At 36.4% G+C, this 72,089-nt stretch overlaps 1 protein-coding gene across 1 annotated transcript; it reads left to right on the plus strand.

Annotated features, from left to right (window-relative positions):
* Positions 1–4,082: 4,082 nt before the first annotated feature.
* On the plus strand, positions 4,083–53,454 carry LOC131071505 (uncharacterized). The gene is made up of 6 exons (XM_058007395.2): positions 4,083–5,928; positions 6,097–6,155; positions 41,130–41,199; positions 41,498–41,623; positions 41,742–41,870; positions 52,653–53,454. Exons 1-6 carry the CDS (start codon positions 4,498–4,500, stop codon positions 53,112–53,114), a joined length of 2,277 nt encoding a protein of 758 aa, XP_057863378.2. The 5' UTR covers positions 4,083–4,497; the 3' UTR covers positions 53,115–53,454.
* Positions 53,455–72,089: the final 18,635 nt, after the last annotated feature.

Here is a 72,089-nt window from a genome sequence, read left to right on the forward strand (position 1 = left end):
CTTCTACAAACATTTACAGTATGACCTACCTTATGATAGTTAAAACATACTGGTTTGTAGGTTCTCTTGCCAGTGTTCTTCTTGGTCTTTGGTGCAAATTTGGCTTCATGCATGGTGTCCTCAGTACCAGATGACTCTCCTTGTTCAAAGGTTGTGTATCCCAAGCCATGTGTATCTCCTTTCTACCTTTGTGTCTGAATCTGTTCATCAAGAATAACAGTGCTCTTGTTGAATTTAACTAGTAACTCATTTGCATCAGCCAGCTCCTTGGTAAGCTCCTCATTCTTCTTTGTGAGACTTTCTCTAAGAGACATAGCCATGTCTAGATCAACTTGTATTTCCTCTTTTTCCTCTTTTTCCTTGTGAAGATGTACACGCAAGGTACCAATCTCCTGGTTCATCTTAAAGATCTCATGCTCCTTATCTCTTATTTTGTCTTCAATTGTCCTCCTAGCTTCCAACTCTTTGCTCATCCTAATGGTAAGGGCTTCCAACTCTCTCCTCAGATTTGTCTTTTCATCATTCACCTTTTCCACCTCATTAGACAAGGCATCAATGGTTGCTTCCTTAAATGAACTGTTTTCACTAAGTTCCATCAACTGCTCAGCCAACTCTCTTCTCTTAGCCAATGAAGCTTTGTACTTGACCTTTAGTTCACCAAGGGCTTCTTCAGATTTTGTAAGCCTATGTGAAAGCTCTCTGTAACTCATTGAACCTTCCCCCGTGTTAGCCTTAGAGATCCTTCCCAAGCGGTTAAGCCTTAAGAGAATTAGGCTCTGATACCAATTGATAAATTTATAAGGCACTAAGAGGGGGGGGGGGTGAATTAGTGCAAGCAAAAACTTAATAAATTTGATAACAAATTTCACCAACTTGAAAATCAATAAGCATGCAAGAAATATAACCACATAAGAAAACATCCAACAAAGCATGCAAACCATAACACAATGATTTTTCATGTGGAAACTCAACTGGGAAAAACCAAGGTGAGAATTAGTACCCACAAGGATCTTCTAAATGTAGTATAGAGATCTGAATGATTAAGGTTATACAACCACCTTGTTAGGGCACACCCGGTTAAGAGCTATATAATAAGGCTTGTTAGGAACCAACCCTGTTAGGAGCTACCCACGTTACATGGATTTACAAGCTAATGTATCGCCTAGTTAAAGGATTTCACCTTTAGACTTGCTAGGATCCTACCGCACCCTGTTAGGAGTGACCTTGTTAGAGGATTTTCTTGCTGCAACTGTTAGGAAGACAACAAGTTCAATTGATATGGAGTTAGCACCTCTGTACCTGATTAGATCCGCTTCTACTTAGCTTCTGTCACTGACTAAACATCAAAACCTAACTTCTCCTTCAATTGTACAATCAAATTCTCACTCTTGATCCATGAAATCATACAACTTACATCTCCCTATAAAGAAATTTGTTAAGTCAGTTACGAACCTTGGAACAATTCCTTAGGTTATTGAATCTAGTCACCTTTTACATTTTCCCGCTCATTACGCTTTTTTTTATCGGCAAAATAATTCATAACTTAAAAACATAACAATAAGTCTACCGGTTACTGATCAAACTAACTCTGCTATATCGGTTCTCTTTTCTTCCTGACTGTGATTGGCAAATTCATCATAACTCGCTCAATACATTGAATCTGCTGATGCGGTTTGGAACATAGGTGCATGTTCTTGTCTCCAAAACCTCTGTAAGACCACAACATCTAACTCTTCACTACTTGTTCGTATCAATCGCTTGATCATCGCTCTGTTCTTGCTTACCGATTGACAACAAGTTAGCGGTTTTGTTGTCTAACTGATTCCACTACCGGTTAGGCTATATCGATTGGTCTAGATAATCTAGATGACTAAACAAACATGGTTTCCATCAATGACAACACAAATAAAGTCTTCAAACAACCTATTACAACTATATCATCATCATTAAGCCAACACCAATGCCTTCATTTAATAGATAACAATAATTTTTTTTAAAAAATGAAATAAAACACAACAAAAAATGATTTGGTTGTGTACAAATTTGCAAAAAAAAAAAACTTGTTGAAACCATGGTGAGTGACTTATCTCAAAATTCTACACAATTTGTGTCATGCTGTGAACAATACCGATTAGAAAAAATGGCCAGAAGTTGCAGGAAAAATATTACATAACCGTACTACCAAAGCAGATTTTTTTTAAAACAAGATGAACCAAAACAAATTTCTCTACAGTTGGTACTTCAATCTATTCACAATAAATGAAAAGTGAATCTAAAAATAACGGGGTTTAAGAGCTACTAGATTCTTTAGATTGAGAAAAGATTTTTGTAGCCTCTTAAATAAAAATATTGGAACTACACGATTCTTGAGCTGAAGACAAGAGTTTTCTAGCTTCTTAAACAAAAATATTGGATACTACATTCATAGTGACATAAAGACAACTTTTTTCAGTCCACATCTTGAAGAGGAGCTATACCACATTCAACAATGACTGAGATTTATTTAAAGTGGTGTAGAAAACATGGTTTCAAAATTTAATGAGGCATCATAGAGCTTAATACTACATTCATATTGACATAATGATAATTTTTTTCAATTTGCATCTCGAAGATGAGGTATACTACATTCAACAATGACCTAGATTTGTTGAAAGTGGTACAGAAAATAACGTTTATAAACTTAATGAGGCCGTCTATAGCTTAAAACAAGACCTTGCGCAAGGCATAAACATATTAAATAATACTTTAAAAAAAATAGTTTCACTATATAACCAACTTAGAAACCAAATATGTGAAAGAATTGCTAATCAAAATTTAAATGAAATAATATAATCCTTACTAAAATGCCAATGAAAGTTGGCATTAAACTATCACATGTAGGCCAATAAAAATAAAAATATGAAACACCATAAAAAATTATAGTTTAGACTTTCAACTGCTTGAAAGTTAATGCTTTTACCTTTGCAAAGCGGTACCTTGCTTCATTTTCATGCCAAATCAGTGTATATAAGCACTCAAATGGAGGTCTAAAATTTTGCCTATTAATTCAATTCAAGATATTATGCTCTCTATTTGTTCGATAATCAAGTAAGCGAACCGAAAAAAAAATCATTTTGTTGAAGGATTGCATTTTGTTTTTTGGGGGGTTAAGAAGATGATGATCAGAGTAAGAAGCAAGGATGGATTGGAGAGACTAAAAATAAACAACCCAAATGCAACTTTAGGGGAATTAGTTGCCACAAAATATAACATATCAATGAAAAATATTATTTATAATTGTCATTTAGACAACAAATATCCCAAAACTCTTGATTAAGGAATCACAAAGTCCATAGGAACATTCATGTTTAGAGAAACAAAAGGCTACGACTATTTAATTGTAGTCACATAACAACTACATCAAAACAAAAGATTGGTAGCTTGCGAATAGATGTCCCTCGATTGTGCAAAAAATAAGGGCAAAGTTATCTAACCAAAAAGAATTCCATAAAACCACATAAACAAACAAAGACATCATACAAACAATATAAAAAAATAATAATAAAACAACCTTACCCTAAACCTCTTCATACACATAATCAAATAAAGACAAACAAAAAGAAAACCTAAACCTATTTCTTCCAATTCTAACAAATTTGACAAAATGCATCCAAAACCAACAAAATAGGACTAATAAGCCGTATATTTCAAAAGATCCAACAAACTCACCAGATTTTTGAATTACATTTGCCAATTTTCATTTACTGCATTCATTAAATCCATGTCCCGCCAATTGTGGGCAACAATATTTGATACTGCCAATTTAAATATATATCTATTTTTTAAAATTTGAAAATCATATTTATTTTTTGAAATAAAAGCAAATAAATATATATTTTTACCCGCTCTTACTTCCAACAACAAATAGAAAATTTTAAAAATAATTTTATTAAAATAATTTAAATACATAAAATAATTTAAACTATATAATTACACTCAAATCTTAAAAATTCTTGACCCTAGATAATTGATCAATAGATAATGCGTACAATGGATGCATAATTATCTGGGTAGGATACTAACAATAATCTGTATTCACAAATTTAAAGCTTATGTTTTTCCAGATTACCTAGCTAATAGATCATTTCCTCGAATTTGTGAAACCCGCGGGCTTAGCTCATTTAATTAGCTGACATTGGCTTCGTATTTACTACACATTCATTTTGTTTGTAATTAGCAGATGCGACACAAACTTGGGACTTCTCCGTGTTGTTCAATGTTTGTAATTTTGTTTCAACAGGGTTTGATATCTGTCGGCGCTTTGCAGTCGTTACGTTTGCGTTTTATTCATTATCAGGGGTTTGATTCACTTCTTCATCTTGTTTTGTTCGTCTTGTTTTATCAGACTTATCACGGTTGGCTTTGTAAGGATTTGGTCGATTTGCCCCTTTTATCATTTTTAGGGCAATGATTTAGTTGTTAGGGCTTCGAGTGATTTGAGCATTCTTCTTTACTCGGATGGGGAAGGCGACGGAGGATGTTGGCAGCCGCGACTATTTTAAAACGCTCTTTGGAAACATAACAAAAGGAGGCTTGTCATTGTTTTCCAGTAAAAACCCTTTTTATAGGAAACGGGAGCAGGGCAATGATGTTGGTGTGGAGGGGACATTTGAACAGGTGAAAAGGAAAAACAAGGCCGAAGGTGAGGAGGATTCTGGTCAGGTAAAGAAGAAATTAAAAGAAGCAGGTAAAAGTAAAAATACAGGGCAAGAGACGAGTAGAACTGAAGTTATCGGTGATGATGCTGAAAATTTGGATACCGGGTCAAAGAAAAAGAAAACTTATGGTAAAAGGGATGAACATTTAGCCATTGAAAAGAAGAAAAAGAACGCTGCCAGTGGAAATGGCGAGTTTGTTACTGCAAACAATGATAGTAGTGGCAAGAAGAAAGAGAAATCGAAGGATGATGCGAATAATGGAAATTCAGAGCTTGCAAGTCAAAATGAGGAGAATGAGGACCTCAGGATAAAGACAAATAAAGGTCACAGTGGGAATGAGGAGGCAGGTACTAGTAATGTTGATCATGCTGACAAGAAGAAGAAAAAGAAGTGCAAGGAGAACCTAAATGAAGAGGGCTTGAATGGAGAGGGTGAATTAGGTTCTTTAGAGGACAACTGGGCCAAGGTGAGTGTCAAATCTCAACTAGAAAATGACAAGAGGAAGAATAAAAAGAACAAGAAGAAATTGAACAAAAAAGATTCCGATGAAAAGGGTAATGTAGGTTCTTCAGATGACGACCTGCCCTACTTGAGCATCCAAATTCAAGCAGAGGATGACAAACATGGTTTACTAGAGAGGAAGGGAAAGGAAAATATGCTAGAAGACCTTGCACGGCCAAGGAAGGAGAAGAGGACAAAAGTTGCTATGGAGGAAAACTCGCAATCTGCTCTCAAGGTTCAGGAATATGAAGTGCAGGCAATGCCGAGGGGAAATCACCTTAAAAGGAAACTTGAGCAAGAAAACATTCAGCCAATTAAGAGAATTAAAGTTCATAATCAGCAGTTTGATGAGGTTGAAGGTGGAGCTAGAACGGGGTCAACAGTTGTTACCGAATCAAAGGAGAAAGCGCTTACTGATTTTAAGGGTAAATCAGTGTTGCAAAAGAGAAAATGGGATGCCTTTGAAGAAGAGGATGATGCAAGACATGGCTTGGGAGATGGTGAATATACATCAAAAGAAGTGGTGTTACCAAAAGGCAAGAGGAAGCGGGGTGAGGAAGCATTAGACATGGTTGTTAACAAGAAAGATCGTGATGATAATGAGAAGCTGGAGCGGACGGTATTTATTGGTAACCTGCCTCTGGGGTTTAAGAGAAAAAAGTTGATAAGAGAATTTTCTCAGTTTGGGGAGGTCGAATCACTTCGGTTACGATCTGTTCCGATTGTGGATGTGAGTAGGATTTCCTTGCTTTGATTTAATGAAGAAGTTAGATCTGATATTCAAAATTTTGTATCATAGGGTGAATGTTGTCTAACTGCTTCTTTTGTGTTTTACATTCTTTGCGCTCTATTTCAAGGTTTTGATGGGATAATTCATATGCATGCATTTTTGAAACAGACAAAGCTGCCAAGAAAGGGAGCAATACTCAAAGGAAAGGTCAACGATTCCATTAACAGGTTTGTGACTGTCAGCCTCTTACACTTCAATATGTATGAAAGAGGATGCCATCAGTAAACAGGTCTTTTATATGAGATATATAAGTCTTTAATATGGGATATATAAAATAATTTGCTATTTTGAAGAATCATACATGTTATAGCAACCTAGGTCACAAAGTTTGAGTTTTTTTTTGTGTTTGACAAAGATAAAATTTTGAACAATTTCATAAGTGAATAAAATTTGGTAAACATTATTATTAAGTTCAAACACTGTAAAACAAATTCAAATAAGTCCTAATAGAAAATAAATCCACCTATTCATTTATATTTTGTATTTTTTGAAACTTATTTAGAAAGACTCAATTCCATCCTCCTTGTCTTGGTGTTTGTGAGGTTTGCTATTGTTTAACACCCCTGCCTTTCCATTAGAACCTTTTCTTTTTATTTTGGAAGAATGCTTGAAGATCTTTAACCTATTAGAGGACCAATGAGGGGGGCTCTTTTAGTAGGCAAGGAGAGGACTTTGTGAGGCTGAGTGATGTTTGGTCACTTATTCTGTCTCCCTCGTCTATCTATAGGTTGAGCCTTCTTCCATTGGTTAAGTCTTTAGTTTGGCCCCTAGCACACATGCTTCTCTCTCCTTGTCCTTTCGCTGAAGGATTTTCTATTGCTCATTCTTATGTGGAATCTCTCCCTCTCAATGAAGGGCTTGAGCAATAGGAGAGTACTTGCTAGATATGAAGCGGTTTGAATCATAGATTGCATACTTGGACTCGGAGATTACCCGGCAAGGCCAATTTTTTTTGTAAGGTGCCCTAATTGGGAATGCCCTAAATTTGCCCTAATTCTCGATTTCTAAATAAGTAAGCAGGGTTAGAAAATACCTTTCAACTGATTGAAACCCTGCAAACATATTAGAAACCATTTACAACAATAATTTCAATAAGCAGATTATCATAATTAAGCATTATTAAATTCATGGGAGAATTATCAATTCAATCATAAAGCATTTAAATATATTTGGAAGGCTCAACCATAGGAGAGCATGGGAGAAAGTGGCTTCAATGGGGTGTCTCGGATCCTCTACCCTAGGCCCAAGACTCGATATACCATCCCTCTTGGCCTCATGTGGCCCATGCCATCCATATGAGTTGGTCTACCCAGTGAGGTGTCCATTTTTTTGTTCCCCCTCATTTTGCCAACCATTTCCCTCTCCTGATGATTGGACTTCTTGTGTTGATTCACCATGATAGGGGAATGGGGTTACAACAGGGTGCCCCAGAAGCCCATCTCTCCCAAGCCCAAAGGCAGTACCCTATGTACCCCCTTGGCCTCATGGGACTATCTGGTCCCCACCTTGAGGTGGTCTACCTAGGAGAGTGCCTCATCACCATACACCTCTTGCAATCCTTATATCCTCCACCATGGCTGCTAACATTCAAAACATGTAAAAGGTTCCAGTATCATGCATATTTTTTACATATAATAAATAAATTGCAGAAATTCACAAATTAGATGCAGTTAATGTTTACTGTGATAAATGTATAACAGCAGTGTATTATTCAATCATTAGCATGCAGAGGTATATTTATTAATTCAGCATTAATTATGTTATGCACAAGAAAATTCATACCAAAAAGTAATACTCAATCAAATTGCTGAATGTTTAATGTCTTATCAAATATCAAGTGATTCGTTCGATGATGCCCTTGGAGTGGTCAAATGAGTTGTATGTATATACCTCAAATGAGTTTGCAGGTGGTTGTGTTGTCAATGGGGCTGAGGAATATTTATTAAAAAAGAAAAAGACAAAATAAGTTTGTGTCAGCTATAGAGTCCTCGTAGAGCTGATGCTAGCTCTATAGGGCTAATGCGATCCTGGCAGCCTGATTCTGTTTGTTTGTCTTTTTTGTCAAATCCTGGTCCACAGGTGAAGTGAATAAAAAGCAGCTTGCTTGTTGATCTCTTGTTTATTCATTATTGCCAACCAAACTGAACCTGGAGATAATACTACAATTGCCTGGACTAGGTCCGCATTTCTGGAAATGGAAGGACTACAATTCAATGTGGTGGTTTTTGAGGACAATATCAGATAAAGTGTGTTGCAGTTGTAATTTCAACCCAAATCCAAGGGCTCCTGTTTTTCAAATGAAGTCTAAATTCCAATCTATAGTTTTATTCTTAGGTTTTAATTTTTAAATTATCAACATTTATTATGTTGAGAGGCATAACCTATGGTGGCAGCAAGGGGAGAAGCGTGACAACATTTATTTATTTTGATTGGCAACATGGGAATTTTTAGTCTGGCCCAAGCTATATGCTAGGCCACAAATGGAGGACCTTATCCTCAGCATGAATGCATTACATTAACACGAGTAGTCCAAACTTGCAAGCTCAATAGCCTAGCAGGGGCACAAATCCAGCTGGTACATTGGGCTAGTGAGTTTGGAGCATGAAGTCACTACTATGAATGCCAATAGCTTAATGCGAAGGTTCATACTTGTGAGCACAATGGATCAGTGAGGGCACAATGCCTGCGATCACAATGGTCTAGTGGGGGTTTGAACCTTGGTGGCTACAACAATTATTCCACGATTTAACCATTGCACTGTGCCATGAACAACTCCAACTTTTATTTTATTAATATAAAGTCATCAAAATATGAAAATTACAAATGAAACTATTTTAAAGTAACATACAACTAAATCAGATTTACTAAGCAGAAAACAAAAAAACAAAAGAAGAATGGTGACTTTTCCAAAAGTAAATCCAAAATTTACATATAAAAGTAACACAGATGTATTACCAAAAACGAAGCTCCTCAAATAAATATAAAGCAAATAATGTAGATAAAATAAAATAATTCTTGAACAAATGTAAAAGTTTATGTGCCCATGTATGTATGTAGTAAAGAAAATAGTTCTGAAGTAGAATAAAATTATTTTTTATTAATTCCTATTTCGTGATCAAAATATTTTTTTGTAATTCCTATTTTTCGATTTTATGATTTTAGTTTCCTTTTTATCTTTACACTTCTTGACATTTTATTAATAAATCTCTTATTCAAAATATAACTATGCACTTAATAAGCTAACATATGAAGTAAATACTTTCTTTTGATTTCATTTAACTTCTTTGAAAATACAGGAAATATTATTCAAAGTTATGCATTTTAGTAAATAAAATAACATATAATTTTTTAAAAATAATTTGTTTATAAAACTTTGGCAGTATTGATATGGTTACGGAGTAAATAATTCACCTGAAAAACAGATCAAAATAATTTATAGTATAGATATCTTAAATAGATCGATCTAAAAAACACCTAGAGATACCAGTTTGGAGATGATGGTCTATATTAGATATCTATATTAGTTAATAATAATAATTTATAAATTATTATCTATATATAATAATTTTAACTTAGATTCCTTGTTTTTTTGATTGGTAAATGATGGAATCTGTTGGGTTCCTCTCCCATAAAAATACTTCGATACAACCTTCAAAATTGAAGAGCTTACATCTCACCTTCTATGAGATCTTGAAGATCCCAAAAAACACCTAGGACTTAAAACACTCCAAAACAAACCAAGAAGCCTCTGGGGCTTTTGGAACAAAACCTAGAAGAGACTCAATTCAACAATGACAGAGGCAAAATCGATCCAAAGCAGAAAGCAGCTTTTCTCCCTTTTGGGTAAGAAGGGCCTCTATTGTCCACTTGAACCTTCATCCACTGGATCCTGGCTTTCTGCACAGTTCTTTTTGCTTCTTCTTTTGCCCCACGCTGCTTGACTATGGAACCACAGCTGGTTTTAGTCTTCTTACATAATTTTTTATCTTCCGTTTTCCTCCTACACTGCTTAACCATGGAACCACAACTGTCTATAGTCTTATTTTCAATTGTTTGAGAAATGGTTAAAATTTCATTGGAAATAAACTGATCTCTCTCTCTCATCTGCAATCACATCATGAAGGCTGTCCGTAATTTGCTTCTCTTCAACAGCATCCTCCTGCAGCAAAGCCTGATTGTCCATAAAGGTTGGTTCTCAATGTTGTGCCAAACTCCCACAGAGCAGGAGGAGAAAGAAGACAATCAACAAAGAAGCTACGATGGTTCTGCCAAATGAAGTGAGCATTAGGAGAACTCAACTTCTTGATCCATTATCATTGATGAAAAAGAGGAGAAATAGAGTGTTGATGAAAATTACATTCTGACATTTTGTGCCCCATTAATTACATCTAAAACATCTGAAGGGCAGATCTTCATAATTGTTAAGAAGTTGAAGCAATACCCATGCTTAGAGATGATTTTGACAAAGAGAAAGTTTTAGAAGTTTCAGCAAAAATGCACACAGTTGCAAAACTATTATTAAAGTGGACTTTCTTTGAGTTGAATTTCATGAAATTTTCAATGGTTCCAGCCAAAAGTTTAACCCCTTCCTAGTTTCTCAGCCCTAGAGGAGCCTATACAAACCATAGAAACAAGACTTGGACTCGGCACAAACTTGGTGAGAGCGATTTGACTCGGGACTTAGGACACGGCAAAAAAAAACTTGGTGCAGACTCAACAAGTGAAGAACACAAAAAATTTAGAGATTTTGAAGGATTTAAAACTTGTTTCATGCACCCTCTATCAAATAAACCTTAAAGACACAATAACATCATCAAATAAAAGCTAATCTGATTACATACACAAGTATACATTGATCTCATAAGTATAAACACAGATTATAATTGAAGGTAATAGCACACTTAGATATATAAATATTGTCAAATGTATACAAAACTCATGGAATATATGATCCATGACATCAAATGTTCCAAACAAATATCAAAACAATAACTAGAAGTCTATGGCTCAAACAAGTGTGCATCCCTCTCATAAAGGCATCTAAGGTAGGTCCTGGATGATGTAGCAGTCATAATAATTTTTTAACTACGAATATGCAAAGATTTGCAATAAGGGATATGTATTATATAGATTTTTATGATTACGATTCATCATTGGCCTATTATTTGTGTAGACTTGTAGTTTGATGGGGGTTTGGGGGCAACACCAAAACGAGGCTGAGTGTAGCACCCCTCGCAGGGGTTCGAGGGTGAGAGAAAGAGAGGTAGAGAGATAGGCCTAGCTCTTGGAGGAGAGAGGAGAGAGAGAGGTAGAGAGAGTGGTAGAGGAAGAGTGATAGGAAGAGAGATAGGTCTAGAGTTTAGGGCAGATAAAGTGAGTGAGATAGAGAGAGCCCTTTGAAAGACAACTCTCTTTCCCTAGTAAGTGCACCAGAGATCCAGAAAGATGAACCCGAGTAAGTGCACCAGAGATAGGTCTAGAGTTTAGGTCAAAAGCGCAGTAAGTGCACATGAACCCCAAACATTAGATGAGGTTATACAAAAAGCTATGAAATTTGAAGAAAGCTCACCCAAGGATAAGACCAAATCCTTTGGCAAATCCTCCAAAACTCCACCCAAGGACAACAAACACGGCCAAGGAGGCATTGTAAAGTCTTGTATCTATTGCAAGGGAAAGAGAGAGAAGGGTCATATGTGCTCAGCCTTGGGGGATCTTAAGAAAAAGGGACTGTGTTTTACATGCCTCAAACAATATGAAGGGAGAAGTCATAAATGCCAAAGCTGGGCTCACAAGATAGAAGCCCCACCATATGGGGATGAGGAAGAGCTGCCCAACAAAAAAATGAGATTTGGGGAAGAACAAGCCATAGTTGCCACGATCACCCATGTCTTGTATCTATTGCAAGGGAAAGAGAGAGAAGGGTCATATGTGCTCAGCCTTGGAGGATCTTAAGAAAAAGGTACTGTGTTTTACATGCCTCAAACAATATGAAGGGAGAAGTCATAAATGCCAAAGCCGGGCTCACAAGATAGAAGCCCCACCATATGGGGATGAGGAAGAGCTGCCCAACAAAAAAATGAGATTTGGGGAAGAACAAGCCATAGTTGCCACGATCACCCATGCTGCTAAACACAACCTGTTTAGAATCAAGAGCTCGCTTAAAGGGAAAAAGGTAGTCACACTTGTGGATAGCGGTGCCTCCCATAACTTCATCGATGAAAGAGTAGTCAAGCAGCATAAATTACCCACACAAACTTTCAAGGGGTTCGAAGCAGCAACAACCACGGGGGCAAGGGTACAATGCACTAAGTTGGTACCTAAGTTGGAGTTCACAATAGGTAGCTATTTGGTAAAAGAAGATCTCTACGTGGTACCATTGGACACGGATATCATATTGGGGATTCCATGGATTTATTCATGTGGATGTTTCACGTTCGATCTCCCAAACCAAATAATCCAATTCCAGCATGAAGGGAAGGAAGTTACTCTCAAGGGCTTATCTGATGGCAGTCCAAAGGTGGTTTCATGTAAAAGAATGGAGCAGATTTTTTAGAAAAAATCAAGGAGAATGGGTGACCCAATGCATGATACTAGATAAGAGCAATGCTCATGAGAAATCCATTCACGTGGACATCCAGCCCATCATGGAGAAGTATAAAAGGGTATTTGGAGAAATCCCCCAAGGTTTGCCTCCCAAATGGAGGTTTGAACACACTATAGAGTTGGAGGATGGGGCAAAACCAATCATCACCACCCCTTATCACCACCCTCACAAATATAAGGAAGAAATTGAGAAAACCATTAATGAACTACTGGCTATGGGACACATCCAACCTAGCTCCAGCCCTTTCGCATCATCGGTGGTACTTGTTAAAAAGAAAGATGGCACTCTAAGGATGTGCATTGATTACAGAGCACTGAATAAGAAAACCATAAAAAATAGGTACCCGATCCCAAGAATAGATGAGTTGATAGATGAATTACACGGAGCCAAATATTTCTCCAAGATCGACCTTCGATTAGGATATCATCAAATTAGGATGAGGGAGGAGGACATCCCCAAAACAGCTTTCCGGTGTCACTATGGACACTTTGAATTTTTGGTTCTACCTTTCGGTCTAACCAATGCACCAGCAACATTTCAGTCATGTATGAATCATACTTTCCGCAAGCAACTAAGACTATTTCTACTAGTTTTTTTTGACGACATTTTGATCTACAACAAGACTTGGGAGGAGCACCTCAAACATATTGAGGAAACATTGAGGATCCTAGAGCAAGAATCACTTTATGCAAAGGGCTTCCAAATGTCACTTTGGAATGGAGGAAATCGTATATCTAGGGCATAAGATTAATGCAGAAGGAGTTAGCGTGTATGAGGAGAAGATAGCCACTATCAAAGAATAGCCTAGACCTAAGTTCCTCACACAATTTGTAATGCCCCGTCAGGAACCCTAAAGGAAAACGACATATTCTATGCAACTAAGGGTGAAATAATTTTTTTTTTTTTAAATGCATGGATTAAACCTTAGTACATCTAATAACATAGCGGAAGTTTTACACCTGAATTTCCTAAGGGTTGCCAACGAATATTACTTCATAAATTAAATTTTTAAGACAAAATTTCCGCAATGAAAGAATCTAAATTTCTTCAAGCAATCATATATTATATACATCAGAAATCAGTAATTGAAGTAGCATATATTACAATATTTCTTTGCTTTCAATATTCAAAATACATGTTTTCAAAATGAAATTACATCATGAGCTAAAATGATACAAAATGTTAGTTACATATAGTTTCTTTTCAAAACCTCTAGTATTTAACTGAAAGATGGATAGGAAGAAGAGTCGGTACATGAATCACGATCCAAGATCATCAGCGAAGTCCTTCCTCGCCCGAAGATATGTACCAGAACATCCGATGGGAAGTGACACTACCACCCGACCATGTGATTCCGAAAAGGAACCACCCCACCGTGCTAGAGATAGTAGATAACCCTCAAGCAAGCAAAATGATACAAGAACAAAAGGACTACAAGACTCCACTTACATTCATGTAACCCAACTCACAGAACACTAGTGACTCTAAGGAGAAAGTGTCATCGCATGTCTTATGGTGGATACCATGGTACAGCGTCCATAGGTCCCGGCGCCCATCCCGGGTTATCCTGGTGACCTCTCCCGAGCCTCCGATTTCAACTAAGACTCATGCGGACCTTACCAATTCTCTCATGAAGACAAGGTGGTAAGTTTGCCATTCCAGGCCTTCTCGCTACATTATGAGCCCTATACTAGCACTCACCTATGTGCGAGGCACATTGTTTCATTTAACTTTTATTCTACCCTTCCCTAGTCATTTATTAGGTTTTCACTTTCTTAACCAACTTCCTACGGGTTATCCTGTCACCTCTTCGGCACAGTTCCCGCTCGAAAGCCACTCTCTCTCTTAGGACACTATGGGTTAGTTCTATCTACAGAACTCTATGGCGACACAGACAGCCATTTCCAAACTTAACCTACCTCAAATGAAAGATACAAAATTACTAACCTAAGGTTTGGCCATCACGTACAACTCATAGTGGCTCACTTCCTTAAGGTTAAACATCTAAATATACTGGCCAAGTCACAACACAAGACAAATTGACAACATGACATAATGTACTTAGTTGCGACCACCATATAAAACATGATAATCCTATGTACCAATACCTATCACAAAATTAACTTGCAAAACGTAAACATGATTGTCAAGACATAGAGAACAATATGGTCGGTAAAACACATAATTTTACACTTAATGACAAGTTTAAGAGTTCTATTACTCTTGATAACAACTATAGGTATGTTACCTTAATAAATTCCATTTTTACAAATAACGAAGATTAAAAATAGAAATATTGATTTCATCAGAAAAATCTTTACAATAAAACGTAATACTTTTCTTCATAGAAGAATGCCTTTATTTTTATTTATTTATCTTTTTAACACAAGAGTGTTACATCATTCTTCCGGAAAATACGGAGAAGTACACTCGTCAGACCCAGCATGATCTAAAGGAGTATATCCTTCAGATTTGCTTTCACTTCGGGGAAAGTACCCCACAGACTCATTATCACTCAAGGGGGTATACCCCTCCGACGAGTCAGAACTAATCACTATTGGCTTTTCAGGTGAACACTCTGACTTGGGTTCTTTTCCTTTCTCAGTGGTAGCTGCTTTGGTTGGGCTCTGAATAGGACCTTTTTCTATTTCTTTGCTCCCTTCTGGAGCTGGGTTCTCTTTGGCAGGGTTGTCCTCCTCAACGGGCTGGACAGGAGTCAAAGAATCTTTCTTGACTTTTAGGTAGTGAGCATAACCCGCTACTGATTTGCGAGCTGTCTGTTTGGTTCGTACCATCTCTGTAACGTATCAATGGTAAACTATTACTTCCCAGAACTCTCCTAGAGCTATGTCAAATAAACCTTAATATCTAGGTGTTGAACGTAATCATACCCTTCTTCCATTACGAAATTTAAACTTAAAACTATTCCACTTCTTTAGTCCTAATGTAATCACAACTACTACTAAACGATTTTATTTAACAAACCCTAACGAATAACTAAAACATGACCATATCTATTTCATAAGCATGATATATAACTGAGATTGCAAATAATAATGATTAAACACTAAGAAATTCCCGACTTACTTGAAGCGATGATCAATTTGCAAGTCCTTGACGCCCGTTTGCTGATAAATATACCTTGCTTGCAATCCTTTTTACCAATGTTTCCAGCTCTATCAAAGAAATAGGCACACAACTCTCTCTTGATTCTATCAACCTCTATCCTTTCTAAAACATCTCACACTTGATTCTATAAAAACATGCACTATCTTCACTAACTCTACTCCCCTCTCTACGTTCCTTCGTCCTTTCCTTGGATGTCACCAAAAGCCTCCCTTTTTGCTCTCTACCCACACCCCTTTTTATACTAAAAGAAAACATCTATCGTTCCCCTAAATCTGGCTGAGTGATAGCTATCGACTGAGACTCTTTTTCTACTAACTCTTCTACTTCCTCCACGCAGGGAGTTCATCTCTAGTTAGCTTCAGTCTTTAGCGCTCCATTGATAATGATTATGACATCTATCGGCTGGGTGGAGAGGTTAACTTATTATTTCATTCACTGATGCATTTGCAAACAGCGACTTGAGCGTTCAATCTGCCAGGTCTAGAGTCCATTAAGAATTATGGTTTAGTTTCCACCTTGCGCGCCAGTTCATTCTCATTTCAAACCGGTCAATCAGCTGTTAGTTGCCAACGAACTGGAGCTCGTGGAGACACTGGACGTGAAGGGGTGATAGTTATCGTTTTAAACTGCGAGAGGTATCCTCCACCACTTGCTGACTGCAGTGTACCTGCAGGAATCCCCACCTCGCGTGCTGTCTGCTGAGTTATGGCAGAAGAAGGAGACGTGGTGTGCGAAGGAGGAGGGTAGTCGGTGGTAATATCGACCCCTCCCCATATTAAGGGGGGTGGTCGATATTACCATCGACCACCATAGCCCAAACAACAAAACCTAAACTCCGCCACCTTTTATAAGGTCGAAACAAATTTTTTATTTGTTTTCTTTAATATACTTTGGTTATTACGTTTAATATCATTTCTTTGTTATATGTTAATAATCAATTAATGACTTTTGTTAATATAATTATTTAAATATTAATCCTTCCTTAGCCATCATATTTGTAAATGTGTATTTTGGTTTTCTAGTATTTATAACGAGTGGCGTTTTCCTAAATGTATATATTTTCAAATAATTGAATTATGTATATATATATATATTATACGTTCGAAAAGATTATAAAACATGACATATTTATAATTCTAATTATATACACGCATAATCCAATATCACAGTAAACCGATGGCGATATAAACTACTGATAATACGATCACTTTATCTCAACTCAAATAACTACTTATCAGTGACTATTGCCTTCCGAGAATATTATGTCCTTATATTTATTCAAACGATCGAATTGCAACCATCGAGCTAACAAGTTGATAAGATTCATATCGACTCATACTAAGATATTAACTCGTCCTATATAAACAATATTAAGTCACTAGATCACTTGATTCTTTTTCCTCCAATTACCAAAATTACTCTTATGGACGTAATAAACATAACATTTACCCATGACATATAAAAATTGGGACACTGGATACGCAGACTGAGCAAGCATCAAGCGACTTTTATAAAGATCAAACAATAAAATATGAAGACCAAACCAATTGACAGAATGACTTACTGAAGGCACTCACCCGAGTGTAACTGACTAAAATTAGGGTCAACTACTATCTCCTTCACTTCCATCGGAAAATATAAGGCACGCTCAGACCTGTGTAGCCAGGTGGAGACGATACCCCGTACCTACCCGGTACTTGTACCTGCAACATCCTGCATCACCGACCACACATGCATATATACATATATCAAAATTTTAACATACACACCGATGAAGGAGATTCGCAACGTTCCCTGTCTCATCGAGATGAGTGAAGGAAAATCGTCCCCATGCATCCCATACACTCGCAGATACAAAACACACAGTGCATAGATGAAGTAAAGCGTCAGTACATAGCAATGAACCATATAATGCCATAAAACATAAATACATAAATACTGCAAATAAAACATATGTCTCATTATCAGATAAAACATGAAACAATGTTATACAATTCTAAATAACCAATGATAATGTATCTACTGAGAATAATAAGAACAAAGTATCAGTTTAGGAAAAACAGAAATTGGCAGAGGGGCAGACAGGGCCCTACAGGGGAATCCTCGCAAAGTGCATCTCATGCTCCTAGCCAGGGAAATTATCAGCAATCCAATGGTCCGACAAGCAATAGAGGAGCTTGCTTCTCTTGTGGGCAGTATGGTCACAGAGCTGCGCAGTGTCCTCAGCGTTTCCACAACACAGGTAGTCAACAGTCGGCAGCGTCAGAGCCTACAGTGGGAGATGCGGGCAGATCTCACAGAGTGTTCGCAGCGGTGGATAACCGCCAGGCTGATCATCAAGGTACAGTTATAGAAGCAGCAGGTATGTTGCGTGGAATCCCTATCTCTGTACTTTTTGATTCTGGAGCTTCAGATTCTTTCATTTCTTCATCTATTGTGGAGCGGTGTGGACTCACGTCTGCTAAGGAGATGAATAGGTGGCTAGTAGAGTTGGCAACAGGTGTCCGTGTTTCTGTAGATGCCTTTATCCCCAGTTGTGAGTTGAATTTAGGAACCATAGTTACTTCAGTTGACCTTCGAGTCATTCCTTTGGGTTCTTATGGAGTTGTGTTGGGAATGGATTGGCTATCTTCTCATAATGCTCATGTAGATTGTCGCAAGAAGACAGTGGAGTGTTTAGATGACCTTGGCAGGGAAGTGAAAATTGTGGGAGTTCAGAGACCAATATCCTTACGTATGATCTCTGCTATGCAACTTAAGCGGTGCATGCGTAGAGGGTGTTAGCTTTTTGCAGTTACTCTTGAGGACATGGATGAGTTAAAGAGTCGAGAAATCGCTCTTGATAGTCACCCTATTCTTCAAGAGTATGCTGATGTATTTCCATTAGATATTCCTGGTATGCCTCCAAAAAGAGACATAGATTTTCACATTGATTTGGTTCCTGGTGCAGAACCTATTTCGAGAGCTCCATATCGGATGACTACTCAGGAGTTAAGTGAATTGAAGTTACAACTAGAAGAGTTGTTAGCCAAGGGATTTATTCGTCCTAGTGTTTCTCCTTGGGGTGCGCCTGTTATCTTTGTTAAGAAAAAGGATGGTTCTCTTCGGTTATGCATTGATTACCGACAGCTGAATAAGGTAACCATCTGGAATCGATATCCTTTGCCTCGTATTGATGATCTTTTTGATCAAGTAAAGGGAGCCAAGATATTCTCTAAGATTGACCTGAAATCTGGATATCACCAGTTGCGTATCCAGGATGCAGATATTCATAAGAGCGTTTCGCACTCGTTATGGTCATTATGAGTTCATAGTAGTACCATTTGGGTTGACGAATGCGCCTTCAGTTTTCATGAGCCTCATGAATGAGGTTTTTCGCACCTACCTTGATCATTTTGTCCTTGTGTTCTTAGATGACATATTAATTTATTCTAGAACTATGGAAGAACATGAAGGTCACTTACGACAGGTAATGCAGTGCTTGAGGGAAAACCAACTTTATGCTAATTTGGCAAAGTGTGATTTTTTTTCAATCAGAGGTAAACTATCTTGGTCATATAGTTTCAGGGGAAGGTGTATCCGTGGATCCTTCAAAAATACAAGCCATTGTTGATTGGCCAGTGCCAACCAACGTTTTTGAAGTTCGAAGTTTTATGGGTTTGGCCGGATACTACCGTCGATTTGTTCAAGGCTTTTCCCGGATAGGTCACCCGATCACTTCTCTACAGCAAAAAGGGAAGAAGTTTGTTTGGTCAGAACAATGTGAGTCAGCTTTTCGTACCTTGAAGGAACTCCTTGTCAGTGCTCCGATTTTGGCAGTTCCAGATCCATCTAGAGATTTTGTAGTATGCACAGATGCCTCTTTGGAAGGTATAGGTGCGGTGCTTATGCAAGATGGACGAGTGGTTGCTTATGAGTCTCGCAAACTCAAGAACCACGAGTTGAACTACCCAGTTCACGATTTGGAGTTGGCAGCTGTAGTTCATGCCTTGGTTAGATGGCGACATTTTCTGTTAGGGCGTCGTTTTGAACTACATAGTGATCACCGTAGTCTACAGTATATTTTTACACAACCAAATTTGAATGCTCGACAACGGAGATGGATGGAATTTCTCTGTGAATATGATTTTGATGTTCGATACATTCAGGGAAAAGAGAACGTGGTGGTGGCAGATGCTTTGAGTCGTAGGCGGCATGAAGTTTCGGTATTGTCCCTTGGAGTTGACTTGAGAGAGAGGATTCTCAGAGTTCTCCCTCAGGATACTTGGTATCAAGATGTTAGAACCATGATACAGTCCAGAAGGTCTTTAGAGGGAAGATATTCTGGATATAATCTTGAGGCAGATGGACTTCTTCGTCACCATGGGCAGATCTATGTACCTTCTTTAGAGGGTCTTCGCGTCTTGATCGTGACTGAGGCCCATCGTGCACCTTATTCGGCACATCCAGGTGTCAAGAAGATGCACGTAGATCTCAGACAAATTTATCATTGGGAAGGTATGAAACGTGACATTGCTGATTTCGTGTCAAAGTGTTTAGAATGTCAGCGGGTGAAGGCAGAGCATCAGCACCCGGCAGGGCTTCTTCAACCTAATTTGATACCAGATTGGAAATGGGATATCATTTCCATGGATTTCATTGTTGGGTTGCCTGTCTCTTCGCGTCGGCATGATGCCATTATGGTCATAGTTGATAGGTTGACTAAGGTTGCTCATTTTGTTCCTATTCGAGCTTCCTATACAGCAGCAGTGGTGGCACGAGTCTTCTTGGAGGAAGTAGTGAGACTGCATGGGGTTCCGAGGCGGATCATCTCTGATAGAGATCCTGTCTTTACCTCAGCTTTGTGGACCTCACTTCAGCATGCTTTGGGAACTCAGTTGAACTTTAGTTCAGCCTATCACCCAGAGACGGATGGTCAGACAGAGAGAGTGAATCAGGTTTTGGAGGACATGCTTCGCATGTATGTTATGGACCAGCGGTCGCGTTGGGAGGATTATATCTACCTTGTAGAGTTTGCATATAACAATGGATATCATAGCTCTATAGGTATGTCCCCCTTTCAGGCATTATATGGTCGTCCTTGCCGTACTCCTTTGAGTTGGGATCGGTTAGAGGATAGGGTGCTTTTAGGTCCGGATATTCTTCGAGAGATGGAGCAACAAGTGGGGCGAATTCGAGAGCATTTGGTAGCTGCACAGGATAGGCAGAAGAAGTATGCAGATGCTCATAGGATAGATCGTCAATTTTCTGTTGGCGACCGTGTGTTTCTGAGAGTGCGTCCACGGAAGAGTCCGATCCGTTATGGGAAGGGTTCTAAGTTGGCGCCTCGGTTTGTAGGCCCTTTCGAGATTCTTGAGAGGATAGGTCCTGTTGCTTACCGCCTTGCCTTGCCACCGAGTCTATCCCGCATCCACGATGTCTTTCATGTTTCAGTTCTTCGACCTTATCACCCTAATGTGACACATGTTCTTGATTGGAACTCTTTGCAGGTCGAGGACGGGCAGCTTTCCATGGAACCCGTGCGCATTCTTCAGCATCGAGATTTGATCCTCAGGGGTCGCACCATCGACCAGGTAAGGGTCCTATGGGACCCAAATGATGAGACCTCGGCAACTTGGGAAGATGCAGTGAAGATGAGAGAGTTATATTCATATTTGTTTTAGGCTTCCAGGAGTAAGCCTAGTCTTGGGGGGGAGAATGTAGTACCCTTACTTGTTTGAACTGATACTTTGTTCTTATTATTCTCAGTAGATACATTATCATTGGTTATTTAGAATTGTATAACATTGTTTCATGTTTTATCTGATAATGAGACATATGTTTTATTTGCAGTATTTATGTATTTATGTTTTATGGCATTATATGGTTCATTGCTATGTACTGACGCTTTACTTCATCTATGCACTGTGTGTTTTGTATCTGCGAGTGTATGGGATGCATGGGGACGATTTTCCTTCACTCATCTCGATGAGACAGGGAACGTTGCGAATCTCCTTCATCGGTGTGTATGTTAAAATTTTGATATATGTATATATGCATGTGTGGTCGGTGATGCAGGATGTTGCAGGTACAAGTATCGGGTAGGTACGGGGTATCGTCTCCACCTGGCTACACAGGTCTGAGCGTGCCTTATATTTTCCGATGGAAGTGAAGGAGATAGTAGTTGACCCTAATTTTAGTCAGTTACACTCGGGTGAGTGCCTTCAGTAAGTCATTCTGTCAATTGGTTTGGTCTTCATATTTTATTGTTTGATCTTTATAAAAGTCGCTTGATGCTTGCTCAGTCTGCGTATCCAGTGTCCCAATTTTTATATGTCATGGGTAAATGTTATGTTTATTACGTCCATAAGAGTAATTTTGGTAATTGGAGGAAAAAGAATCAAGTGATCTAGTGACTTAATATTGTTTATATAGGACGAGTTAATATCTTAGTATGAGTCGATATGAATCTTATCAACTTGTTAGCTCGATGGTTGCAATTCGATCGTTTGAATAAATATAAGGACATAATATTCTCGGAAGGCAATAGTCACTGATAAGTAGTTATTTGAGTTGAGATAAAGTGATCGTATTATCAGTAGTTTATATCGCCATCGGTTTACTGTGATATTGGATTATGCGTGTATATAATTAGAATTATAAATATGTCATGTTTTATAATCTTTTCGAACGTATAATATATATATATACATAATTCAATTATTTGAAAATATATACATTTAGGAAAACGCCACTCGTTATAAATACTAGAAAACCAAAATACACATTTACAAATATGATGGCTAAGGAAGGATTAATATTTAAATAATTATATTAACAAAAGTCATTAATTGATTATTAACATATAACAAAGAAATGATATTAAACGTAATAACCAAAGTATATTAAAGAAAACAAATAAAAAATTTGTTTCGACCTTATAAAAGGTGGCGGAGTTTAGGTTTTGTTGTTTGGGCTATGGTGGTCGATGGTAATATCGACCACCCCCCTTAATATGGGGAGGGGTCGGTATTACCACCGACTACCCTCCTCCTTCGCACACCACGTCTCCTTCTTCTGCCATAACTCAGCAAACAGCACGCGAGGTGGGGATTCCTGCAGGTACACTGCAGTCAACAAGTGGTGGAGGATACCTCTCGCAGTTTAAAACGATAACTATCACCCCTTCACGTCCAGTGTCTCCACGAGCTCCAGTTCGTTGGCAACTAACAGCTGATTGACCGGTTTGAAATGAGAATGAACTGGCGCGCAAGGTGGAAACTAAACCATAATTCTTAATGGACTCTAGACCTGGCAGATTGAACGCTCAAGTCGCTGTTTGCAAATGCATCAGTGAATGAAATAATAAGTTAACCTCTCCACCCAGCCGATAGATGTCATAATCATTATCAATGGAGCGCTAAAGACTGAAGCTAACTAGAGATGAACTCCCTGCGTGGAGGAAGTAGAAGAGTTAGTAGAAAAAGAGTCTCAGTCGATAGCTATCACTCAGCGAGATTTAGGGGAGCGATAGATGTTTTCTTTTAGTATAAAAAGGGGTGTGGGTAGAGAGCAAAAAGGGAGGCTTTTGGTGACATCCAAGGAAAGGACGAAGGAACGTAGAGAGGGGAGTAGAGTTAGTGAAGATAGTGCATGTTTTTATAGAATCAAGTGTGAGATGTTTTAGAAAGGATAGAGGTTGATAGAATCAAGAGAGAGTTGTGTGCCTATTTCTTTGATAGAGCTGGAAACATTGGTAAAAAGGATTGCAAGCAAGGTATATTTATCAGCAAACGGGCGTCAAGGACTTGCAAATTGATCATTGCTTCAAGTAAGTCGGGAATTTCTTAGTGTTTAATCATTATTATTTGCAATCTCAGTTATATATCATGCTTATGAAATAGATATGGTCATGTTTTAGTTATTCGTTAGGGTTTGTTAAATAAAATCGTTTAGTAGTAGTTGTGATTACATTAGGACTAAAGAAGTGGAATAGTTTTAAGTTTAAATTTCGTAATGGAAGAAGGGTATGATTACGTTCAACACCTAGATATTAAGGTTTATTTGACATAGCTCTAGGAGAGTTCTGGGAAGTAATAGTTTACCATTGATACATTACAGAGATGGTACGAACCAAACAGATAGCTCGCAAATCAGTAGCGGGTTATGCTCACTACCTAAAAGTCAAGAAAGATTCTTTGACTCCTGTCCAGCCCGTTGAGGAGGACAACCCTGCCAAAGAGAACCCAGCTCCAGAAGGGAGCAAAGAAATAGAAAAAGGTCCTATTCAGAGCCCAACCAAAGCAGCTACCACTGAGAAAGGAAAAGAACCCAAGTCAGAGTGTTCACCTGAAAAGCCAATAGTGATTAGTTCTGACTCGTCGGAGGGGTATACCCCCTTGAGTGATAATGAGTCTGTGGGGTACTTTCCCCGAAGTGAAAGCAAATCTGAAGGATATACTCCTTTAGATCATGCTGGGTCTGACGAGTGTACTTCTCCGTATTTTCCGGAAGAATGATGTAACACTCTTGTGTTAAAAAGATAAATAAATAAAAATAAAGGCATTCTTCTATGAAGAAAAGTATTACGTTTTATTGTAAAGATTTTTCTGATGAAATCAATATTTCTATTTTTAATCTTCGTTATTTGTAAAAATGGAATTTATTAAGGTAACATACCTATAGTTGTTATCAAGAGTAATAGAACTCTTAAACTTGTCATTAAGTGTAAAATTATGTGTTTTACCGACCATATTGTTGTCTGTGTCTTGACAATCATGTTTACGTTTTGCAAGTTAATTTTGTGATAGGTATTGGTACATAGGATTATCATGTTTTATATGGTGGTCGCAACTAAGTACATTATGTCATGTTTTCAATTTGTCTTGTGTTGTGACTTGGCCAGTATATTTAGATATTTAACCTTAAGGAAGTGAGCCACTATGAGTTGTACGTGATGGCCAAACCTTAGGTTAGTAATTTTGTATCTTTCATTTGAGGTAGGTTAAGTTTGGAAATGGCTGTCTGTGTCGCCATAGAGTTCTGTAGATAGAACTAACCCATAGTGTCCTAAGAGAGAGAGTGGCTTTCGAGCGGGAACTGTGCCGAAGAGGTGACAGGATAACCCGTAGGAAGTTGGTTAAGAAAGTGAAAACCTAATAAATGACTAGGGAAGGGTAGAATAAAAGTTAAATGAAACAATGTGCCTCGCACATAGGTGAGTGCTAGTATAGGGCTCATAATGTAGTGAGAAGGCCTGGAATGGCAAACTTACCACCTTGTCTTCATGAGAGAATTGGTAAGGTCCGCATGAGTCTTAGTTGGAATCGGAGGCTCGGGAGAGGTCACCAGGATAACCCGGGATGGGGGCCGGGACCTATGGAGGCTATACCATGGTATCCACCATAAGACATGCGATGACACTTTCTCCTTAGAGTCACTAGTGTTCTGTGAGTTGGGTTACATGAATGTAAGTGGAGTCTTGTAGTCCTTTTGTTCTTGTATCATTTTGCTTGCTTGAGGGTTATCTACTATCTCTAGCACGGTGGGGTGGTTCCTTTTCGGAATCACATGGTCGGGTGGTAGTGTCACTTCCCATCGGATGTTCTGGTACGTATCTTCGGGCGAGGAAGGACTTCGCTGATGATCTTGGATCGTGATTCATGTACCGACTCTTCTTCCTATCCATCTTTCAGTTAAATACTAGAGGTTTTGAAAAGAAACTATATGTAACTAACATTTTGTATCATTTTAGCTCATGATGTAATTTCATTTTGAAAACATGTATTTTGAATATTGAAAGCAAAGAAATATTGTAATATATGCTACTTCAATTACTGATTTCTGATGTATATAATATATGATTGCTTGAAGAAATTTAGATTCTTTCATTGCGGAAATTTTGTCTTAAAAATTTAATTTATGAAGTAATATTCGTTGGCAACCCTTAGGAAATTCAGGTGTAAAACTTCAGCTATGTTATTAGATGTACTAAGGTTTAATCCATGCATTTAAAAAAAAAAAAATTATTTCACCCTTAGTTGCATAGAATATGTCGTTTTCCTTTAGGGTTCCTGACGGGGCATTACACAATTAAGGGGGGTCTTGGGGTTATGCAGTTACTACAGGAGGTTTGTACGGGGGTTCTCCAAGGTGGCAGCCCCTCTCACCGATCTAACTAAGAAAGGAACCTTCGCTTGGAGCGAAGCAGTCCAAAGAGCTTTCGAAAGTCTAAAGGAAGCTATGAGTTCATGCCCTATCCTAGCTATCCCTGATTTTTCCCTTCCTTTTGAACTACAATGTGATGCCTAGGGAGAAGGGATTGGAGTTATCCTTTTGCAAGACAAACACCCCATAGCCTTCAAAAGTTGTAGCTTGATAGAAACGGAAAAGCATTACCCCGTCTATGATAAAGAGATGTTAGCCATCATGTATGCACTAGCCAAATTCCGGCATTACCTGGTTTGCACCAAATTCCATGTAAAAACAGATCATAACAGCCAAAGATTCTTTTTAAACCAAAGGGATCTAAATGATAGGCAACAAAAATGTATCAGCAGGATACAAGCTTATGACTTTGATATTGAATACATTAAAGGAACAACCAATGTGGTAGCGGATGCCTTATCAAGGAAGCCACAAATAAATACCATAACCTCTATAAATGTTAATTGGAAATATGATCTTTTGGCAGAATACGCCAAAGACCCTTTTGCTAGCGAGATCTTGAGGGACCCATCAAATCATGTAGAATACAAAGTTGTGAAGGACCTTATCCTATATAAGGACAGGGTGTACTTTGTGCCCAACTCTAAACTCAAGGAAGTAATAGTTAAAGAGTACCACGATAATCCATTGGTAGGACACCCAGGGTTCTACAAGACATATAAACAAACCAGAGAACGATATTCTTGAAAAGGACTTAAGAAGGAAGTCCAAAAATATGTACAAGAATGTACACAGTGCCAGAAGAACAAAGCAAAACTCAACCACCCAGTCGGGTTGCTACAACCATTGCCCATTCCTGACCAGAAGTGGGAAAGCATTTCGATGGATTTTATCACCGGCCTACCCAAGGCCGTAGGAAAAGATTGTATATATGTGGTAGTGGACCGCCTCACTAAATATGCACACCATTTTCTATATCAAATAAATTCCAAGCATCTCAAGTAGCAGAATATTTTTTTGGGGAGTCTTCAAACTTCATGGGCTCCCCCAGAATATCATAAGTGACCGAGACAGCCGGTTTATGGGGAAATTTTGGCAAGAAATCTTCAGGATGGCAGGGACTAGTCTCACCCCGAGTACTAGCTATCATCCCCAAACCGATGGACAAACTGAAATCGTCAACAAATGGATTGAAGGATATCTAAGAAATTATGTCACTGGGCAGCAGCAAGCTTGGACCAAATGGTTACATTTAGGGGAATATTGCTATAATACTACACATCATATGTCAATCCAAATGAGCCCATTCAAAGCACTTTATGGTTATGAACCCACTTCTTTTGGATCACTAATTACTCCAGAAAGTCAAGTGCCATGAGCAAGGGATTTTATTTTGCAAAGCATGGACATCCTAAGGACTCTAAAAGATCACACACATCAAGCCCACAATCAGCAAAAGATATACACTGATCGTACTCGCACTGAAAGATTATTTGAGGTAGGAGACTTAGTCTTCCTACGGTTGCAGCCTTACAAGCACTCTTCGTTGAAATCAAGTGGGGAAGAGAAGCTGAAGCCATGGTTCTATGGACCCTACCCAATCTCAAGGAAGGTAGGGGAGGTAGCATATGAACTAGAGCTTCCCTCAGACAACTGCATGCACGATGTATTCCATGTGTCTAGGTTAAAAAAAGCATTAGGGCAGCAGATATCCCCATTCAAGGAGTTACCTCCGCTAGATGATGAGGGAAAGTTGACATTGGAACCAGAAGACCTTTTAGATGTAAGAGAAAGGAGAATAAAGAATATGAGCATTGTAGAATACCTGATCTTATGGAAAGGGTCACCAGAGGAGGGTGCAACTTGGGAGGGTGAAGAGATCTTCAACCACCCAAACCTCCACATCGCTTGAGGACAAGCAATGTAAGGGAGGAGGACTGTCATATTCCCGTATAGACAGCAAAATCATTAGAAGTATAACTGTATGTGATTCGTACATATATGTATATTTTCCAAATATTCAAATTAATAAAATTATATTAACCGATTAAAATGTGTTTATACCTTAACTAATATCATTAAGGAAAGGATGCGATCATCTCCAAGTCAACTCTGGGAAAGACGCCATGCTTCCAAGGGAGGGTCGCATGGTTTTAGAAGGTATAAACCACACACACCAAGGGAAGCACGAGGGAAGGAGGTGACAAGGGGAAAGTAACAAGGAGAATCCATAAACAGTTAACTATGTTACTCCGCGATAATAGTAATTTAGTTTCATTACAATGCTTAAACCACCCACGGGATAGCCTGTGAATGTATTAGGCTGGCACGATGTGGAGGGAGAGTCGCTGGTTCTTCCTAGCGATGAAGAACCAGCGTGTAGTCGTATAGAGCACCCCCTCCCCATCGCCGGCAGTTTGGTGCATTCCCAGCTCAGTCCGCCTGGGTATTGCAGAGCATCCATGTGTTATCGATCATTAAATGTGTTTAAATATGCAAATTAAATTCAATCTGATTTTCTGTAACTCATCTCTGCATCAATGGGAATAAACATAATCAAAGTAATTGAATAGATTAATTGCTAATTAATCACAAATTTGGATCAATAAATGAACATTCTTGCCACATAAATTAATCAAACCTATAACATGCCAAAGGATATCTTCCCTGTCAAATAATACAACCTGCAATGTCAGGTTCAGGTATAAAGTCGTAAAAAGGTACTCTAAGAATTGACAGAAAAGATAAAAAAATAATTCACAAGCAGTACTTACAAATTAAGGAAAGAATGATAACAGTCATGTATTCTGAAATTAAACCAGATGTCACTAACCAACTATCCAATAAACAGGATGAATAAATAATGACCAAGTAACACATTTTCTGGAATCATTAGTTTTGTCACTGTAGACATTTGTTATCTTCCTACTGTTCTCTGTTTGTCAGCACATTTGGAATATGGGGTCCCAGCCGGGGGTGCGCTGGTCCCATCCTCAGGTAACCCTATGAGCCCTAAGAGATGGGATGGGTTTGGATGGGTAGCCAGCCGTCCTGGAGCGTCCCCAATGTCCTGAATGGGCCTGTTTTCATGTAACAGTTATGTAACTAATTTACTATTATTGCTGATATATCGATATTGCAATGTCTATAATGTTGCAGGGAACCCTAGATCCGTCTTATTGCCCAAAATCAAACCTTTGGAGTCACGAATCTGACCTTAATCTCATGATTGCAAGGCAGGTACAGCAAGGTTCATTACAGGGAATCTGCATGGGACCCCAAAAAATAAATTTTTAATGAACAAATAAAAAAATAGAAAAACTCTAATCCTAACTATCAGGTATCCTCAGTCTCGGTTGATGATGAGGGGCACAAGGCTGCTACACACACTTTCATTTGCATGGTGCAACTATTGGGAGTGGGAGTAGCATTACTTGTCCTTCCAGTGAACCGGCTGATGACGTTGATGCTATTGATGAAGAGCCATATGATATCTAATGGTTTTACTTGTGCAGACAAACTGATATAAACCATTTGGATTTGTCTCTATGTTTGACATCTGACATAAAATTATTAATTAGTTGAACTCTTATGAATTTAACTTTGTACGTCTTTTGTGCAAATAGTGCGTGTATATATCTGAATTGACAACTTAGGTTAAAATATAAAACACAGGTGGTTGTATGAGAAATGTGCACAAAAAAACTCTGCGTGAAGTCCTTGAAGGGTAATAATGAAACTTATTGAACACATCTAGATTAATTATGGGATAAATTTGCAAGGGCACGTTAAATGGACATGTCTGACATGCAGGTTATCTAGGGTGCTTGGCATGAGAACAATACATGAGAAAAAATGCTTATCATGTTTGGTAATTTTTTGAGCTTTTACACATTATAAACTTTCTGGTCCTTGAGTTCGATGGCTTCATGCAATCAATTGCTAACAAATTTGCTAGAAATTGAATTCAATTGGTCATTTGGTTCACAAATGAATTTTTGCCAAAATTGGCAAATTTCATTTTTATCCTTAAAAATTCACTGAATTTCCAATCTGTATGATAAATTTTCTTCTGCATTTACACATTATAAACTCTTTGATCCTTGAGTTTAATGGCTTTATGTAATCAACTGTTGACAAATTTGCTAGAATTTGAATTCAGTTGGCCATTTGCTTGACAAATGAATTTTTGCCAAAGTTGGCAATTTTCGTTTTTATTCTTAGAAATTCCCTGAATTTCCAATCCATAGCTTATTATTCTGTGAAATTTGTGACATAGGGTTCTAGTACAACATTATTGGAAGGGTTCTAGTACAACATTATTGGAAGGGTAAGGCACACACTCAGCTCTCACACCCATAAGTCCTCCCTCTGGTTCATTAAAGCATAATAGGGAAGTGACATGCACTCAAATATTGGCATACTGAGAATGTCTCACAGATGTGGATGTTGATTCTTCATTTCGTTTCTTTGAAAACAAGCTTTGCTTTTTGAAGGGGAATTAAAATCTACCATTCTTTCTGCATAGTCATCTACATACACATGAATGTAGAATAAGAGTTAAAACAGTTTTCAAATCTCTTACTTGCTTATACACAGCTTGACAATAGATCTACTTACTCTGTTGATGTTTTTGTTTTATCTTTTCTATTAATGGAAATCTTAAAAACCATGATGCCTTTTGGGTGATAAGTAGATTATTTCTGTGATTAGATGCTAAGTCACAGGATACGGCGATTTTCATGGATGAGGTTCGAATTTAATCGAATTTCAAACTTATATAAAAAAAATCGAATTTAATCGAATTTCCTCTATAAAGCACTGCTATCCGCCTCTAAACACAACTCAGCTGGTCGTGGGTATTCTTCGTATATGCTTTGTATCTATTGGGTCATGGGTGTCTGCAACTGTTGGGTTGCCCTCGGATTTTCTCCAAGAAGGGTTGCTATTCTGATAATTTATTAAAAGTATACATATATTTAAAAATAAACAAAATTATAGAAGGCGAATTTTATCCGAATTTTTTTTCGAATTTTTCTCTTGTCGAATTTCATCCGAATTTCATGGCTGTCGAATTTGAATTCGAATTCGAACCTTGTGACTTAGATTAGATGCATTCCTGTGTACTTTCTTGCTTATCAGTTCTTGACTAAATAATAGATACAGTTAGGGTTTGAAAGTTGCTAATTTTACACTATATTGGAGGTTGAAGATAATGATCTAGATGTTTGCAAGATAAAGTCAACTACATTAAAACCAGAGACCTTGGCTTATGATTTTTCTTGGACTAAAGGTGTCATATCCATGAATGTTCATTTGACATTATGCACTGTTTGTAAGAATACTTAAAAATTTAAAATGAATTAAATTATCCATTGGAGAAGTTTGAGTTAGGAATGTTGCAGAAGTTGGTTTTCACATCGCACAAATTAGCTGTTTGTTACACAATCGCTCTTATGATTTTCTCTTTTTTTTTTGCAATATTGTGTAGTTAACATTTTTGAACCTTTGGTTTATGATTTCTCCAAATTGGAATACATAAATCCTTCTGTGATTAGGATAAGACTATTAGGTATTCCGTCTTTTAATTATCTTTATGTTATATTCACATTAAATAGGAAATTATTTTAGTCATCAAGAAATGCCAATTATGAGAGATTGTAGTAAGATCTATTCCCTTGGGCCTTGACAGGTCCACCTCAACTCAATAAAATTATAAATGCTTCATACTAGCCTTCAAATTTTTGGCGAAGGCCAAGTAACTTAGAGCATGAAAAATGTATTACATAAGACAAATTGCTTGGCACCATATTATGATGCAAATACAGGTAGGATGCAGCTTGGAACTGATGTCACAAGAAGTGGCACCAGGGATTAGTTTTTGGCCCTAGTACTTATTCTAGTTGCATTCAGTGGCTTTTGCAATAGTTGCTTGCTATGTCTACACATATTTTTGGCCTTGGGGTTTTCATTAGCTTATGGGACCACCAGACACAAGTCCTTAATTGTAGATTTTTCAATTGCTTATGGTCCTCTTTGCAACTTTGACATTTTTACTTTTCCCCTTGTTCTTGGCAACCATTTTGGCAACATGGCTCGTCCTAGAAACTCTCTGTGGCTTGACTGTTAATCTGAATACTGGCAGGATTGTTTACGTAGTTGTCATCTGTGGTGGTATCACATGCCATATCTGAATTATCATATCTATGCCAGTAATCCTGTGGTGTCTACAACTTATGTGAAGAATCTAGAGCCCACATCTTAATTGCAGTTTAGCCAACAAAAGGATTAACAACCTAGTGGAACTGGTTTAATAGTGTTGTAGATTATTCTGTAAATGTTATTGCAATTTCCAATTTAATGAACAAGTTATATGCAAGACGGTAAATTTTAAGTTTTTGGTATTATGACTATGACAATAATATTATTGTCTTTCTTTTGCTGCAGGTATGGAGGATGAACATGTATCGATTTCAATGTCATCCCCTTTCTTTTGAATGATGTATATATAGGAAGGTAGTCACGATCCACTCGGTGTTTATGATAACTAATCGATGCCATTGTAAATGATAACAGATCGATATAAACACACTCGATAATGAATCGGTATCAAAACGAACAAGCTCGATTACTAATAGCATTACATATGCTATCGGGTTAATACCCCGATAGTATATTAATGCCGATTCATAAATGAATCGACATTAATATGCTATCGGGTTACTAGCCCGATAGCATTTAGATCGACACTTAACTATGTTAAGCATGCCGTCGATCTAATCCATCTTTATCCAATATCAATATCATAATCAAGATCAATGTTATAGTTTGATAAGCATATTCAGTTCGGAAAGCATAAGTCAGATAATCTAATAGCATAGATGAGTAAACCAAAACAGAATAGAGGAGATTAACGGGTTAGGAAAGTCTTATCTTGCAGAAGCTACTAATGCATTAACACTCCCTCTTAGCTTTGGAAGATAGATAAAGTAACCTGCATCACATTTCTTTTTCCATAATGTCAGTCTCCAAGAATATATATCATCTATACATATGATATGAAGTACCATCAGGACATAATATACAAATATAAAACATCACTCTAAGCATGTGACATAGAGTATCACCTAATCATGTGATATAAAAGATTCATCATTTCATTATGACAAGATATCACCTAAACACGTGATATCAGTATTGCCTAAACACGCAATACTAAGGATAAACATATGAGGATGGTTAGATTCTCATCTTATCCAGGTTGTGATATGTGCACAAATATTTTATACAAATGTTTTATCACAACACTATCATGGCACATCCATGACATACCAGAGATCCAACATGATAACTGGTTTAGAGAATCATAAGATCGTCACCTTATGATGTCTACATACAAGTGTTCATAATCTGAGAGATTGTCAACTCTTAGATATGAACACAGGGGGTGAAACCCAGAATGTCTCAACATGACAAAAGAAGTTTACACATTAAAAATCTTATTTACAAAGCATATTACATTTCTATCATACCTAAACCTTTTCTGAAGTGATCAACCTTCACTTTGGAAAGTGGTTTGGTCAGAATATCTGCAGTTTGATCTCCTGTACTAACATATTCCAATTTGATCACATTTTTGTCTACCATGTCTCGTACATAATGGTATGGAATCTCAATATGCTTAGATCTGTCATGAAATACTGGATTTATAGAAAGCTTTATGCAGCTTTGGTTGTCACAGTGGATGACAGTGGGTTTCATGGGTTCACCAAATAGTCCCACAAGCAACTTCCTAAGCCATACTGCCTCTCGAGCAACCATGGAAGTTGCAATGTACTCGGCCTCAGTGGAACTCTGTGCTATAGAAGACTGTTTTCTGCTGATCCAAGAAATCATAGCTGATCCTAAACTGAAGCAACACCCTGAAGTGCTTTTCCTGTCAGTCACACTCCCAGCCCAATCTGAGTCTGTAAATCCGTGTAGGTCTAGATCGACTTTCTCATATTTGAGACCAAGGTTTAGAATACCTTGTAAGTATCTCATAATGTGTTTCACTGCAATCAAGTGGATTTCCTCAGGCTCACACATAAACTGACTTAAGGCATTGACTGCATAACAAATATCTGGCCTTGTATTCACCAGATACATCAGAGACCCAATCATCTGTCTGTAGAGAGTAGGGTCAGTGGATTGTGACTCTGCTGATGTTTCCTTAAGTTTATGTAAATTTGTTTCCATGGGAGAGGTCATAGGTCTGCAGTTATGCATTCCGAATCTCTTCAAAATGTCCAAGGTATACCTTGGTTTAGTATAATATTTTCAGAATTTTGCCGTATTTCCAAACCTAGGAAGTAATGAAGGAGTCCCAAGTCCTTCATATCAAATTCTTTAGATAAATCTTTCTTACATTGATTTATGAGGTGATCTTCTCCTGTGATTAGTAAGTCATCAACATATAGAATCAATATTAACATATCACCTTTATTTTGTTTGTAGTAGAGATTTGGATCTGCATCATTTTTAGAGAAGCCTAGTTTAGAGAGATAGGTGTCAATTCTTTCATACCAGGCCCTGGGACCCTGTTTAAGCCCATAGAGAGCTTTCTTGAGTCTGCACACATGAGACTCTGCACCCTGAATTTCAAATCCTTCAGGTTGCTCTAGGTAGACTTCTTCTGAGATCTCACCATCAAGAAATGTTGTTTTAACATCCATCTGGTGCACCTTCCACCCTTTTGCTGTTGCAATGGCTAGTACTGTTCTTACTGAGGTATATTTGGCCACAGGTGCAAAGGTTTCTTCATAATCTATTCCTTCCCTTTGAGAGAACCCTCTAGCTACAAATCTGGCCTTGTGCTTTTCAATACTGCCATCTGCAGCATGTTTGATTTTAGAAAGCCATTTTGATGAAACAACTGATTTCTTAGTAGGCCTAGGAACGATCTCCCAAACATCATTTTTCATAATGGATTGATACTCTTCAGACATGGCATCCTTCCATACTTGATGTTTAAGCGCATCTGATACATTGTTTGGTTCAGCTTTAGAGAGATCATTCATAGTGAATTCATTAGGTCTTTTGCTTTCCCTGAAGGTTCCTGAAGGAGCAACAAACCTTTGAGCTTCTGTTACAGTCTTGGTGGCCCATAGAGGTCTTTTCTTGAGGTTTTCTCTAGGTAGGACTGGAGTTTCACCTATAGTTTCCTCAAGACTCTCCCTCTGAAGCTCAGGAGTAGGATTTTCTTCTATGTTAGGAGTGGGGATATAGATTTCAGGCTCTACTGTACTTAGGGCTCTTTTGAAGGCTAAATCTTCTTCAAAGATTACATCCCTACTAAGTTCGATATTTCTTTGACCATGTATATATATTCTATAGGCCTTGGATGTTTCACTATATCCTACAAGTTTTCCAGAAGGTTCTAGTTTTAGTCTTTTCTCTTTAGGTACATGTATATAGACAGGACACCCAAATATCTTAAAGTGGCTGATATCTGGCTTTAGTTTGGTAAATACTTCTTCCGGAGTTTTATCTTCAAGATGTGAGTGAGGACATCTGTTTTGTATATACACAGCAGTGTTAGTTGCTTTTGCTCAAAGATTGATATTTAGATTCTGATCAAGAATCATGGCTTTGGCAACTTCTACAATTGTCCTATTTTTCCTCTCAGCTACCCCATTTTGTTGAGGATTATAAGGTATTGTTAGCTCCCTCTTAATCCCTGAGTTCTTACAAAAATCTTTAAATAATTTTGATGTGTATTCCCCCCCATTATTAGTCCTCAGGATTTTAATTTTATTTCTTGAGTAGTTCTCCGTCAGTGATTTAAACTCTTTAAACCTACTAAGGATCTCTTTTGATTCTTTACACTTCAGAAAGTAGATCCATGGTTTCCTAGAGTAGTCATCAACAAATATTGCATAATACAAACATTCTCCTAGAGAGGGAACGAACATTGGTCCACATACATCAGAATGAACTAACTCTAAAACTTTGCTCGTCTTCCTAGTACTATTATGGAAGGCACCCTTGATATTTTTACCTAGGGCACATCCCTTGCATGCCTCTGAATGATATTGCTGCAACTTAGGTAAACCTGTGACAAGGTTTCCCATAGATGATAAAGCTCTATAATTCAGGTGGCCTAGTCTTCTATGCCAGACCTCATTTGCATTTGTTGCTTCATGAATTAGGGCTAGGTTGGGCTCTGTGCATAGCTCATACAAATAGCCTTGTCTTTGACCAATGACTTTATCTTTCTTGATGGAAGAATTTCTTGGCCAAGCCAACACCTTGTTCTCCATGAAGGTTACTCTGTATCCGTTATCTTCTAGGGCTGATATGGAGACTAGATTTCTCTTGATGCCGGGGACATATAGTACTCCTTCGAGTTGCAATGATATGTTTGTCTTCAGTTTGATGGTGCAGGAACCAATTCCTCTAATTGGATGTGAGGAATCATCTCCGATGGTTACTTCCTCATCATTATCCTCTGTCATGGTGTCTAGCACTTCTCTAAACCCTGTAATGTGTCTAGATGAGCCACTGTCGATCACCGAGGAGTTAGACTTATTTGATGCATGGCTTGTAAGTGCTGAGTAGAGGACATAGTTCTGGGAGTCATCTTCTCTTTTAGATTTTCTTGCTCTAGCAAATGTGGCTTGTTTGGCTCTCTTTGGACATTTTGCAACAAAGTGCCCGAACTTATCGCACCTATAGCATTGAATATGTGAAAGGTCTCTCTTTGAAGTGTTCTTGCCTTTGATGACCCTTCCTCTTCCTAAATTGCTTCTTCTTGGTTGTCTTATTTGTGTTAGTATTTAGAACTTGAAGGTCTTCGTCTATGTTCTTTTGTTTTATTCCCATCTTGTTCAATCTTGAATCTTCTTGGAGACAATTGTCCCTTAATCTTTCAAACTTAGGATACTTGGACCTTGCACTGATGCCTTGGAGGAATGTACTCCATCCACTAGGCAACCCATCTAGAGTAATGAGTGTTAACTCTTTACTTTGGATCTTGTAATCGAGAGTTGCTAGTTCATCTCTTAGAATTGATATCAGCATAAAGTAGGCATTGATTGTCTCCCCCTTGTTCATGGTGATATGATTTATTTCTCGTTTTAATGCCAGAGTTCGACTTGCATTTGATATCTCAAATGTGCTTTCAAGTGCTTTGCATTTTATAGGCTGTCTGATGTTTTCTTATGATGGGCATTATGTTGTTTCTCACCCCATCAACTATTATTTTTATGGCCTTTTCATTTCCCTCAATCCATGCTGTTTTGTCAGGTTCATTTTCAGGTTGGTCATTTTTAGTTTGAACAAATGAATCCACTTTGTTCTCCTTTAAGATCATCTGGATTCTGAACTTCCAGGCTGAAAAATCATCGCCACCTCCGAGTCTGTCTTTGAATCTGATAGCGCTGGCCATTGGAGAAATGTGATGTAGTATATAACCCTGTTCTTAAATTATTCACAAAATTGAATAGCCTCAAGTTCGATCAATGTGGCTCTGATACGATGTAAATGTTATTGCAATTTCCAATTTAATGAACAAGTTATACGCAAGATGGTATATTTTAAGTTTTTGGTATTATGACCATGACAATAATATTATTGTCTTTCTTTTGCTGCAGGTATGGAGGATGAACATGTATCGATTTCAATGTCATCCCCTTTCTTTTGAATGATGTATATATAGGAAGGTAGTCACGATCAAGTGGCACCTTGATCAGACATGTCTTTTAGACATGTCCGACCAAGATGTCACTTGGTCGTGACTATCAACCGATCCACTCGGTGTTTATGATAACTAATCGATGCCATTGTAAATGATAACAGATCGATATAAACACACCTGATAATGAATCGGTATCAAAGCGAACAAGCCCGATTACTAATAGCATTACATATGCTATCGGGTTAATACCCCGATAGTATATTAATGCCGACTCATAAATGAATCGACATTAATATGCTATCGGGTTACTAGCCCAATAGCATTTAGATCGACGCTTAACTATGTTAAGTAGGTCATCGATGCAACCTAATCCTAAGTCACAAGGTTCGAATTCAAATTCGAATTCGACAGCCATGAAATTCGGATGAAATTCGACAAGGGAACAATTTGACAAAAAATCGGATAAAATTCGCCTTCTATAATTTTGTTTATTTTTAACTATATGTATACTTCTAATAAATTATCAGAATAGCGACCCTTGTTGGAGAAAATCTGAGGGCGGCCCAGCAGTTGCAGACACCCATGACCCAATAGATACAAAGCATATACAAAGAATACCCACGACCAGCTGAGTTGTGTTTATAGGCGGATAGCAGTGCTTTATAGAGGAAATTCGATTAAATTTGATTTTTTTTTATAGAAGTTTGAAATTCGATTAAATTTGAACCTAATCCATGAAAATTGCTGTATCCTGTGACTTAGATCTAATCCATCTTTATCCAATATCAATATCATAATCAAGATCAATGTTACGGTCTGATAAACATATTCAGTTCGGAAAGCATAAGTGAGATAATCTAATAGCATAGATGAGTAAACCAAAACAGAATAGAGGAGATTAACGGGTTAGGAAAGTCTTATCTTGCAGAAGCTACTCATGCATTAACACATTCTACTTCTCCAAGAGAAAACAAAGCATGAGTCGATTTGCGTGCTTAACAAGAGTATTGAAGAAAAGTGAATATGATAGTCTTGTCTGTGCAGTCCTGAAGCAATGTAAGACATGGCGTTTGTGTTGTATCATACATTTTAACCTTATCATAGTGATTTTTTTTAATCCACCCAGTGAAACATGGTTGATTTTCTATGATAGATGTAGCTGAGCACAATGCATTGCATCAAAGATCACGAAGTACAATGATTTTCCACCTCATAAGCCACAAAGAAAATTTGACATCCATAATGACTGCCATGTGTATATATATATAGTCATTTTTCTGTTGCCCTGACATTTGTCCTTGCTCAATTACAAAGATCCAAACAAGTAAATTTTTAAAACTTAGTTACATAAGTACCAATTAATAAATTCCTTCAATAGACATGAATAAATCATGGAAGTTGTTATGGATGTCAAATTTTCTTTGTGGCTTATGAGGTGGAAGATAATTGTACATTGCAAGATATGTATACATGTACATGTATTTATATATTATATATGTATGTATATGTAATATGTATACACACACACACACACATATATATGTATGTACACAATACACACACACACGCACATGCACACACACACACACACACACATATATATATTGCAATGAACAATTATCTCCCACCTCATAAGCCACAAAGAAAGTTTGACATCCATAACGACTGCCATGATTTATTCACATCTATTGAAGGAATTTATTAATCGGTACTTATGTAACTAAGTTTTAAAAATTTAGTTGTATGGATCTTTGTAATTGAGCAATGTCAACCGTCACAACAATGGAAAAATGACTATATATATATATATAGTATACACACACATGGCAGTCGTTATGGATGTCAAATTTTCTGTGGCTTATGAGGTGGAAGATGATTGTACTTTGTGATCTTTGATGCAATGTATTGTGCTCAGCTACATCTATCATAGAAAATCTACCATGTTTAATACATATATCTATCTATAAATACATACACACACACACATATATATGTATGCATGTATTTATGTATGATTTTTCCTTTTAAATACTATCTACTAAGCAAAAGGTTCTAAATTTACCACATATTAGGTGGCATGGTTCGAGCTGCAACATCTGCATTCTCTCAGAATCACACAAATAAAGGATAATCGTAAAATTTCAAGCTATTAAAGATAATCTCTCCCCTCATTAAGAATATGCAGGTTTCCTATAGCTTTCATTTTACAAAACTTCTTAGGCAACTTGCTCCTCCTATGTCAGCCTTCAGAATCCTCTCGGGCACTTGCAGAATGCCTTTCTTTTAGTTTTAACTTTTTTGGGAATCTTCAGCCATCTCAATTTGGTATCCCTGTTCTCAATTTGGTTTGCATGCTGTCTTTTTGAAATTATTATTATCTCTATTACTATTGCTACCTCCCAAAAAGTGATGGAAAGCTTTACATTTGAAGGGACATTGGTTGGTAGAGAATATAATTTGTTTTGATATTACAAAAGAGATGGTAAAGGTCTCAAAACACTTGTGGGGAGAGGTTTTTTTCAGGACTTAAGTGAGACATGAGCTTATTGGATACAGAACACATGAGCCCATTGGATAATATTTGCAATTGTTGATTCACATGAGATGTAATTTTTGTGTACAAGAGAATGTCCAATTGGAGGAGAAAAATGGATATGCTTTTGCTGGGGATAAGACATGTAGGAAAGTCATTACTTAAAGTTGCTTGTTTGAAAGTGATGATTTGATGAAAATTATAGATCTGAATATAAGATTTTTAATCATGTTGATAGTTTTGGCTTACAAAGAGTTACATTGGAAAGATTCAAATATGTATTAATATTTTTGAATTTGTCTCAACGTTGTTATCATAAGTAGTATTTACTATATTTCGAAATATTTATACCTTCTTTTGGAATGCATATCTTCATTTAAATTTCATTTTCACACAAACAACACTACACTCCATTTTTATTGATCTTTTTGCTCTTCATATTTTCCATCTCTCATAAACTTATTAGTGTCGGCTCCTGGAAATATTTCTTTAGTTAAAAGTTTTAGATTGTGTGTGTTCACAGGTTATTTGTCTCCATAGTTCTTGGCTCTCATAACTTATTGTACTGTGGAGTTGTGGACCTAGAGGTGTTCTTTTTGACATTATTAATTTGTGGATTGTGTCTGTTTGCCTATTATTACAATTGAACGCATTGAATTTGTCTTAATATTTTAATTCATCTCAAATTTGATACATCAGCAGATTTGCTTTTCCAAGGATATATGCCTTATCTTAATGAAAATCTTCTTTCTTTTCACATAATAAATTAATAGACTATATGTTTGTTGGTCTTTTTACTCTCATTATATCCCATCTCTCTCAGAACTTACACGATAGTTAAAATTTAAATATTTTTTGACTCTGTGTTCAGGACACTTTTTGCTCTCCATGTCTCCTATGTATCTCATAACTTATTGTCATGTGATCTTGAACTACCTTTCTCTAGGTCTCTCTATTGTCATGACATGCTTTGATTTGAATATCTGTGTTGTTTCATATACCTACCATATTAATCAGATATTTTATTGCCTGTGTGATTGTCATTTGAGCAGTGTCCATGCATACATTGTCTTTAAAGATGCGCAATCAGTAAATGCTGCCTTGTCACGCAACATGACGGAGGTATTTATTACTATCCCAACTTCATTATTTTATTAGCAGATATGTTCCTTCACTTGGGAATAATAATTTACAATATTTTTCTCAAATGTCACTTGTAAATTTAGATTCAGACAGATTAGGTACTTGAGAATGTTTTGTATGTATAAAAGTAAATTTGGATGGATTAGGTTATCACAAATGTTTTGGTTTAGTGTTTACTATTATATAACTTCATCCGTTTAATCTCATTCATGATTGGATGTGGTTTCTCTAGTCTTAGTGCAGTAATTTATTAAAATTGTGTTCCTTTTTATTGCAGTTCAGTGGAAACCACATTCGTGTGGATCGAGCACTTCCACCTCGCAAGAAGCTAAAAGATGGAAATCATTACATCTATGATACAAAGAGGACTCTATTTGTTGGGAATCTTCCATTTGATGTGAAGGTATTGGTGTTGCTTGTTGCTATATAGGTTACAATTTTGAAGTTGGAAGTTTTTTAATTTATAATCTGCCCTGAAGGTTTGTAGTACCACATGCTATTTATTGTGATATAATATACAGGATGAGGAACTATATCAACTATTTGTTGGAATTGCACCTATGGAGTCTGGTGTAGAAGCTGTTCGGGTTATAAGAGATCCTCAAACAAGTATGGGAAAAGGCATTGCATATGTTTTGTTCAAGAGCATGGTAGGTTCTAATGTATGCCTATAAGAAAGAGCATAATTTGTTATACATATCAAGCTCACTTCATCATTTTTCGATAGTTTGATTTGTACTGATGGCTTAATGCTACATAATGTTTTGCTATATGTTTGGAAAAGCAACCTCTTAAATGCCTAAAATGATGCCCACTTCAGATCAAACTAGTAGAAAATGCAAAATGGCTTTCCATTTATGGTTATATGCCCCTGTTTAAATTTAAATTAACCCCGTGCATTAAAAAGATAGTTCAACCATATTCAGGTTTAAAGATATACACTAATAAACACCTTTTGCCTGGAGAAAATGGAGGATGGAAGATCTGATAAATGAATAATTTATCCTGCTAGATGAATAATCAACCGTGTCTATAATAGAAGCATAAAACCACATTATCATGCAAGTAATCATGATTAAACAGTGCCCGTTGGTTGGGGCATGATGGACTAAACTGGCATGTTTTGGATTTGACCAGGTCTAAACTGTGTTTTTTGAAAATTTGAAAAAATTACTGGCTGTAGGATAAACTGTGTTTAAAAGATATCTCTGCAGTGTCTTAGGGTTCCATTTACACTTTCAGTGTGCTGTGTGAATGCTATGAAAATGTAATAGTACTATGCTATCTACAACTATTCTGAAACATGGTATTGCAGCGTTTAAAAAATAATGAAAATTTGAGTATCGATGATGGAGGTAAGAAGTCATCTATGGTTAATAATAGCTCTTCCATGTGATTTGTCCAGAACATTTGAACATCTTTAAACAATGAACATTCAATCATGCAAGAAAACAATAAACTGCCTTTAGCCTTTGGACAAAAAATTTGGGACATATAAAATTTCTTCTCCAAAACTGATGGCTGGTGGGTATAAGTGTCATTAGATTTAACTTTTCCCATTTTCGAGAAATATAGTGAGCAAATAAAATATTGGAAGGTTTTGTGATGGATGGGGCAAAACATTACCTTGTTTTAACATTTAGGATAATATAACTTGAATTTGGAAACAGATCTGTTTGCTAGCAAATGAGAAAACTGTGTCGAGATATATAGAAGATGGGAACACAAGTCTTCATACATCAGAAAATTATACAGAATTATAGTTCATGTATAAACAATAGCAAGCAACTTATTTGAACCAAATTTCCCCATTCTTCTTCCTTACAAGGACAAGGTTGGCCACCCAGGAGGAATGCTTGATAGGGAAGATGATATTGGCTTCTATGACCTTGGTCAACTCCTTCCTCATTAGTGGCTCAATTTTGGGGTTTATTGGCCTTTGCTTTTGTCTAACTGGTTTTGCATCTTGGTCTAGCTCTATGGTATGCTAGGCTAAGCTAGGGTCAAAACCCTTCAAGTCTTCATAGGGCCAAGCAAATATGTCATCATATTGTTGGCAAAGCTCAACAAAAGCCTCTTGCTCGGTTGAGGAACACACCTTGCCCAAGTTCAAGGACCTACCCTCAGCAACAATTGGCTTGTAATCACCCCTCTTTGTAGCCAAGTTCATTTTCTTCTTCAACTAATCATCCGAGTTGAAAATGCCTTCCAAGGTAACTAGACCTTTAGGCAGCTTGTTGGAGTTGAGCTGCATGATTTGATCTCCATGCTGGCCTTGCTGCTTAGACTGATTTTTAGCAGAAAATTCTACTTCATTTTGCAAGAAGTTGATGATTTGCTGATCGCTTTCGAATACTTGCCAATTTACTTGATTGTCTGGGACAGCAAGCCTCACAACAAGCTTGATGTGTTGCTCCTTCTCACTTGCAACATGCACTGATATGTCGAACTGAGCACCAACCGGTGCAAGCCTATCAACATGCTTGTTTTGACCCCTAGGAATGCTCTGGGTATTGAAGGCCTCAAATCCTTCAATCAAATTTCAAACCCTGTGTTTGTATGATTTGAGTAGGTTTTTTTTTGCTACACTTTGGGCTCTAATGTGTTTAACAACCAACTCACTATCTCTAAATGCTTGTAGAGATCTGATCTTTCTGCTTTGTGTAAGTTGGAGACCTTGGATCAAGGTTTCATACTCAACGACATTGTTGGTGCAACCAAATTGAAGCCTAAAAGAGAAGAAATATTTCTCCTGCTCAGTAGAAACAAGCATCACCCCGACACCTGCACCATTCTTGTTTCTTGAACCATCAAAAAACATGTTCCATAACCCCTCCGAATCTCTTTGTCTTGATGAGGTTAGGGATAGGAGTATCCTCTTCATGGATACAATAGGTGCCAAGCCTGGTCTCTTCAGTCTCAGCTAATGGATCAAACTGAAAAGCATTGGCCCATTCGTCCAGCAAGCAATCAGGGACCTCCTGCAAAAGAGTAGCAGGCTCACAGATAGCACACTCCTCCCCCTCTTCATGCAAAGTGCAATTCATGTTTATAGGGTTGGGGGTGTAGGGCTCTATGTGGTTTTGGGCAATGGGTTCTACCATTATGGTGACCTTGGTACCATACCTTGTTCGAAATAGCATATGGGACCAGTTAGAAGACAGGTACCCACCTATCTTGGCGGTGAAGTCTCTAGACAGGTAGATGGCAAAGAAGGTAGGGAGGTCGATGATGGATACGTCTTGCAAGACAGTGCAACCAGGGCATGCATGCAAGGTTAACTTCAAATTTTTTACTACCCCTACTGTCTTAATATAAGTGCCATCTAATTGGACCACCCCTTTGGTCACAGGGTCGCATTCTATGCCAAGAAGATCAGCTACCTTCTTAGGCATGATTGAGCTACTAGCTCTCGAATCTATCATGCAGTTGTGAACCAAATTATCTCCTATGATCTTGCTTGGATTTTCTTCCTCCTTGGGTGCACCAAATTGGTGGAGACTGCCTTTTCTCTGATTGCTGCCTTATCACTTGACTGATCGACGTCCTTCAGTGCCTCCTTAAGCAAATCCCTTTGAGATGGGATTGAAAGGCCCTCCCACATAGTGATGTTGAGGTTGGCCTTCTTCATCTGATCAACTATGTTGAAAGGAACACCAACTGACTTTAGAGGCCCCTTTGAGGCTACAAGGTTTGCCTTTGCTCTTTGGACGACTTGGGTCTCCTCCTGCCTCTTGTTCCCTTGCGTGGTACTTTGGCTTGTATCATGAACGGCTACATTGGGTGTTGGAGCTTGGGCTGATGTTGAAGGTGAGGCAGCCTCCATGGCTCTCTTCTTTGACCTTGCATACTGCAGCATGGACTCACCACTTGTTTGGTTCAAACCACAGAATTTTGCCTCTTGCCAATTGACGAAGGTAGATTTGCCTTGTAAGTGAGCCTGAGTGCCAACACTAGGCTTATTTGGGTCATATTGTTGGCCAGAAGTGGTCGGCTCATCTTGCACTACTAAAGTTTGGACAAACCCTCCATTATGGCATGCACTTTGGTTGTGTGGCTGATTGCATGGTTGACACCAATCTTGCTCTTGGACGAGGTTATTTTGCATTGGAACTATCGCCTTTGAGTTGCTTGAGGTTGTGGGGTTAACACTATTCAACGGCCTGGCATTGCTCCATTGGTTTTGCCCTTGAAAGGGTGGCCTATTCTGCTGATAGTTTTGATTTTGTGCTTGGTAAGGTCCGCTATACTGAGTTTGTTGCCTTTTTAGTGCCACCAATTCATTACCAAAGTTTTGCAATAGAGCTTTGACCTCATGGAGCTCATTGGAGGATGTAGAGGGTGTGGATGGTTGTCCTTCGAGAGCCATGGGGATAGGAGCCAAGGTGGGTTGTTGAGTAGGAGCTTTCTGGGAAGAGAGGCATTGGAGGCCTTGGAGCTATCTTCCTAGCGTGAATCAAACAATTTTCTACTCTTATGGCTATGTCATATGCACCCGGTAGAGAACTCTCCACCCATTGATTGTACCATGACAACTATATCCCTGTTGAGAGCTTTAAGATAATACAAGGAGGCATGATTTGGAGATGGCTTCACTAGAGCAGGAATTCTATTCCATGTCTTATGGAATTTGAAATTGAAACCTCCCATGAACTCGTGGGGTGCCCTCTTGATCGTAGTCAATTGCTCCACAAGTGATAGGTGGTCACTTTTGTCTTCGAAATGGTTGCACGACCTCTCCCCTAATTCGTCCCAATTGTGAGTGGAGCTAGATGGCAACCTTCTATACCAGTGCAAAGCTTTTCCTTTCAAAGATGTCGCTAAGAGTCTAACAACAACATTATCCTGAGTGATATGGAGCAAATGTTTGCAATGTCTTGAATGTGCTCAATGGGGGTAGTAGCTGTTTCACTAGTGAAGTATGGTATACCCTTCAACACAGCCACTGGTATGTCACTCCATTGAGTCAAAATAAGGGGACTCCCCCCATTGAAGGTAACAAAAACCTGATTTCTTGCCATGTGAAACAATGGTCTATTGATATGAGTGGTGGGAGCCCTTGATAGTAATGGTTTTGTAAATGGAGTAGAATGAGACCTGGGAGATGGAGTGTTTACAACCTTGACACCCCTGATTGGTGACAATGAAGGTCTACCTCTTCGCCTTCTAGAGCCTGCAGATGGGAGCTCTATGAATTGGAAATTGCCTCTAGAAGATGCCCTTGTATGAATTCTGAGCATAAATCGACAATCGACCTCGAAAGTTTAGAGGTCCAGAGTTGCAGAGTATGACCACTTCAGGAGTTCGGAACCTGGGGGTTCCAAAGTTGCAAGGTTGAGAGAACTCAGGAACTCAAGGCTCCGGGGTTCCGGAATTCAGTGACTAGTAACGGAAACCTCGGAGTTCCGGGGTTCAGCAAGTAAGCAGAGTGGCCAAGTGCTTGAGGATGACTGCCTCTAAAGGTTGAGATACTAAGAATAGCACTGAATCCTTAGTATGTAATTCGAATGATGTCCCACTGGGCGTGCCAAAAACTCTTATCACAAAAACTAGCACCCTTGTTGAGCTATCAACTTAGCAACCTTGTGAAACATGGAAACAACCCCAAAGTGTAGGACCTTGCGCAAGGGGGTTGAATCTCTGGAGAAGGCCGACTTCCTTCTCACTCCAGGTGTGGGTGTTGAACCAATTCAACACTTCAAAACTTACTCCTAAGCCTATCCTAACAACTTGCAGAGGTAAAGGGAAGAAAGAAATGCTTGAAATAAAAGGAGGTGATGCGATCACACTGTCCGGAAGTGTCGCTAGTCAGAAGGAAGTCCGGAAACTTCAGAGGCTCGGACTCTCAAAGTGAGGAAGACAAGGGAAGGAGCAAGGAACTTTGGGTTCCGGAGAACTTCAAAAGGCGAAGGAAAGAACTTCGCAACCTCGTGGTTTCGGAGTTCCGGGATAGAGAGAGGAAGAGAAGAAAAAGAACTACGGAACCTCGGGGTTCTGGAGTTCCGGGGAACTGGGCAAAGGAACTTTGGAACCTCGGGGTTCCGGAGTTCCGGGAAAGGGGAGAAGAAAAGAAGGAACTTCGGATCCCCAAGGTTCCGGAGTTCCGGAGGAGGGAGAAAGGCTAAGGAGAGGAGGGGCTAAGCTAGGGAAGGAACTTCGACAAGGCAACACTTCAAACCATGATTCCACTGCTTTTAACATTGATCAACTGGGGCAGCGCTGGTCCATGGAACATATCTCTGATCAGTTCTTACTGATGGACCAAGGGTGTCATAAATGACAACAATAACTATCACGGTACTCTTCATAATGGTTAGATACTCCTTAACTTCAGCTAGTTCTAAAAGAAAATTGGCAGGGCATCTTTTTTTTAAGAGTTAGTATTGAGTTATTCACCAAGTGCTATTTCTGCAATTGCACTTCAACTTATCAAGTTGTTTTCTAGGCAGAGTTGTGTGACCATGCTCTATATCTATCAAAATAAACTCAATAACATCAAAGAAAAGGTAAATATTATATTACAGTGATGTTTTCCTCTTTAATACATGCTTACCTAGTTTTTTGCTTAGTATTTGTCATGTACAATCGTACTCATACCCTTCAGCCTTGTAAGTTGCTGTATCTGCGTGAGCGATGATTAGATCATAACCAAAGGTTTATGAATTTTGTAATGCTCCGTTGAAGCTTAGTGGTCAGAAAGACAGCACCCTATAATTGTTGTAGTAACACTCCCCTGAAAGCTTGCAAAATAACAAGTAGGCAAAAATTCAATCGACAACAATACATTTTAATCAGAGTTGAAGGAAATAAATAACTATCCAATTTAGGAAAGCAAGAATTCTTTTCTCTTTAGCAAGTAAAAATGAAGGAATACTATACAAAAGGAATCTGTATGTATTGTCCTTATTTTAAGAATCTTCTCTGGGAAATCCATCATATAAAGTTGAGAAACTGTTTCATAAGTCCATATGCAAATATATTTAATGAATATTTAGGCTGATTTTTCTCACCAGTGATTTTGCATTCTGTTATACTGAAAACCTAACTTTCAATATTTTAATTGAAGTTCAAAATTGTTTTGTTTTCGCTTGATTTAACTTTGAATTATTGTTTTTGATTAGTAAAGCAGGGGTAACTAGGGTGCTGACCCTTAACATAGTCATAGACTATCAACAGCACATTATCAGCATCAAAACATCACAAAAACAAAGTTTGCAATGAGAGTTTAACAAAGATAAAAGCAATAGGGGCATACCCCGAGAGTCCAAAAACCTAGCAACAACTCACAGCCTAAGACCTAAGGGGCCCTTTTTTGGACCCCAGTCATATTAATGACTTTTCCCTAGTCCTCAAAGAGGAACCTGTTGGGTTCTTGGTTCGCCTATTTGTCAACTTCATCTTCAGCTGTCCTGTCACGGAGGAGGCAGAGAGTGAGCGCAGAGTTGTGCATTACCTGATTGCAGAATTTGTTGATGCTAACGATCTGCTTGTCCTTGGTATCCAACGTGTTGTTAATCTCTCGAATTTCCTGTTTCAGCTTCTAAATTTCCTTGTTCGGCCCCAAGCTGTCTAGGTGGTTCTTTAGCTCACGGATATCACAATTGAGGGCCTTCAGCTCATCCTCCTCGAGGTGATCCGTGGGTTCCTCATTCCCATCCTTTTGCACTGTCCGATGTTCCTTCTCCCTAGGAGAGGGGCCCTTTTCTTTTTTCTTCTTATTCTTGTCGCTTTTCCTGTCCTTATCACCATCTTCAACAACAACCTCTTCCAGCTCAGAAGCCATCCTAATAATTGGGTCCATATTTTGCATAAGGCTCGTCGGGGCCCCCTCATCCAAATTCTTAATAGCTTTCTCTCTAGTTATGTTCAAATCATCGGGTCCCATAAGGGGGAGCAAGGTCTTCCATGTTGTCAAAGTCCAATTTTTGGGTGGCAATCTCATCTTACACAGGTTCATTTGCAATGTCGCCACCCTCACCCTTGTCAGGGTCCTCAATTTCAGTGGCTTTCTGGGTCTCATCCTCCTCACCTGCACCCCTCAAGGCAAGCCTACGGGACCTTCTTCTCCCCTCAATTTCCACCACCTGGTCTTCATCCTCTGAATCTTCAGAGTTGGAATTATCAATGATAATTCATTTACGTTTTCCAGTGGATTTACCCTTACCCTTAGAGCAAGAGGGTTTCCTATCCTTCACAGCAGAGGGGGAAGGGAAGGTGGGGGGGTTCAACTCAATGATAGTAATAGAGGAAGAAGGCATTAGGGAAGAAGCAAAAGCTTCATTGGAGAGCTGGAAAAATTTGGAAGGGGCCATTTTGCTCGCAAAAGCCGCTAAAGGATGGGAGGCATACAAAGGGGGTTGATATAAGCATTATGTTTTTGGGAGGGCATAAATCCAAATGGTAGCGATATAGCGTATAAATTAGTCCCTGGTGGAGGGGGATATGGGGTTTGTCCTCATTTTTAGGGTCCAGGGCCTCCTCAATAGAATTCTCCATAGAATGTAACAGATAGAAAGGAAAACATAACAGATCATTGTTTCTAAAATGATTTAACAAGGGCGAATGGTAGTAATAGAAAATTTTATGGCGCCCTCAAGAGTAAAATACTTCATGATCATTAAACATACCATATCCCATGGGTATTTGAACTTTTCTTTGGCAAAACCGCCTTGAAATTTAACTGGAGCCTCTTTCCCTCTGAAAAATCTGTTGAGTCCTTCGCTGTTTGCCACATGACTCGTTTGCTTCCATCGTCTTCCCTCCAGAGATAGGGCAGTCGCCTTGGAAATAGTTTCCTCAGTGACTTCAAAGGAAATCTGCCCTACGACCACTCTATGATTATTCCATGAGACTGCAAATTGGATGGAGAGTTGCTCATCATGCCCATACAGGTTTTCCATGAAATCCGCTACCACACCTTCTACATAGTAATTCCAAACCACCGCATCATTCTTTAAGTTTTCAGGTTTATTCGGCTCAAAGCGAACCCTATCACCTTCCATGGCAGGATTTCCAGTGTTGATGATCAAAGTTTTTTCCTTCGTCCTAGACATAAACTCAAAAGCAGAGAAGATAGGTAAAACACAATGCTTAGTTAAAATGAGCTTATTTTTAACATAAATGTTAAAATTTTGGAGATCATGTAAGCTTTCGGTAGAATAATTGCCATAATTATCCTCCAAACAAAAAGAAGCGTGCAAAAGTTAACACCAGCCTTTCGAAGTGACATTTGAAATTAAATACGCTTCCTTGTAATCGGGGCTTAATGAGTAATTATTAATAGGACATCCACATGTCCTGTCCAGCCCAATTCTTTCACTGAGCGCACAAAACTCCATAGGTTTCACATGTGTTATGCCTCGAGTGAACTGCATCATTAAAAGATACAAGTAGAAGCAATGCCAACAAATGATGGTGAGGTGGACTGGACATCGCAATTCGTGGCCTTGTTAGCAGTCCACATAATGTAATGTCCCCATATAAGATCCTTTAAGATTTGGGACTAATTTCCTAAATTTTCAATTGCAATAGGCTTCTTCTATTTAAACTTATAAGCTTGGTTAAGTTAAGGGTAACAATTGATTGGTTTTAACCAGATTTGCAATGATCACTCTTACATGTAATTGCCTTAAACAAGGGATCGATCTAGTTGTAAGGATTATATTGATGTAGATCTCTTTTGATATGCAAGAACAAGGGATTGTATTATATTGATAAAAATGTATGAGATTTTGAAGTATCTAATGTTGTCTTTTATCCAAGAGTTGAATGACAATGAAGATGATTGATATGATATGTTGGTCAAGAGTACAATATTGCTCTTTCTGATATCCTCTTATTACGAATGTAATTGCATCTATTTGATTGGAAGAACATATATTAAAATATCTATTTATACCCACTGCAGTTCCTGAGACTACTTGGTGTATATGCGATGGTGTTTATTACAGAATAGAGAGTATAAGCTGTTCCTAATATCTTCTGCATAATACATGTGAATTGCACTTCTGTTGATCAACCCAGCCTGAGTGCTTGACTAATGTAGTATTTGTAATGGTGATGATTTGGTTTCAGGCAATCGTTTTTTCAGATGTATGTCTTGATGCTTATGCAATACTAGATCACTGTCTCTAATCAACTTCTCTATGAACATGCGATTGGAAATCCTCTGAGATGTCCCCTTAATTAAAACCTTATAGTCCTAGAACTAATTACTTAAAACTACCATTTTAAAGGGCTTCTTTCTATTAAAACACTTAATTGCTGACCAAACTTGTATAAGGATGCTGATTCCTATATTCAACCAACTGTATACGTCTTACTTGCCGGACTGGTATGCATATGGAATGTAATTGCAATGAATTACTGGTATATATAATAGATTTGAATATGCTGATATGTTTTGAATGTAGTATAATCTGATGTATAAGATATGACCGTCTTTCTCATATTAAGCTTATATTATCCAGATGAAGAGTTTATTTCAATATCGATATATGGATCAATTGCTATCTCTGACGTTTTCTTGAAATATATACAAAGTATATTGTCCAGTTATTCTCTTCCCATATCCTCCTCTTATCCTAATTTTTCGTGTCCTCTTGGCTGGGGGGAAGACTGTCTATTTGAAGTATTGCAACAGACATGTCTCTTCCTTAGAAGTGGTAAAACAAAAGTGTTCCTACGGCCTTGCACCAAACTAGTTTGATAATTCCAAGCATAATATTTATCGATACTATGTGAATATTACTTAACACTGATTTTATTTATAAATATAAACTAATATTTATTGTGTTTATTTAATAATTACTGTGAATATTACTTAACATAATTATTACTGATGATAATTATAAATGCAAATCAATAATTACTGTGAATATTATTTAACAGTAACAAATAAATAATTAATTTAGATCCTTTACAAATAAACTGTAAACACCCAAAATATAAGTGATATTACACGGAACACGACCGTTAGTGCCAGTCAGCATAAAGCTGAGATTTTTCAAATTTGAAAGTTCCCTCTTCTGGCGATACCAGTGAGCCCGATGGAAAGGGCGGGTAAAATTAGGGAGGTATGAAGGAAATAAATAAATTCCCCGTGTTCTTAAATTTTCTTGTATATGTGTAACTGGTCTAATTATATAGTGTAGATTGTAGTGGATAGCTTAAGCTTTCTTTGTCAGGTTATGCAATGCTCTTGGGAAATTAATGCTAGAGAATATATTATAGAGAGGGTGTAATTCTGAACGATATGACATTTGTACTTCATATTTGTGTATAAGTGCTATTGGTCTTTTTTAAGTGCTCAATAGGATTATTTCAATTCCTGGTTAGAATTAACACCTCACTGTTATTATTTGTAATAATTGAACTAGAAATACAAGCCTTAACATTCAGTTGTGTTACTGTTTGTTGTCAATGGGTTACAGGATGCTGCTAAACTGGCTCTAAAGAAGAAAGACTTGAAGCTAAAAGATAGAAGTCTTAGGTTGTGTAAGGCACAGCCTGATTCAAATGGAAGACCACAGACAGCATCAACTTCAAGATTGAGATCTGATGTGACTCCAAGAGTTAAAGCATTGAATAGGAAACGTCTTGCCGAGTCGAAGGAGTTGTCAAATACACCCTTGCAAAAGAAGGCTAAAACTTCCCTTTCCTATCAAGGGACTAAAGCAAGCAAAACAGATAAAGACCCTATCAAGTTAGGTTCAGTGGGCATGCACAACCCACAAGCCAATGAACCAAAACCACGCATGTTTAAGAGGCCAGCAGTTGCAGCAAGGAGGGACGGGTCATCACAAAATGCTGGGCAAAATCTTGCTGGTAAAAAGCGTAAAATAACTGAGAGAACAGGTTATTCAAAATCCCCCAAAAAGATTAGGGCCCACTGATGGTGAATCCAAGAACATCATGTTGGATATAGATCTTGTACTTCTTGAATATTATAACATTTGAAGTGTGTCTTGATCCATGTTCAACCAAATTTGGTGGTGCCCAGCCAAAAGTTTTTTTTAGGATGTTTGAAAGGTTCAGAGGGCAATCAACTATCCCCAGATTAGCATGTCATTTGCTTTTTGCAAAATTATATGTTTGAGAAGCTTATTTTTCCTGATGCTTTTGTAAAATTATACCCTGCGTATAAATAAACGTGTTGACAAAGGGAATGACTCTTCTGAGGCTGATTATATCTGCTTGTTAATCTTCAATTTTAAGTTGTCTTTTCTTGTGCCATTATCTTCTATTAAGTTGTTAATTTATGGGAAACTATTAATAGAAGTCCCATCATTTCCCATTAAATTTCAAAAAATGAAGAAAGTTTTGTGGTGAGTGTAAATATTTACCTCGTGAAAATTATCATGTTTTTATTCTCTAAGCTAGTTCAATTTTTTTTTAGAACTCCACTAAACTTTAAGCATTTAGTAGGGATTTTCAATTATCTTCAACCAAATTCATCTTAAAACATAACTTCCCACATCATTCAAACTAAACATTTTGATGTTATGCAAGAAATGTTTCTTAATATGAAGAAAATCTTTTTAATTTTAAACATCTAATAAATTTATGTATCAAGCAACTAGACAATATAGAACTTATTTCATGGAGGGTCAGCAGCTTGTGAAAAACAATCATTTTCATAACTCCTACAACATGAACGTAAAATTTCCCATATCAAATGTGGAACTGGACATTTATTTATTTTTGTAACAATTGTTATTCCCGCTCACCAGACATGAGAAGACTGACCTAGAGGTAGTAGGATTCAATGACAGTATTTCTGATACTGAGCCTCCTATTGGCTAGAACAAACTTGATATGTTTAGTGAAAGTTGTAACTTTTAAGGTCTCTGTACTGTACCTATTATTCTCTCTGTAGACTGTCCTAGTTTCTTTTTGAGGCCCCTTCTGGCCTGATCTTTTAATACTCCGTTCCTATCTGCTCGGACTGGTGGTTGTATTCAGCTCTATCTTTTTTGGTAGTCTATTGTTAATTAAAAAGAAGGAAAACTAACATAATTCCCAAAAATAATGGAAGTTTTCTTCACATGATTGCCTAAGATTAGTTGTTTAAGCTCATTGAACTCTACGATTTTATGGAAAATTTGACTCATCATAATGATCATTCTAACTTTTTGACTCATAGTTATAACTCTTATCATCTTTAACATGTTCATTTGAAGATTTTGCTGCTGAAATGAGCAAGAGTCTATTTGATAATGTAGCTAAGTTCTCTATGTTATAAATGCTTTTAATCACTAGAACTAATTGGAATTGTTGGATGGGCACAATTGCCGAATGTAGACTATTAGAAAGGGGATTGGTTCCAGAAGACTTTACAATAAGAGGTAGAATCATACGACTTGTCATGATCCTAGTGTATTAAACTTATAACGATGTAAGTCGAACTTATAGTAACTTTCATATTATGGAAGTTGAACTTATGCATCTTTTGAATTTGGTGCTTTTGTTTGGCATATGTTATTGGTTACTTATTTTGTGTGATATGCATATTTCTCTTATGTTTGGCATGCATATTTTTATGTTATCATGTATTATTTCTTAATGACTGATATGAGTGCCAAAGTTTGATACATCTCTTGTTTTCAATTTGGAGTGCCTATACATATTTAAAACATCTAGAGTTTAATCTTTTTAATACTATTGATTTTTTTAATTTTTTGATCTTGTCAATTGACATTAGGTTAATGATTATTACAATAGAGTGCTTATATATATTTAAGACATTAAAAATTTAATCCTCGGAGTACCCTTATTAGTCCCTGCCTATAAGGCAGGAGACTAATGTTTTCGCATAACTCATTTTCTATTAATCTATTAATCTCTCCTATAAGGCAGGAGACTAATGTTTTCGTATAACTCATTTTCTATTAATCTCTCCTCGAAAAGAATGCCAGCATAAAAAATAAATGGCTTTTCCCAATGTTTGCACATATTTGAATTTTAAAAATGCTAATTTTAGACAGTTTTCTTTTTTCCCATTGGTTGTTCACATTTTTCTCTGTGGTTTTTTAATTTTTAGATTAAATTTTGAAGAAAAAATACTCCAGCCAATGAGCAAATGGATCGCCTGGCTTAATTCTCAATTTGAGACAGTTTTCTTTTTTCCCATTGGTTGTTCGCATTTTTCTCTGTGGTTTTTTAATTTTTAGATTAAATTTTGAAGAAAAAAATACTCCAGCCAATGAGCAAATGGATCGCCTGGCTTAATTCTCAATTTTAGACAGTTTTCTTTTTTCCCATTGGTTGTTCACATTTTTCTCTGTGGTTTTTTAATTTTTAGATTAAATTTTGAAGAAAAAAATACTCCAGCCAATGAGCAAATGGATCGCCTGGCTTAATTCTCAATTTTAGACAGTTTTCTTTTTTCCCATTGGTTGTTCAAATTTTTCTGTGGTTTTTTAATTTTTAGATTAAATTTTGAAGAAAAAAAAACTCCAGCCAATGAGCAAATGGATCGCCTGGCTTAATTCTCAATTTTAGACAGTTTTCTTTTTTCCCATTGGTTGTTCACATTTTTCTCTGTGGTTTTTTAATTTTTAGATTAAATTTTGAAGAAAAAAATACTCCTGCCAATGAGCAAATGGATCGCCTGGCTTAATTCTCACATACTAGGGTCTGACTTTTCAGGTCAGTTTTTTCAATTTTCCGTTTACCCTTTTGCATTCTGACACTTGGGCCCACCACTATTTAGTGACGGCCTCTTACATTATTCTGTTGAGATGACGTTAGTAAGTTTTATATTTAATAATGTTTTTATGTTAAATTTAAATATTAGATATGTTAAATTTAAATATTAGATAAATTAAATTTTTAAATTGTTATATATTAATTTAAAATATAAATTAATTTAATTTAATATATTTAATATTTATGTTATTATTAGTACATTAATTATTTTTCAAATTGTAATATGTTATTTATTTATTTTTGGTTTTGATTGTAATATATTATTTTTTATTATTTTGATTGAAATATATATTTTTAATTTTTTAATTAATTTTGAGCGAAGAATGGCAGGCGAGCGAGGAAAAGAAGGCTCAGTGCGATTTTCGGACGGTGCAAAAAGAGTTTAAGAAGGGTGCGGCTGGCGAATATCCAAAGATCGATCGCCAGGAGCTCAGACTCTCAAACCCAATCAAATGGAAAATCTTAGAGGTTGAAAGTGACGAAAACGGCTTCCCGCGGGTTTATCAAAACTAGACAAATAAGGTTTCGACAGACTCCATCCCTGAACCAATTTCAAGTGAACAAAAATAGGGTAAATGTTGTGATCGTATTGAAATCGATCTTTCCGAAGACATGGAAGATGATCGAGACATATGGGAAAACTAGGCAATTATTGCAAGGGTTGTTGGCTCGAAATTTCCACGAAAAACCCTTCGATCCTGGAATGATGACAATTGGGGAAATCATGTAGTAGTCAATTTCATTCCAAAGGGATTCTTCATTGTGATCTTCGTGAATGCTAGTGAAAGGAATCATACAATGAATTTAAAAAATTGGTTCTTCGAAGACCATCCCTTGTATATTTAGCTGTGGTCGCCCAATTTTGACCCCTCCAATCTTGCTGTTTATGAGAAACCTGTTTGGATACGATTATACTCCTTGCCAATTGAATATTGGAGCGACACATGCTTGGAAAAATTTGGCAGAACTTTGGGCACACTAATTGATCTTGATGAAGGTATCATTGAAAATGATCTTTATACATATGCTCGGATGAGAATCGCTGCTGTCAAAGAAATCCCCTCATCGGTGACTATGCTATCTGCGGATGGTGAATGGACACAACAGATCGAAGTTGAAAAAGAGTTTAGGGTTTACACGCGATGTGGGAACAAAAGGCATATGGCGGATAAATACAGAATTTTTGTCAGAAAGGCATATCACAGACCTCCCAAAAACACAAGCAAAGTATGGAAAAAGAAAGAGGAATCCTCCCTGCCAAAGACACTGCTTCTTGAAGGACCAGAACCAAAGGAGGTCAATCCAATCAATCACTCCTCTTTAGACTCTGCTCCACAAATGGTAGATCCTGAGAACATTAAACCTATTCAAGACACTTCGGTAAAACAGGAGATCGCGACACAGAGGCATAACCCCGGAACTGCTTACAATACTAAGATTGTCATCATTCCGGATCATGGAAGCATTGAATCTACTGATGACATGAACATAGACACTTTTTCGAGGTCCTCTAGGGATGCAGAGGAAGAGGATGATCTGCCATCTTTGGACCCTAGGTGTTTTATCTGCTAATACCATCCTAGGACGCTCGAAAGGAACTAGGGGGAGGAAAAGAAACAGAACTGTCAGGGAACAAAGAGCGAAAGAGAAAGGTATTGTAAGTGTATTGGACTATTTGAATAATTCCAAGGGAGGAAAACCCTCCCTTGGGGGAGATGAGGATCACCTCATGGAATGTCAGGGGCTTATTTGCCCCTGACAAAAGACGCTTGGTCAAAAGGACTTTGGCAAAGTTGGAAGTAGATATTGTCATTTTTCAAGAAACCAAGTTGAATGATGAGAAGGCTTTGGATTTTGTGAAATATTGTTCAAGTTGGGATGGATACTTTCAGACTGCAAGGGACTCGGCTGGTGGGTTGGGTATTATGTGGAATCCTTCAAATGTATCTGTGGCTCCCATCATCTCCAATGAGTTTTGGATGACATGCTCTATCAGCAACATTGGCTCGAATCTGTGCTTTCCTCTGTTTAACATCTATGGGCCGACTAAAACCATGGACAAAATCAGAGTTTGGCAAGAGGTTACTAATCAAGCTGCCCAATTGGAGTTGGAGAAAGTCATCATCCCTGGTGATTTCAATGTTTTATTGGACATTGACGAAAAGGAGGGTGGTTTAAGGAAATCCACAAAAGTTATGGATGATTTCAGAGATATTGTGTCGAACTGCAAACTTGTGGACATCATTCCCAAAAATGGGAAATTCACCTGGACTAACAGAAGGCTCAATTTCTCAAAAATCTCGGAACAATTTGATCAGTTTTTTGTTGGCGAGTGGTGGATGGGAGGCGACCACTCTCTGGTGTCTACAATAAATCCGCATGTTGGGTCTAATCATTTTCCTCTCTTACTATCTATTGCACAGGATAGTCATTGCCAGAAAAAATATTTCAAGCTTTTAAGTATGTGGTGGCGTGATCCTAATTTTATAGAAAACATTTGTTCTTGGTGGCATGAGGAGAATATTTACTTTGGTTCACCTAGTTTCAAATTCACTAAAAGAATGCATTATCTGAAAAACAAAACCAAGTTCTGGAATAAAGTGTCCTTCAAAAACATATTCGTTGAGAAATCAAGAATTGAGGAGGAACTGGAGGCATTATGTAACAAGGTGATGCTCACAGGTATGACAAACAAATAATATACTCTTGAAATGCTTCTAAAAAAGCAATATTCCGAAATCCTAAAAAGAGAGGAATTGTATTGGAAAGATAAGACCCGAGAATTATGGATTACAGACGGGGATCGAAATACCAAATATTTCATGCTTCCTCCAAATCAAGACGAATTAATAAAAAAATCTGCTCTGTCAAGGATAAGAACGAAGCTACAAAAGTCGGGCAAGATGATGTATTGGGTAATTCTGAAATTTGGGTTCCTTCTTCTCTCCCAATGGTTGATGAAGTCATTGAACCACTTGTTTCGATGGCTGATTGTGAGATGCTATTAGCCCCGTATAGCTTGGAGGAAGTCAGATGTGTCACCTTTGAATTACAACCTCATAAAGCACCGAGACCCGATGGCATGATGACTGAACTCTTTCAGAAGTGTTGGGAATTTATGGGCAAGGACATCTAGTTGGTTGTGGAAGAATTCTGAAAAAAACAACACTTTGTAAAAGAAATTAATCACACCACAATCACTCTCATTCGCAAAAAATCGAATTGTGATTCTATGTCGGATTACCGACCTATCTCACTTTGCAATACACTTTACAAAATTATTGCTAAGGCATTGGCTGCAAGATTGAAGAAACTCCTTCCAAAACTAATCTCTGAAAATCAAAATGGTTTCACTCCCGGTCGTGAGATTGCAGATAGCATTATTGTGGTTGCTGAGGTAATTCACTCCCTTCACAAAGACAAATTGAGTGGCATGCTCCTTAAACTTGATGTCTCCAAAGCATATGATAGAGTAGTATGGGATTTTCTTTTGCATGTTATAAAAAGATTCGAATTTCGTAAAAAATGGCTTGATTGTATCAAATTTTGTATCTCAACTGTAAATTTCTCTATCCATGTTAATGGAAACATGAGTGGTTTTTTCGAAGCCACAAATGGTCTACGACAGGGTGATCCCTTATCCCCTTCCCTATTTGTTTTGATGGCGAATGTTTTGGGTTGATTAATCAGAAAAAGGCATAATGATGGCATTTGGAAGGGGATCCGGCTTCATGAACAGTTTGAACCAATCACTCATTCCCAATTCACTGATGACACCATCGTCTTTGAAGAAGCAACTATAGCTAAAGCCAAGGGAATTATGAAAACATTGGAAGATTACTCTTTGATGTCTAGTCAAGTGATGAACAATGACAAGTCTCAGCCGTTCTTCTTTAACACCAATAAGAAGACACAACTTAAAATCTCACAGGTGCTGGGTATTAAAATTGCTGAGTTACCTATTAAGTATCTGGGGGTAAGGTTGGATAATGGATGCAGACAATCTCAGATATGGGAGGATGTGATGCAGTCATGCATTTCCAAATCAGAATCTTGGAAAAACAGATGGCTCTCTCAAGCTGGACGACTAACAATGATCAAATCGGTACTCTCTGCAATTCCCATCTATAGTATGTCATGCTTTAAAATGCCTTCTGCTGCTGGGGAAAAAATGGACAATATTATGAAGAAATTCATTTGGGAGGTGCAAAAGACAATAAAAAAATCCCTCTCATAAATTGGGATACAACGTGTATACGGAAAATGGACGGTGGTGCTGGTCTTAGGAAAATGGCATTGCAAAATGTGGCTCTTGGTGCTAAACTCTCATGGAAAATGTATACTGAACCCCAGAAACTATGGTGCAGGTTATTCTGCTGCAAATACCTTGATTCTAATGATCCTAAGCGTATTCTTACTGTGGCAAATACCGTACATGGATCTGCTACTTGGAATTTCCTATGGGAAAGCATAAATATTATTACCAAGCACGTGTCTTGGTAGATTGGCAATGGAAAATCTGCACTCTTTTGGCGGGACTCTTGGGATGGCCATCCGACCCTTATGGACTCTTTTGATGATCATATTTGGATTAACATGGTGGAATCCTGCATTGGTATCTATGTTCATGACTACTTTGAGTATTGTGCAGATATTGGTGGTTTGCAAATTTGGAAAAAAAATGAACATTGGCAATTTATCCCTATGTAAGCTGCTATGGGAAACAATTAATTGTAGAAAGATCCCCTTTTCCAATAATGAAGACACCATATTCTGGTGTGCTTCCAAGTCTGGGAAATATACTGTTAAACTTGGATATGAGGTCCAAAGACAAAATGGCAACTGTGGTAAATGACCACACAAATTATGCTAGAACAACAAGCTCCTCCCAAAGGCAGGGGCATTCCTCTGGATTGTTGCTCATGGCAGAATCCTTACAGGCAATAGGTTGCAAACCATCGGCATCTCTGGCCCAAGCAGATGTATCATGTGTCTGTTAAACAAAGAAACTGTCAATCATCTCCTATTTTGGTGCCCAATTGCTGAAAAGTGTTGGAATTGGTTTCTGGATATGGTAAATATGATTACAGTAAAAAATGCAACAATAAAAGATTTCCTTATTTCCTGGCCCACAAATCGAAAATCCAGGTGGAGTGATCTCTTGCTGATTGGGCCCTCCATGATTGCTTGGCATCTTTGGAAAGAGCGTAATAGGAGAATTTTTAAGGAATCATCTCTTCCCATAGACCGATTGATTGACAAATCAAAAGGGCAATATAAGAAGTCATAAATGGGAAAATATCTAATGATGCACGAACGACATATAATGATTGGGATAACAGAATGGAACAAATTTGGTCTTTAAAAGATAAAGGACACTACCAAAAACACAAAATGAAGAAGGATCAGACTACCGTTAAATGGGAAGCACCCCCTAAGGATTGGGTAAAACTAAATTTTGACGGAGTCTGTCGAGGGAACCCTTGGGCATCTGGAATCGGTTCTATTATACGTGATGAGCAGGGAAGTATTTTGCATGGGGCTTATGGCGGCCTGGGTCTTGCCACCAACAACGAGGCTGAGGTTCGTGCTCTCGAAATGGGACTGCATCTATGAGCATAAAATAAATTATCCAAAGCTATAATCGAAGGAGACTCACAAGTAATCATAAATGGAATCATCAAATCAAAATTCCAGAATTGGAAGTTAAATAAATGGGTGCCACTGATCAGAAAACATTTACATGACATAGGAATGTATGAATTCACACATGTCTACAAAGAGGGCAATCAAGTGGCTGACAACCTGGCTAACCTTGGTGTCGATTTGAAAGAGGGATCGATCATTTTCAATCACCTTTCAATATCTACAGGCATATCAGATCAAATCCAAAATGAGATATGCATATCAGTTTGTGAAGGCATCAGATAGGATTGGGGCATGCATAAGGATTTGCACCCGATTTTGGGTATAGGTGGCATTAGATCAAACTGGTTCCCTGGACATTTGATACTACTGGAAATTGCAAATGTCATTTCATCCCTGCCTCGACAGCCCAAGGCCTCAATTATCTACTATGTGGGCTTCCATCTCTCTGCTAAACTTTTAATCATCTGTCACTCGATCTGTATAAATTGTACTCTGTATTGGGATCATGCTACCGATGCATCTAGAACCCTGACATCTATAAATCAATTCATTTTTACTATCCCACATATCTGTTCGAATAGTCATGATGTCTCCCTTCTCTGAGTTGTGTTAATTGTTAATTGGCAAAATTGGCTATATGGAAACGGAAGAAGAAATTTGTCTCCTTTGCCTGGCGGTCCTTTTGTCATGATGCACAAAATGGGGATCTCTCGGCATTCAAGGAACTCAGGGATGTGGATGATTGGTGGCTCCTTGCTTTCTCTACTAAAAGGCTATTTGGCCTTGGAGATGTTGTCGCCCAACTTCTTCAGTTTCTTAACCACAACAAGTAGAGTGCTTGGTACACATGTTCTCTATGTTTTTACTTTCTATGTATGTCTGACATATGCTATATGTTGCCCCCATTTTGACTCGGACGGGGGACGAGGGATACCTTATATGTAACTATGATTTTGAAATTAATAGAGGGCGCTATCCCCACAATTCATAGCACTTACCATTAATATATATATATATATATATATATATATATATATATATATATATATATATATATATATATATATATATATATATATATATATATATATATATATATAACTTTTTTTATACTATATTTAAAGTTAACATATTATGTTTTTATTTTTAAGGATATATTTTTATATTTATAAAAATTATTTCTACATAAGATAAATTTATTCACATTTTTAAAAAATTCTTCTTGTCAAATTTCATCCAAATCTAATTTCTATCAAACATGAACACAAACTTGGAGCTAATTTCTATCAAACAAGGCAAAAGCTAATTAAAAGTATTACTCAATTTTTTAGATGAGGAATATGAATTAAATAGATCAAGTATTATTTTTATATACTTCAAACCTAATTTTAAGAAATAAATTTGTGTTAATTTCTTTACATGACAATGAACTTTCTTTTTTGATTTATCTTATTGTGTTTCAATGTTCATGTTTTTTATTAGAGTTTGCACTTTTCTTGTTTACTATTTTTTTAGTGTATATGTACATTTCATCATGCCAATTAAAAGTTATAGAAACTAAAGAAGTTTTCTAGGTCTAATTAAGACCCCATTTTGATGCAATTAATGAAAAATTTATGGAATTTGGTTTTACACCTCTAATTTGCATAGTTTGCCTCCATGCATAATATGGGGCTCAAAAATTTAGTAGGTCGAAAACACCAATATTTTAACATTTGGTTTTTGTCTATTATTTTAGATGTACTTTTTGGTAATTGTGAATAGATTGATGCAATCACTATGGAGAGGACTCTATTCATTTTTCTTCATCACATGTTGATTGCATGAGACAATGTGTAGAATCTTCAAGTAAGTTGCTTGTCATGGTTCATGTGATTTTAATGCAGAGAGGGTTATAGTTTTCAATTTCTGATCAAATAGTTTTCACATTTAATTTATTGTTTTTTGGCCCCTGTGTAAGTATCACGCAAGGTGCAAGACTCAATTCATTTTAAATAAAATAGAAGAAATTTAATAGCTTTCTAGAGCCCCTTTGGATCAAGCCTTGTGTTGCCTTATTATTTGAACAATACTATCAAAACCTAGTAGGTTTCCCTTATTTTCTAATTTCATTCGGATATTCTTTTTAATCTATTGATTGTTGAGGTCATTAATTTCGCATTAGTTTTCATGAATTTTTTTTTGTTTTCAAGTGGCATTTGTAAAATAGTTCACATGCATTGTTTGAATTTGAACATTTTTTTTTTAGCATGCATGCATCCACATAGGGATAGATGGTTTTAGAAATTTCCATTACTGGTAAGTTGCAAGGTTAATTTGCCAGCTATTTTGAGCATCCATTGCCAATGTATTTTTGTTATTGTTCAATGTTAATAAATTAGTTTTGAAATTTGTGATAATATTTTCAGCAGTGGTTTGCCTCATATCTATCAAATAGTAATATTTTTCTTGTCGTAAAAATATCTCTCAAATATTTGTACTTCTCTATTTAATGCTTCATGTTTTTTTTTTTCCTCTTATTCATTTACAAAAATCATTTATTCGATATCTTTGTTTAGATTCCTAGTTTTTACTCTACACATCTTTTTGTTTTGCAAACTACAACATCCGTGCTCTACAATGTTTTTTATGTGTGTCTATATGGCTCCTAAACATGGCCACAATTGAACAGACTCACATATTTTTAGAGGTATTCTTTGTATTGATTTTTGACGAATCCTGCAAAAACATCTTTAGTCTAACTATATAGAAACCCATTGAGTTGCATAGATTATTCAAGTCTTCATAAATTAGTGAGTTCCTTGTCCTTATCCATGTGCCTTGACCATGCTTCCTCATTTTGCACTCTTCTGGACGTGGTGAATGTTGAACTAATAGTTTTAACCTTTTCTCACAGAGTGTATGAGGATGTTCATGCATCATTTCTTGAAATAGTACCATTCAAGACCAGGAGTGCTTGAGTCTTTAACTTGTAGCCCATTTCTAACTTTGTTCCAACACTTACATTTTGAGATCTTCTATTTACCGTTGTAGGTTTTGTTTTTGCAAGAACGAGCAAGGGCATATACATTAATAAGTAACTTGTAATAATGGTTTCATGTCCTACTCTTGCTAATGGTCTTTTATTTTATTTTTGCATAGAAGGGAGTGTCCAATGCCTGAATCTCTATTTTACAAAATGTGTTGTTATTTTTCTTGTTTCACTTTACTTGTAATTGTTTCTTAGTTTTCATTTTTTTATCTAGAAATACTACCCTACACTATCAAGCAACAAATTGAAGATCTTAAAAGTTAAAGCCTATTATGAGTAGTTGAGATTTTTGTTTCGTTCTAATATCTGTTTAAGTATGAGGCAAATCTATGGCCCAATAATTTATACCAAACTTATATATATTATTTTTAAAAATAATTGTGAGTTGATGAGTCCTAAAGCCCAGAAGTATCCTATGCATATAATGGAAATATTGTTAATATCATAGATATTAAATATAATTCTATATAAACAATTAAGAGCCGATCATTTTATGATTTTCTAGTAATAGCTAGTTTTGACAAGTAAATCATTGTAATTTATGTACTTAAATATATCACCTTCCACAAGACAAGCTAACCATCCAATTCCTTATAGATGTTGTTTGTAGATTAGTAGAGAAATAGTTCAGGTATACATAGCCTTCAAACTCGTTGATAATTGACATTGAGTACGGAGAGGTAACACAATACCACATCAGGTATCAACAACATGCTTTCTATTTTTTTTTTGAGATTTCAAAATTGGCTACTATTTGTTGTCTGAGTATGAAGATAAAGATTAAGGTAGTTTTTCATTATTATTATATTCATTTATCTTGAATATTTCGACTTATTTTTTCCCTTTCTTTTGTTATGGTTGCAAATAATATCATCTAAAGTTGATAACAACATGCTTAACATGGATAGAAGTTGCTATTGAGCTATTTGCTTCAATCATGATATTTGTTGGTTTTGATTCTTTTGTTAAGTTATGTTCATTTAACTACACTTGAATATTATCAATATTTTCAAAGTGTTTTTGAATAATCCAGTCATTGGATATTCATATAAGCATATAATTTACTCTTGCTTTGTTGTTACCATGTGATAAATGTACTCTTATATTCTTAATGCCATGCAATATAGATAAATGTTTCATTCATTAGCATTTTGGCATTATGTGTTGGTGCTTCTAATCTAAATAATAAATAGTTCACATCTTTGTTACTAGTAGACCTCTTGGAGCATGCCATCACGATTTGATCATTATATTTCGAGCATTCAAATAAAATGAAAAGGACGATGATCATGCCATCACTATTTGATCATTCAATTTCTAGCATTTAAATCAAATGAAAGGGAAACAATTGGGTCCATGATCATACCACGGTTGAAACAAGATGGCAGAATGTATAGATACAATTTCTTCATAACTAATCTTACATTGCAATTATTTTAATGTAACCTCCAACATTGCAATCTTTGGCAATAGGAAGGAACTCCAGCTGCATCACAACTCTTATTTTTTTTATCTTATCAATAGAAATTAGGTTAATGATTATGAGAACAAGGGACACAATGGGTCAAGTTCTTGCCAATAGTTATAGAGGAAAGTAGAGATATGTAGATGGAAATGAAGATAGAGAATGAGATGGAGAGAGAGAGAGAGAGGACAAAGGGATAGAAAGAGATGTAAGAGATTAAGTTAGGGTCATGATATCAATATTAAAAAATTAAATAGTAGGATAAATACTTAAGTTTGGGCATAACTTGAAAATAACTCCGATATTCTAATGTTTTTTTTGCTTAAATTATAAGTTTAAATATTATTTTTTGTTGCACACACACACACACACAAAATTATATTTCATTTATCAAATTTTAAAATACAATTAAAATTATGAGTTTCAATGAAATTAGTTTTTAAGAATGTGAAAAGTTAACTTTAAAAAGAAGAAGATTATGTCCATGAAACAAGCATATTCTTTTGTGGCAAAATGTAGAAAGATAAATGTGTTGTTCAATTGTACACTTAAAATCAAAATATTATTTTAAAAGAAAAAAGTTAAAATCAAGGTGCTAAAGTTCTTCTCCCCTAATGAATGAGGGAAAAAACTATTAGAAATAGTATTTCAACTATATTTGTAGCTGAAGTATTTTTAAATATTGATTATAATAAAAAATAATAATATATTAGTTTTAGGGTTTTGATCAGTGAATTAGCTAACTTAAAATCACCATCTTGACCATAATGTGTATAATTTATCACATAATTATCATTCTTCTACTCTAACATATTGTTGTTTCCATTTAGCCTTTGGATAGATAAATGTAAGGGTGAAAAAGGGTGAAAAGTGTATATGTAGTATCTTATCATTTATTATACTCATTTTATTTTTTTTATTTTAAAATTAATATTTAGTGTTCAAATGACATATTGTTATGTAAGAGTTGGTATTTAACTTCTTTATTTAATTTTGTATCTTTATCTTCTAGTGATTCAAAACCAACCACCATATTTGTTGTTCCTCATAACAATAGTTCAAAATCATAATTGTAATTATAAATTTAGTTTGGAACAATATGTATTTTTTAGGTATCAATTTTGATTATTACCTTTGTACAACTTAGTTCTAAATAATTCTTAAATATTTTGATTCCTATATGATTTTTTTACATTGGGATCATAGGAGATGTATATAAAGACATCATTTCCTAGATCATTAGATAATCAACTAGATCCATACATCAATATCTTATTTGATTGTCACATTATCATAGATGAGATTGTATCAACATTTAAGATTAGAAGGAAAGACAATTATTTGCATTACTACATGTTGTGTTTGTAAAATTATTATAAAGTATAAATTCAGTCCAAAGACTTGACTAAGAAAAATGGTGAGAAGTTAGTTACCTTTCACTCATAACAAAATAAATTTTAGTGAGGCTCCTAATAATTGTCATTTTTAAATAGAAAAGACAAATGAATTTCAAAAGATCAAGAGTGGAAATTTTAGAGCAACAAAATAGGATCAATACAATATAAAATGGATCATATTTATGTAGATTAAATTTGTAAATACAAGATGAAACAAGAACAAAGTAAAAACTATTTATCAATTTATTAGAATTTAATATTTTTGAATTATAAGATAAAAATCAAAGTTGAATCATTAAATATTCATAACAACAAAACTTCTTCCTATTATACATTAAACTAAATACTTTAATCATCTTATTCAGTTTTTATTATATAATTACATAAAATTCATCAACTCAACTCTTTAATTTAAAACAATCTAATCAATACTTATTATATGTTTCCTATCATAAACAAGAGCTGTGAGGCAGCATGAGTCCCTGCCTAGTGCCAAAAATAGGCAAAATTGATTTGTACAAATGCAGATGTTTGTGTAAAACATGGGGGAGGATGTTATTTTATTTTATAATATTATACAAGAATATTAAATATTGATATTAAAAACAATAATAACATTAATTGAAAAATAAATTCAATATTAACAAAAAAAATATTATATAAATTGAACATAAATACAATTAAATTCTTAAATAAATTAAATTTAAAAAATTAATACTATATAATTCAAGTAAAAAGTTCAAAATAAATTAAACTATATTAAAATTGATACAATTTACATTTTAACTTTTACATTAAAAAATACAAATAAAATCATAATAAAAAAGCTAAAAATACAAAAAAGGAAAAAAAGACATTACAAAGATTTAAAAAAAGTAAAATTTTCTTTATGTAATTTTTTATTATGATATCATACATAATATCAAATATTATTAAAAAATAATAATTTATAATTTTTTTTTTTTAATATAATAATTAAATTTTTCATAGACATAAGCTTAATAAAACTATGATATCATATAAATAAAACTAAGAATATAACAAATTAAAAAACAAAATGTCTAAAATATCCTACAATGACCAATAAAAACGTCTAAATTTTTATTTTGTTTAAAAATAATGAAAATTTTCATATGGTAAAATATTTATCTCTAGTAATGTGGTTTGAAACGTTCAATTGCAATAGCTCCACCCAATTTCCAAAGTTCTCCTGAATTTCACTGTCTAAATGATTGTTGACCAGGTCTAAATTGTATGCCCCCAATTTCTGCCCAATTTTTTGATATTACAGGGCTTTGGAAATAGCAGGAGGAATGTTACGTGTAGCAGGTTGAGGATGAAGTATACAATTTAAAGATTATGTTGATCTGGTGACGATTTAATTGCATACAGAGTTTTGACGGTGGAAGTAAAAAAAAAACATTTTGTTGGCCAATGTAGAAAAATACAAAGCATCATGTAGGAAGATGGGGGTCTTAATTCTCAGCACCGAGGCAAAGGAAGAGGAGTTGGGCAACAGGGGCATGCAACATGATGGTGGGATCGCGGAGTGACTTAATTAGATTTCAAATTTTAAATTTTTTAACATTAGAGAATCATCGAAATTTTTACCTACTCAAATTTGATTGGTCATCTATTTCTATTTTAAAGAAAAAATAAAAACCTAGAAAAAAATACATCAGCCAATTAAAAAAATGTAAAAAATAGAAAGAAAATATATTAATAACGCCTATAGATAGGCGGGACTAATAATACACATAATAATTAGATTTATTTTTTTAATATAAATACTTGTATTTATTTTTTCATTTAATTTAATTTAAACAATCTAAAAAGCCGTACGTAGGAAGGGGAAATAATTCCTCTAGTTTGTCTTTGTGCAATACGATACACATAACTCATTTTACCTTTTCGGCATCTACTAAAATAATATTAAAATAATCTTCCTTAGTCGGAAAGTCTTACCTACTATTTGTGACCCGCCGCATGATTTAACTCCGTGTGAATTAGATTTCAAATTTTAAATTTTTTAAGATTAGAAAATCTTAGTCATGATTGGTCATCTATTTCTATTTTAAAGAAAAAAACAAAAACCCCAGGGAAAAATACATCAGCCAATTAGAAAAATGTAAAAATAGAAAGAAAAATATATATTAATAAATAAATTAAGATAAACTATAAAATAAACATTAGTATAAAAGTCTGTCACGGATTTCAAAGCAAATTAATAGGCAGAGATGAAAACATTAGTCTCCGCCTATAGATAGGCCGGACTAATAATGGAAAAAAACATTCTATTTATTTTCAACTATTCACTATGATTAATCATAAAACAAGGCCCTAAAATTTGCGTTAAACTCCTATGGGCCCTACCTTATCCAATTTTATTGCTTCTTAAAATATTAATCTTGATTTTTTTTTTGTAAGATCTTTGTATTAATATTATTACTAAGATTCTTCGAATGCAATGATAATTAATCACTTTGTAACATTATGGCGGGAAAAGGATCACATTAGCTTCTAGCTAGCGATTGAGAGCATGAATGTGAAGGGAGTTGCTTGAAAATTGCAACAGTGGAAAAACAATGGCGAAAGCAGTTTGTACATTGTGTACAACTTAGCATTTATTATAAAATGTACCTACTTCTTTAATAAGCTTGTCTTATCTGAATTAAATATTGTCGCTTCTCTTATTTGAATTAATTTTTTTTTTAAATTGAATTTTTTTGTTACAGTAGCCAATAAGAATATAAAAATGTTATATTTTTTAATCATTGAAAATAAAAATTAAAAATATGCTATAAGATTTTTGGTCTGAATTTTTTAATTCTTTATAATGATTGGTTCAACTAATTAAAACTAAAATTTGAATGAATGCATAGTATCTTGCCTTGGGAGGAACTAATAAAACAACATTTTTTTATTATATTCAAGATTGGGTTTGGAGCTATCATATCCTAGGAAAAAGAAGAAAAAACACTTATTTTTGTCCATAAAATACAAGTAAAGTGGTTTTTCTTAAGATACCTTCCATAAAAGGAAAGTACCAACTACTTCTCTATGGTTTTCTTATTATAATATAATGTTTTCCATTAAAGAACTAAGCACATAGTTTCAAGCTAAATCAATTTGAGAATTTTATAGGATTGAAAATAATTTTGAAAAGATCAAGCTCATGAAGTGTTTTTCTTCTCCAACTAACATAATTATCATCAAGTAAGAGTGTCTAGATATTACAATTCCCCCTCCTTAATGTTGTATTGGTTGCAATTAAAGTAATAGATCATTAAAATTTTAGCATATTACATTAGTGAAACAATCCAAGTTGAATTTACTTATCAAACTGAAAATAAAGAAAATCTTAAATTCAATACTCTCTCTCTCTCTCTCTCTCTCTCTCTCTCTCTCTCTCTCTCTCTCTCTCAATTAATAATATGATTACCAAAAAATGAGGATGTTGTTACATGTTGCCAACTCTTCTCGCTTTATCAATTTTGTATGGTTTCTATTGTTGTGCCAAATCATTATAGTTAAATAACATTAGATTGGTGAAGCAACCCAGATTAATTCGAAGACATCAAATTGATGATGAATTGAAAATATTAAGTTAATAAAATTATACCTCCATTAACACCATCTATACCATCCTAAATTACACTCCCTTACAATTTTGTCCTCATTTAGGTCCTCACCTTAGCGTTCATGTTCTGAGCCCTGATTGAAGCCCTGATTTTGCTCACACCATGCAAATTATTCATTATTTTTACCTTGTACTTCATTTCCCCCTTGTTTCTTGGATTTTGATTAGTCGGGACCAGGGTGCTCATGCTTTGGTCTTCCCAATTAGGGCCCATTTTTGGGCCCCTTAATGGTCACATTATTTTGGTAGAGAGCTAGATCTCGTGTCGGCTCATATAGAAAAATTAAGTTATTTTTTGATGAGCAAGTATAAAAGGAGGTCTAACCCTCTCATTTTGATATACAATTCAAATTCGACAATCATTCAAGTGAGCAAGAAATCAGTCATCTTTCAAGCATTGGAGCAGAAGTAAGGTCAAGATTCAAGCATTAGAGTTGGAACTCATGTTCTATGTTTATGGAGACTTCATGAAACCCTAATTCCTTGTGGAGACAAACAAAACTCCATTAAAAGGTAAATCATTAGTGTTTCAGTCATTATTCAACATCTCCCTCAAAAAGAGAATATTTCCATTACTCCAATTCAATTACATTTCATTTCTATTTCATGGTTAATTCCAAAACTGGGGTTTGACGTAAGGCAAACCCCTATTCCCAACCTATTTCCCTTCTCTAGTGTGCGCAGGAATAGGCACGAAGCTACGATCTTCAGAATTGACTTTATTTATAGTGACGAATAGATTCTCCTTTGGATGAAGAAAAGTGTGGAGGACTAGTGCGACGGGCATACCGGTCCCGACATTTTAGGAGCTCCTCCTAGGAACAAATCCGAACAAACTTACATTCCTCAAATCCAGGTTTTTGGCTTGACCCAACAAGTGTAGCTCATTGTTCATGTGTTTTTACTTCAATTTCAACACATTTACCCTAATTTCAACATTTTCATAGTTCAATTTAAAAGAGGATACCCCCTAGAAAA

The sequence above is a fragment of the Cryptomeria japonica genome, chromosome 10, assembly GCF_030272615.1.
Source record: "Cryptomeria japonica chromosome 10, Sugi_1.0, whole genome shotgun sequence".
Classification (NCBI taxonomy): domain Eukaryota; kingdom Viridiplantae; phylum Streptophyta; class Pinopsida; order Cupressales; family Cupressaceae; genus Cryptomeria; species Cryptomeria japonica.

What these genes read in the sequence shown, in the direction of transcription:
- LOC131071505 (XM_058007395.2), top strand. Translation starts at nt 4,498, where the DNA reads ATGGGGAAGGCGACGGAGGATGTTGGCAGCCGCGACTATTTTAAAACG. An exon ending in GATCTGTTCCGATTGTGGAT is followed by an intron (nt 5,929 to 6,096) that starts GTGAGTAGGATT and finishes TTTTTGAAACAG; the next exon opens with ACAAAGCTGCCAAGAAAGGG. An exon ending in GTCAACGATTCCATTAACAG is followed by an intron (nt 6,156 to 41,129) that starts GTTTGTGACTGT and finishes TCATTTGAGCAG; the next exon opens with TGTCCATGCATACATTGTCT.